Source organism: Cryptomeria japonica, chromosome 9, assembly GCF_030272615.1.
Source record: "Cryptomeria japonica chromosome 9, Sugi_1.0, whole genome shotgun sequence".
In the NCBI taxonomy this organism is placed as follows: domain Eukaryota; kingdom Viridiplantae; phylum Streptophyta; class Pinopsida; order Cupressales; family Cupressaceae; genus Cryptomeria; species Cryptomeria japonica.
The window spans coordinates 86303788-86375876 of record NC_081413.1 but is presented as its reverse complement, the minus strand read 5'-3'; the positions used below and the strand labels follow the sequence as shown (position 1 = coordinate 86375876).

Sequence of the window (72089 nt, the reverse complement as noted above, 5' to 3'; positions counted from 1 at the left end):
GGTAAATACTACTAGATTTGATTTATAGTAGATTTGAAGCTTCTTATATTGCTATCAATGTCTTATTTTCTAGCATGAACTTGGGAGAGATATGGGGATTAGCGGTGAGAGAGGTATCACAACATATTTGTTTGTAGGATTTGCATATAATATTATGTTTTCTTGACACTATGCTTGATAGGGGAGTTAGCCGCATCCTCTATGTGAAGTACTATAGATAGACTATACTTTTCAATCTATTTTTTAGATTTGACATCAATTGTGTAGTGGGATATTTTGGATATATGTCTAGTTATCCTCTTTGATATGTTGGTTTGTTGATTAAGGATGTGATGATTGTTGTCACGGGGATTTTCTCTTGATGAAAGTGTAAAAAACCTGTAATCCCATGAAACATGGGACTACTCTTAGGCTATGGGTATCCTATTGGGAGAGTAGACCTCCAGATTGTAGGTCAGCTTCCTATTTGATCACCTAAAACTAACTAAGAAAAAGGATAGAAGGATATGCATAAACTGACAATTTAACTACTAGGTGATCCACCAAAGACTGAAAATGATCTAAAATGCTTACAAACTCACAAAATGCTCAAGTATTGAAGTTAATTTGACTCACAACTCAAATACACATGTTTGAAAAAATGATTCATGCGAAAGGTTTCAGCTTTCTGGTGTTCATAAAAAAGGAAAACAATAATGTTTTCACAATTTTAATGCAACAAAAAAACAAACTCATTCACATACCTGCACTAAAACATACTATTTATGAATCAAGCATAGAAGGAATGAAGCAAAAATAAAGGATTTCAAGATGAAATCACAATATCTTTAACAAATTACTTACAAGCAATGCTGAAAAACAAAATAATAGAGAAGGAATAACAAGCTTCTTTACTGAAAATAAGGAGTTTTTTGCATTACAAATCTGAAGAACTCATGAGTAATGAATTACAAAAGCCTGAGAATCTGTAGCTACAACAAGTCTTCCAACTCTGAACTCTCACCAAATTGAGTGAAGAAGAGAAACTTATACAAAAGACCTCCAAAATTCAAAAATTGTCAAAACCTCCAACCTCTCCCTCAAAAGTAGGCACTTAACTAAAAAAGAAACTCTCCAGCTATGTAGAAAGAGTTGTCAAATTGAAGACAACCTCTTGGGGTTGAATGCAATAAGAAATCCCCCAAAATTAGGGATGTAACTGCAAGAATCAAGTAGTTAACCTCCTTGAAATGCTCCTTGACTGAACCTTCAACTAGTTGGACTCTCTGACTGAAGGCAGACTACCCATTAGGAGGCCAAATCACCTAATTTTGCTCCAATGTTTACAAATGACCTCAGTTAGCACTAAAGTTATCTCCTAGACTCGAGTTAGAGCACTAAAGATAACTAACCCCTTATATGACTTATGGTTTGTCCCACTTAACACTTAACTCCTATTTTTGCATTTCAAATATTATTTACTTAATGTGATTTATCTCATCACTTTAAATAAAAATTTACAACTTTTTGAATAAATGCAAAAAACAAGGAATTACTTGAAAATCCCTAAAAGGCTTTTGACTAAATCAACAAGTGTTAATCAAACACTTAAAATAAAAGAGAATACCACAGTATATGAATAAAGATTTTTCTTTCAAAAAATAAAAAATAAAAGCAAAGGTCTTTCACTTCTATCAAGCCTCTCTAGGGTTTGAAACCCTAGCCTAAAAGCAAAAAGATGAATTTTTTTTATTTTGTTGTTCTCGAGCTGCTTGAGGAGGGCCGACATAAAAAATACTAGTGTTTGAACATGAGGAACTCCATTGACCCGCTGCTATGATTATGTAGAGAGTTTTCTGGAGAATCTTGCAGGAAAGAAACACGGTAAGTTGATCATTATTATGGATATGTTCTTTTCTCTTTTGATCATTTCCTGGAACTGTATCTTGAAGGATATTCTTGTTGTGTCTTTGCCTTGTGACTGGGAATGAGGACTGCATGACAAATTCATTTTCTACTTCAAGTGATCTAAGACTGAAATTATTGATCATTCATTATTTACCATGACAGGCTCTATGTTATGATACACCATGGCTTCTAATTGTACATTGAATGTATTGGCTTTATATCTAATCCATGTTTTGCGAAATTACCATCTTGAAAGAGATCTAATTGACTGCCAAAAGACTTTGACTGACTTTGGTTGTAGCTTTCATCACTGTTCTCTTTGCCTCATCCATACTCATTGTATTATGAACCCTCAAAGGCTATTCTAAATAGTGACCTTGACAATTAGCACTACATTGGTGCTATTCCATGATCTCTCTACACTTTTCTCATCCATTGTCCATTTTATGGTTGGGACTAATCCATTTATTTGAACTTAGTGATCTATCTTTGAGTACTGTAAAATATGAATACTCCTCTTTATTTGATCACTGACTTAATCAATGAATATTTGAATGAACACCATCCTTTAAGACTTGTGCATTGGAATTGCTACTTTTTCATTTTGTTTTGACAGTGATACTAATATTTACCTTGCTGGGCTACAAAAATCTATATTGGCATTGGTGTTGCAATTGCTCTACGACCATCATGGACTGCTCTTAAGTGAATGGACTGTTAGACAATAAATTTCTCGTTGTGTTTTGCTAGAACTTCATTCTTTCATATATTTGCTTGATTGTTTTTTAAAAAAAACTTACTCTATTGTTGTTGCTTTTTGGCAAAGAGTTGTTTAGTCCAGATTTAGGGTTGATTCATATTCAAAAGGCTATCCTCCTTTTACCACTATCAAAGGACTGAAAGGTTGTCTTTTAATTTTCTCATGGCTACTCTGTTAGGAATCATTTGTTGCTCTCTGTTATGTCCAGGTCACTATTTTATTATTCCTTGAAGGCTTTGAGAGGGATACATATATTATTTGAAAGTTCTTTCATTGGATTAATGATGTTGACCTTGTAACACTATCTTGCTATGACTATGGTCTTAGTCTCCTATTCACTTGCATTGATCATAATGGTGACTCTGATCCTTTGCTCAATATATTGCTCTTTATTGTTCATTGCTTTTGAAAAGGCTTAAGGTTTCAATCTATCACTATTCTTACTATTTGATATTCACTGTTCATTGTCTTGATAGTACCTTCTCTGCCTTTTGTGCTTTTCAATGACTGCATTGTGAGGTTTGGACTGAATCTGTGAGATTTCCTTGTCCAGATGACAATCATGAAGCTACTTCCTTTAACTTGCATGACTTTTGACTGTCAAACCATCCTTCTTAGCTCTCTGTCACTAACATTTAGTTGGAATGGATCATAGGGCTACTCTCACATATGGACTTCATGTTTGCCCTGCTGAATTTCTTTGACTGTGGTTATACACTAACCTGAATGTTCATTTTTAAACAGTGAATCATGATTGCTATGTGTTTGATGACAGCAGATAGACACCTCACTGTCAACCTAGGCAAAACTGCTCTAGTACATTAACAATTCCATTTACACTTTGTCACTGTATCAACTTCTTTAGTCACTCTACTTTCATGGATTATAGCTCTTTTTTAATTTCTCTAAATCATGGTTTTGCAAAAGTGACTATGTGAGTGGGTAACTTTAGCAATTTAATTGCGTTCACTGTAATTTTAGCTCGATGTCCTTGTTCTCCTGAGTGCACTGTCCCTTGATGGAGATTTGTTGACAAAGCCTTCTATATGGATAATGAGATTGTTCCTTTCATCTTGTACCTTGACATGAATGACCTTGCCCACTATTGTCTTCAAACACTGCTCATGATTGTTGTTTTGAGAGATAATAGTATTCTGAGCACCTTTGGAGATTTTGATAGGCCCTTTTGTCAGTGATATGACTACATTTTTTTATTGCGACTTAGAGTCTACAAGCAATCCTTTGTACATCTTTGTGTTGACAATCAATTATTGTCCTTGAAAATTGTGTTATAACTGCTCATGATAATGTTTCTGCATCTTTTGAATGTTGCAACCTTTCTCTGTATGGGGTACTCATTGATTTTCTCATTGTGATTGATTTTCACTATCTTGATACCCTTAATCATTAGCAAAAATACAACTATGGGTTGTAATCAACAACCTACCTTTCATCTCTGTGACATAATACCATGAAATTTTTGCTTTATATTTCTGATAGGTGGCTTGCATTTACTGTCATACTTCTTTGAATGCATGGTAACAGGGCTATATGCTCTTTGACGAGATCTATTGATATGAATAGGTGACAAATGCTCTTGAACTTTGTCAAAACTGTGCTTTTGAGAATAAACCTAACTCCCCTTTGTTAGGAACTGCTCTTTGACAATGAAAGTTGTCGTTGTCATTATGGCTCATTGCTTTTATTCATGTGAAGAGGCTGCAAATATTATAGGCATTATAACAACTGTGTTTGACCTGTGCATATTCTAGAAACAAGTTGTTATTATTGGACTACTTCTTGAGTATGCTCTACTTGAATGCCTTTGATGTGAAGTTTATTGCCATGCTTTCAGTATACTCGTTGTCTTCTTGATCTCATTGTAGCCCTTGGTTTGATATAATGAATGCCATGAATGATTTCTTTATTTTATCATTGCCCTTTTGTCTTTTGACCATGATCTAAAAATCTCTTTTCACCTTATGCTTGAGATCTTCTTATAGCTACACCTTGGTGTTTTAGGATTGATTCTAAAATCTCTGTCATGGGGCTATGATATTGATCTTCTCTGATTGCAAATGGTCACTATGTTGACTTAATATCTTATCACTGTTATGCCAATCTTTGACACCATTTGCAGTCAATTGTGACAACACTTTATAAGTTGTATTTGATAGTGCTAGGGGTTCTAACTGCATTTGTGCCCTTGAATGTTACACTGTAGGCTTTTCAAATGTCAGCATGTTGGGCTCAACTCTTGTGGGAGCCACATTTTAACCCACATGCTATAACCCGATGAACAACAACATTACTTTTCCTGTATCTGCACATGAAGCAAACAAGTTAGACAAAAATAGTGCATATCTGATTTCTTGCTAATGATTTGATATGATATTTGTTTCCTGAGCCTATATGACATACTGGTTGTTGTGATGCACATGATGGATAGATTGTATGTTTGTAGGTGTGTATGCAAATAATGAATAATGATTCTCATTGCTTTAACACATTACTTTATCAAATGCAGATACTTAGGAAAGCAAGGAGGCAAGGGAAATACTATAGATGCTACAGGGCAACTCAAAGAGGGCTCGTCATTCAGGCATTGACGAGTCACCCTTCTTTATCTACATTTACTTCAATGTTTTGCATCTGTAAATATATAGTTTATCATTCATTTGCGCCACCAGATAGTCTCACGGCTTGTGTGAGACATTATACATTCATGTAATAAAGATTACTTTCTTCAAAAAAATTGTGTTTTCTCTCTATTTCATATGCAATTGCATAATGAGAAATGATAGTAATCTATCTGTTTCTTTCTTTTAAATATTCATGAATGTAATGCAACAAAATAAAATGCACCTTTGTTTGTAAACACATAAAAACTCTACCTGATTGAGCTTGTTAGTGAAAATAGGTAACAATGATAAGTTTGCAAGTTTCATTGCATTTGGATCTACGAGTTATTAAAGTTGAGGATTATCTACCCATTTGCTTGCAATGGATGACTTGGATGTGGACTATCTATATCTACAAGGTTGTTTCAATGTTAATATAGATTCTATTAGTTGGCCTTGTTTGTGGTCATTTGTGCATTGGTATGTTGCATCCAGATAGGAGGGTAGACATACAAAGACTTGATTATAGTTTAGAGGTGTTATTTTGATGGCATTAAGTTCTATATGTGATGGTATACCCTAGTTTGAGGCATGATTAGCGTAAATAGATTGCAATTTATGTGGTTGCTATTCTAGGTGGTAGGAGTAAGGTAGTTACTTAGAGCCTTTGTCATCATTTGAATTTGATGTTTATGTTTGTCATGCTTACCTGCAGCTGCAATACAAAACACTTAATAGATCATTACAAGCATGGTTAGTAAATAATAAGAAAATGAAGATGAACCATGACAAAGTGACCTATCGCCTCCTAAGAGATGCGAGTATGGATTTGCTCTCAGATCTGGATAAGCAATCCTAGTGACTTGACTACACCTAGGCGAAGGATTTGAAATGATAATGATATGCAAAGATGAGATTGATTATGCTAGATTGATCTGAGAGACTAATTAAGCTAATGATATGCATGATTAAGCTATGATGATGATGCAATTAAGCTAGAAAAGAGAATGATTAAGCTACATGATTCAACAATTATGCTAGAAAATGATCAAATTAAACTAAATCTAAGATGCAATTGCTTAAAACAACAATGCTCAAATGACATGCCTATAGTAACAATGCATAAGATGAAAATGAGATGGGATCCTTATTGCTCCAAAATGAGGGATATTTATAGGATTTCCAAGGCCAGGGGTGAGGTGGCAGGAATCAACGGTCAAGATTGAGTCTAAAGATATCAAGGGTGAAATTGGAGGAGGTTGGAGAAGAGGTTGAAGGAAGAGACACGTGTCATCTCTGTGGTGACAAGTGTCAAGGAGCTTTGCTCATAAAAGGGAAAGTGTCTAAGAGAGGAGACATGTGGCCAAAGTGCCATGTGTCTCAAGAAGAAAATATCCACACCATAGGAGGTTAGGATAAGGAGGTTAGAATGTGCAAGATAGGATAGGGTTAGTTAAACCCAAAGTTAGGTGGAATGGGTTAGGTTAGAGGGATGGTTAGGGTAGGTTTTTAGAAGCTAGGAGACATGTGGGTAATTTGAATTTAAAAATTCAAATAATAGGAAAAGACTAGTTAACTCTCAACAACTCATAAATTGATTTGTTTTAATTAATTAGGGGATTAGAAGAATTGATTGAAATGGGGGGATGATTAATTAATTTGAATTAATTAATCAAAGGGGACTATGGAAATGAACCTATTAAATAAATCCTTAGATTTATTAATAAGTAGATGAAAGGGATAAATTTAATCGAATTGCCTAATGGATTCAATTAAATTAGGAAGGGGGGTTAATTAAATAATTGCTTATTTAATCAATTGTCTTCAGACCATTTTTAGGTGTATACATTTTGCCCCTCTTTGAAACGAGGTGTGATAACGCATTGATTCAAAGAATAATCTCATTTTAGTTGATGATATTGGTTCGATAGGATGCCCAAGAAATTGATTGATAAATTGTGGTATGATGATGCCCCCTCGGGAGATCAATTGAGATAATTGATCTTTGGAGTTTTTGGATTTTTGCGAAATTGATATCCCGATTAGAAATGATTTGATTTCTGCAACTGTGGTTGATGAAAATGTGAGTTCTACGATCATGGTGATGTAGCTTCTTGATTATTGATAAAGCTTGATTGGTTAGATTGATAAGGTCAAGATTCAGTCTGGTTTCAAGGATGACACCTCCTGTATAAGCCAAAGATGATCGAAGCGTCTAGTTTCAGGAATGATATATCATGTATAAGACATCATCAGAACATTTGGTTTCAGGAAAGATACATCCTGTATAAGACATGATAGAATCGATTTAGATGTGATTGATAAATATAATTGATAAGGTTGATTGGGTAAAGAACTGACAGTTTGTTGATATGAAGTTGCAAGAAGATTCAGATATGCTGATGTTGGTTCTGTTGAGGGGGGGAAATATAAGATTTTTGTTGGGTTGACAATATCTGGAGAGAGATGAGTCATTGTTTTGATTTTGCATACACTTATGATGATGACTTGATGATTCTTGCGATATATTTAACCTTGGATAGAATGAGCATGCAGGATCCCATGCAAGAATGAAATGCAAAGCTATGACCAGACCAGTCACTGGGTTATTGCGTTTTGTCATCATTGACCTTTTTAAAATGTGGGAAGTAAGTGCAAACATCAATAGTATAATTAAACTATGATGACCTGAGCGCGACTTTCCTAGATTTTGATATGGCAAGTTAGCACAAGCATTGAGGTATAATTGAACCAAGATGACCTGAGTGTTGCTTGCATAAAACAGGCAATATTAACCATTTCAATACGCAAATCGGAAATGTCTTCGATGATACTTTGATGATCATGTCCTGAGACAAATTTGCACATATTAATGATTAATTTACAGACATCAGACAAGAAAAATATCACGTTCCTTCCTTGTTCCTCTAGTCAGAGACATCATGGAGTTACTCAGAAATCATTACAGTGAAAATCAAGATTGAAAAGTCGAACAATCATGATAAAATCATCATCCAAAAGATATCATCCATTGAAAAGTGTGTGATGTGCTTAGACTAACTTTGTGATAGTTTGATGGTTGATAATTTGATCTCATGTTCAATGTTGTATGTGTCTCAATTTTCGCTTGATATGGGTTCTCTAACTATTGTTCTATTTGTTTGATTAAACTCAAAATGATCAAAAATTTTGCCCCCAGCTAGGTTTAGGATTTTGCCCCAAGCCTACAAACAAATTCATTGTGATATACCCAATGATCCAAACCATGGCAAGAAGCCACCCGGGATGTATGCGTATGTACAAAGGCTTTATTATGCATATGAACAACACTGAATGAATGCAAGCGAAAGGATGCATGAACTAATAGATGGAAGAGCTAGCGGCCAGATAGCGCCTGTTTGTCAGGTTTTCATCATCTGTTTTTATTGCACTTTTTCTCATATTTGATTTTTTTTGGGGATTTTCTTCTTTTTCACCGTTTTTGTATTTTTCTGCTTTTTCCCTATTTTTTATTTTTCTGCTTTTTTAGACATAAAACTTCTTTAGATGCATGTTATCGATGGGTTCGTCGAGTTGATCTTTGTTTGTGTTGATAGTTGATATGCTTGTGACCCAAATACTATTGTGATCACAAACGGACCTAACCAGTTTGGTTCAAACTTTCCTTTCTTTTCTCGATCTGGCTGGTTTCATAGATTTTCCTTTAGTACTAGTTCCCCAACTTGAAAGACTTGTGGTTTGACTCTATGATTATAACTTTGACACAATCTTTGTTGATATATCTTTAATTGATCAAAGGCATTTTGTCTTCATTCATGGATCAATTCTAACTCCAGCAATCTAGATACTTGTTGTTCTTCATCTGGGATAAGACCTTTTAATGATACTCGTAGAGAAGGTATCTCTACTTCTATTGGCAGTATTGCTTTTGATCCATAGACCAGAGAGAAAGATGTGGCACTTGTTGGTGTGTGGATACTAGTACGGTAGGCCCATAGAGAAGGGTTCAATTGAATATGCCAATCTCTTCCAATATCATTTACTATCTTTTTGAGGATTTTCAGAATTGTTTTGTTTGATACTTCTGCTTGCCCATTCCCTTGTGGATGGTAGGGTGTGGAAAATTTGTGTTGGATCTTAAATTTCTCACATAGTTCTTGTACATCCTGATTCTTGAACGGTTTCCCATTATCAATGATAATGGTCATGGGTATTCCATAGCGATAGATGATGTAGTTCAAGATAAATGCAACAATTTGTTTTCCTATGATATTTGTGAGAGGTACTGCCTCAATCCAATTTGTGAAATATTTTATAGCTACAAGGATAAATTTGTGACCATTATATGAAGGAGGATTTATCTTTCCTACTATATTAAGACCCCATTAATAGAAAGGCCAAGATGTTGCCAAAGCATGAAGTTCTTGTGCTGGTGCACGAATCAAATTCCCATGGATCTGACATTGTTTTCATGTTCTAGCTATCTAAAAAGAATCTCATTCCATAGTTGGCCAATAATAGCCCAAGCGTATGAGTTTTTTCGAAAGGGCAAGACCACTTGAATGAGTGCCACAAATGTCGTTATGGACTTCATGTAAGGCCTTCTTAGATTCTTCTTGTTCAAGACATCTTAAGAGAGTATTGTCTAGACCTCATTTAAATAGGGTATCCGCGACGAGAGTATAATTGGAGGATTGGCGAATAAAGTTTCTGTTTTGATTTTTTGATAAGTTAGGAGGGAGGATATTATATTTCAGGTATGTGTAGGTTTGGCCATAGCGGGAGGAATCATGCCCAACAAGGTGACAGATAGTTTGGGAATTAGGACAATTATGAGCAGGGTAAAACAACTCTTCTACCAGTTATTCATAGCGTTGTTGATTTTCCCGTGCTCGAAGGAGAGAAGCAAGTGTAGCCATGGCATCTGATGCTTTGTTGTCATTCCTTGGAATCTGCTAAAAAGTTATTTCTACAAAGTATTTCTTGATATCATCAACCATCTTTTTATAAGGCATTAAATTTTCATCCTTTGTTTGATAATCGTCATTGATTTGATTGATGACAAGCTGAGAGTCTCCAAAGACTTGAAGTTGTGTAATGTTCCATTCTATAGCCATTTTGATGCTTGTAACCAAAACTTCATATTCTGCTATATTGTTGGTGTATGGAAAGCTTAATTTGCATGCTTTTGGGATTGTATGACCTTGTGGTGTGATGAATAGAATACCTGCTCCTAATCCATGTTGTGTATATGAACCATCAAAGTATAATTGCCATGTTTTTGTAGTGACCATTAGGATATCAGCATCAGGAAATTCAAGCTGCAAAGGACGATTATCTTGAAGCGGTACCTCAGCTAATTGGTCTGCAATGACTTGCCCCTTGATAGATTTTCTGTCTACATATTCAATATCAAACTCACTCGAGATCATGATCCATTTTGCTAGTCGCCCTGTTAATGTTGCCTTGCTGAGTAAATACTTCAGAGGATCGATTTTAGCTATCAACTTGATGGAGTGAGATAATAGATAGTGTTAATTTTTGAGAAGCAAAAACTACCGCTAAACATTCTTTTTCTATTGGAGAATAGTTGAGTTTGTATCCCACTAATGTTTTGTTGATGTAGTAGATGACTCGTTCTTTTTCTTCATTATCCTGTTGTGCAAGCAGAACTCCTAATGATACTTCGATGGCCAATACATAGAGTAACAATGGCTTTCCTGGAATTGGTGACATTAGGACAGGTGGTTGCATGAGATATGCCTTGATCTTGTTGAATGCGTCCTCACATTGATGGTCCCACTTGAAATGAACATTTTTGTGTAATAGATGAGTAAATGGTTGACATTTATCTGCCAGTTGAGCAACAAATCTTCTGATTGACTGAAGTCTTCCTTGGAGTAATCTTAGTTGACTTGTATTATGGGGAGATGCCATCTCCATGATTGCTTTGCCCTTAGCTGGATCTACTTCGACACCTCTAGTTGAAACAATGTATCCTAATAGCTTGCCTAAAGTGACGCCAAATGCACATTTCTTAGGATTGAGTCGTAGCTTGTATTGTTCTAACCTGTCAAAGATCTTTTCTAGTATTCCTATATGGTCTTCTCTGTTGTATGATTTTGCCAAGGTGTCATCCACATAGTCTTCCATGAATGTATGCATCATGTCATGGAATATTATTGTCATAGCTCTTTGATATGTAGCAATTGCATTCTTTAGTCCAAAAGACATGACGTTCCAGTAGAAAGTACCCCATATGCATTTGAAAGATGTCTTTTCTTGATCTTCAGGTGCTATTTTAATATGATTGTATCCGAAGAAACCATCCATTAGAGAAAACATGGAGTGTCCAGAAGTTAAATCCACAATGATGTCAATGTTAGGCAAAGGAAAGTCATCCTTTGGACATGTGTTATTAAAATCTCAGAATTCTATGCATATTCTGATGCTTTTATCTAGTTTTGAAAGAGGAACGATGTTGGATACCCATTGAGGATAAGCTACAGGTATGATGAATCCGACATCCAATAAATTTTTTAGTTCTGCTTTGACCAGGAGAGCGATATGCAGATGCATTTTCCTTAATTTTTGTTTGACTGGTTTGGCTCCTAGATTGACATTTAAGTGATGCATAATAAGCTCTAGATCTAACCCTGGTATGTCTACATATGACCAAGCGAAATTGATTTGCCTTCATTTGAAGAATTCCACACATTGTTGCATTTCTTCTTCTGATAGAGAAGTTGTTGGATGTAGGATCTTTGGTTGCTCTGTTGTCCCAGTGTTAACTGCCTCTATTGGTTCGATCAAAATGGATGACCTTTCTTGATAGTGCGCAGGTAAAGTGTCAAATCTCCCATCTTTCGGCGCCTTGAGGAGGTTTTCACCGTTAGATGTGTCCTTTCTTTTTACTTTTTCCTGATCTAATGTTGCCAAGAAATGGTTTTCAACAGTATACCTAATATTATTTTCTTTATTTTCTCTTTTGCGACTAGGAGATTTGGCACCCACTTGACTAGAAGATGTGTTGCTGAAATTCTTGGTGAGAGTTGTTGCGGGTTTGATTGCATTAAGATATACATATATGGCGTGGTCATTCGGAAAGGTATCAATGGTAGTATGTCCTTCATTTTCCCAATCAATAAGTTCAAGGTGGATTAGAGGTAGGGGGTCCTTGGGTTGAGATGTTTCGAGAGTATCAAGGGTCATGATGGATGTATCAAAGTTTTCAATATGTATGTTGATATCTATAACGACACTCTCATCAAAATGACCTTGCATAAGGAGCTCCTGATGGTCCTTAATTAAGTCCAAGTCAACCAAATGTGATTCTAATTCAAGTGAACTAGTTCCTAACGTTTGCCCTGCATACGTGTGAACTATATCGACTCCTGCATCTTCTTCAAAGCAATTTTCTTCAGCTGATTTTTCAGAGTGATAGGAATCCCATTCCCATTCATTAGAATCTGTATCACTTGCAACCTCCAATCTACAGATTTGTTCATATAGTATTTGATTTATTTCTTCAACTTTTCTTGTTATATCTTTTCTTCTTAAATATTCAACTTCTTCAGGACTGAGATTGAGTTTCGTCAACCTTGCTATGAGCTCTCCTTGATTAGTACTAGGTTCATGCTTGTTTTGATTGAGATTTAAGGTTGCTTGAGAGGTGCTTTTAGTTTGTTTTTCCTGTTGATTTGGAGCTTGCTTCTTTTCCCATTTCATGTTTGCTTGTGTATGTTGCTTAGTTGATGTTTCTTCTCTTTCAATTGCTAGTTGTTATTGTCTGTTTTCATATTCCTCTTGTTGTTGGCTAAAAGATGTGTCTTCTGGTAAAGTAACTTGTCCATACCCCAAGCCTATTTTGTCTGTAGCCTGCTGAGTGTAAGGTTGGATAGGTTCTGATATACCTTCTTTTCTTTTCCCTATAGGACCTGTTCTAGTGTATCCCATTTTTCTGAGAATGTTAAATCCTTTTCCATACTTTTCTGTAGGTATGCAGACATTGTTGATCTTTTTTGAAATTTTTTGTCCTTGTATAGCCACTATAGTACATATTTGTCTTCTGTTTCCTCTGATAAGGTCCCAACACTAACAAATGCTCCATCAAATATCGAAAGATGTTTCACAATTGGTTGTTGTTTAGAGTTTGATGGTTTTGTTGGTTGAAAATTTTGTACACTTGGGGAAATATACAAAATTGTGGTTTCAACCACAGCACACAAGTAAAAACTCTCCTAATTAAGGGAAGGCTCCCCCTATCTAACTAAAATTGAAATGAAAATAGGATGGTATAGCATTCTTCCTTCTTTCTTCAAGAAAGATAATATCCTTTTCTCTTCACAGAAAAGGATAGCGATTGAATATGAATAGCAGTAACTACTTTCAAGTGAAATGAGAGAAAGAAAATGAAGTTTCTTGAAAGTGCAAAGACTTCTGTCACTTCCTTCGGGACAAGACAACAATATCAAGCTCAAAGACTTGACTATTGGAAGTCCTATCTACCCTTTGCTTATACTAAATTTTACAACGAATAAAAGATAACAGCTCAAAGACTAGAATAATCTATTCTTTCAACACAAAGATAAGAACTAATGTAAGTTCAAAGACCTGCTGCTATTTCTTTATCAAACAATAATTTTTCCTCAAGAATAGACGCAAGCTCAAAGACTTGCTTCTCCTTCTAGAGATTTTCCTATTTTAATTAATCTTCTCTACATGCAGCTCAAAGACTTCAAATCAGATTGGACTAAGCTCTTTTAGAAACACTTCGCATAGAAGAAATAAAAAGATTCAAACTCAAACACGTACCTCAAAGACTCAAAACTTGAGTAATCCTTCTTTATTATTCTTCAAAACCTTCAATTCACATACATAAGCTCAAAGACTTCTTGCTATAAATTTGGCAAAGTTTTTGCTTGCTTTCTCAAAAGATAAAAATTATGATGGACCCTCTCTTCTATTTATAGGAGAGGAGCCTTGAGAAAAAGGTGGGAGGATCCCAACTAACTTGAGAGATTCTCTCAACCACCAAGACTCATTCAATAACTAACTAAGACTTCATTAACTAACTAAGACTTATTCCAACTACAGTCCTAATCAGACACAACTTCTAGTTGCCTTACATGTAATTACAAAAGTGCAAGTAATGTGTAACATGCATTTTACAAAAAAATACTTTTATGTGTAACTTGTCAAAACTAAATTACAAATGCATAACTAAAACTATTCCATGTGTCTAAAGACACGACTCTAACTACATCATTCTTTGTCTGTGATGATCTTCATGTCACTTCAGGATGCTAGAACTTGAAGTATTCTGGATTGGTAAGGACATCTTGAACTGAAACAAGAACTTGCATCTGTATCTTCTTGCTTGGGGTAGTACTAGATTTTCAAGAGGGAAAGGGTGACCTTCCTCTTTTTATGTCATGACCATCTTTGTCTTGAAAGCATTCTATGCTCGCAACCATGAATTGTTTTTGTATCTCTTTTTTGTATCGTCCTTCATTTCTTGAAATTTGCTTGCAAAATAAGGCCCATTCCTTAATCCATTGATTTGGTAGATCGTGTGTGCAAACCGGACTGACAAGGGAAGAGAGAAATTGATGCAAAAATGGGCTCACAAGTGAATTTCGGGTTTTGGAAGCTGCGTTACATGTGTGGGGTAAACAAGAGCATTAACTTGCAATTGTGGGGAACAAACATGCAACTTCATAAGTGTAATGGGTAAACACGAGTTTGCACTTGTAATTGGACCTTTAGAACTCATTTTCAAGTGTTTTTTTAGTGCATTTTGGACCAATTTTAGGTTCTGGATGGCTGATCGCAAGTAGACTTTAAATGGGGAAAATGAATGAAGGTGTGAAATGAATGGATGAAATGGTATGTACGGATGATGGAAATAAGGATCTTGATATGAGTGAAAATGAAAAGATTTTGGGAAGATCGTCTTCGAGAAAATGGGAAGAACTTTCAACATGTAATCCGATTCTAAAAACCCCATTTTGAAAGAATGGGTATTTCTTCATCTTTGCAACTTGGAATTTCAACAAAAGATGGTTAAATCTTTTATCCATAAGGGAAGAACAATTATTTTCATCCAACTTGTAAATGGGATTTAAAATCCCGAATACAAGTAAAGAGGGAAAACGAGGAAGAACAATGCAATTCTAAAATTGCTTTACAAAGGGGAAAATCTCTCTCGCAAAACCAATTTTTGGGGAAGAACCAACATATTTACAAAACATAGAGAAATGAAACAAGAAGAAAAGAAAACTTACCTTGCTCCAATCTGAAAATGCCTTCTTCAAAAAGATGATCAATCTTTGAAAGAAGGAAGGAGAACTCTTAAAAAGAAATTAACCGCATTCCAAAACCCTGGCCACGTTTTTGAAAAAATGCCCAAAACTGAAAAATGTGGCAGCAAATGCATGAGAAATGGCATGGAAAATGGCCAAGACTCTTTCTAACCTCAACGCCTTAGCATACCAAGCCAAAACGATTCATAAGATTGCTGATTCGTGGCATTTTTAATGAAGAAAAACGTGGTTTTTTGGCAAAAACGTGTTTGATGTTATAAACCTAAAAACCAACAAACTTAACCTCCATGTGGCGTGAAAGGTGTTTGAAAATGCATAAAAATAGGGAGGAATCCAAAACACCTTCTATCTCCCAAAAAATCTCCACAAAAATTTGCCTAAAATCCTCAAAAAAAACATTTTTCCTTGCACTTCGGGTTTTTGGGAACAAATAGCAAGTTTTAAATGTCAAAAATGCACTTTATAAGCAAAATCGGGTTTTTTAGACCAAAGTGCAAGTTTTACTTACTTGTAAAGGGGAAATAAAACCCCTGCAACAAGTTATAACTTACTTGCACATATGTAATGGGGATTTAAAATCCCTATTACATGTAAAAACCATTAAAGTAGGGGTTTTTGGACCAAACTACAAGTTTACTTGTAATTTAGCCAAAAAATCCCTATTTTAACTAAACAAGACCAAAAAATAATTAAAAATAACAAAAAAAAGGAAGGGAAATTTAAAACAAATTGCAAGTAACATCTTTTAATAAAAGTGCACATGTAATAAGCTAAAAATTCCCCTACAACAACCAAAACAATGAATATCATTAAAACTTGTAGTTTGAAGAAAATTCTCCACCTGCAGTCGGGATTTTAAAACCCGAAATTGAAGGAAAGTCATAGCAAACGAACCCAGAATTTGATGAAATTTGAAATGTAGTTCAAGGATGGACTGAGGATTAAGCCAATCCAAGGATTAGGTAAAATTCTACCTTGGGAAGCGTGCCACAGAGTAAAAACTTCAACTTGTTGTGACTGTTCTGAAACCCAAAATAGCACAGAAAGCTAGGAAAAGGAAGACCAAAACTCACCAAAACTTAGACAATGATGGCAAAGACACCCCCCAATGATTTAATGAGGAACAATGACTTCTTGAGCTTGTTTGAGATTACTACAATACTAAAATGGATTTGAATCTGCTAAGATTGTGATTTCCTTCCCATTGTAGGGAAACTTTAAGCACTGATGATATGTTGATGGAATAGCTTGTATGTCATGTATCCAGGGTCATCCCAAGAGTATGTTGCATGATAAGTCCAAGTCTAGAACTTGGCATGCTGTGTCTTTCTGTAAAGGTCCCACTCTGATGGGTAACATCATAATTTTTTTAGAGGAACGTTCTTCTTCATCATATGCTTTAATGGTAATCTTTTTTCGGGGATCAACTGCATCTTCTGAATAACCTAGAGCACAGACAAGATTCAAAGAGAAAATGTTTAAGCCAGTTCCTCCATCTATTAGGACATGTTTAACTCACATCTTATGAATGATGACTTCGATATGCATGGGAGCATTATGGGGATGTTGCAAGGGCATGTCGTCTTCTTCGGTGAATGATAAGCAGTGAGGGGTCATGAGGTGTCCCACCATGGTTTGGAATTGATCTATATCCAGATCTTTAGACACTGTGTATCTACTAATGCTCGTTCAAAAATTTCTTTGTGTGTAGGTGAAAGCTTTAAAAGTTCTAAGATGGATATTTGTGCGGGCGTTTTCTGCAATTGTTCCACTAGATTATATTGTTTTGTAGTGGATGACGTGTTTGTTGTAGGACCTAACAAAACAACTTTAGCTTTGCTTCTTGTGATAGCATGAGCAGGTTCTTGATTTTGCTTTTCTTTAACTACAATCACATTTACCACATTATCATATGTATGAGCGTAGTTTACCTTCGCTTTACCCTTACCATTATTTGTTGTTGATGGTTCACCCTTCCCATAGTTTGGAAGTGGAGTTTTAAAAGTTGTACGAGATTCGTTTGTTGTATGTCCATCCACCGTTATTACTCCATTATCAATCAAATATTGGATGACATGTTTCAACTACTGACAATTATCTGTGTGATGTCCCTTGTTTCGATGGAAATCGCAAAAATTTGTTATCATTCCACCAAGGGGGTTTTACTTGAGGTTCATAGTTCCTTTCTTCTGGAAAAGTAATCAATTTGTTTGCGAGAAGTATCTTTAGTGCGGATCCAAGGGGTTCACCAATGTTTGTAAATTGTCTTCGAAATAAATTTTTGATAGTTGCTTTTTGGTGATAGTTGTTTTGTTGAGCCGCTGTTGAGTGATGGGATAAATTAAAAGCCGGTTGTTTTGGTTTCACATTGTTGTTATCCACTATTCCATCGTTGACGACACTACGATTTCTATTCCAAAACTTTGGCTTATCATTGTGGTTGTTGTTATTAGCGTTGTTAGGAGAATGAACTTCGTCTTTGTATATCTTCAACTCACCTTTCTTTATCATGGCTTCCTCCATTCTGATTCCATTATCAATCATCTTTCCGAAACTTTGATTTCCTTGCATTTTTATATGATAACTCATTTGATCATTTAGGTTGTCGATGAATATGTCCATTTTTTCATACTCTAGCACTGTACAAGGATATCGTGAAGCTAACTGTCTCCATCATTGTAAAAATGTCATGAAAGGTTCTCCACTCTTTTGTTTGGCATTGCATAGGTCTAGCATTGTTACTTCATGTTGTATGTTGTAAGAGTATTGTGAAACAAACTTATCCACCAATTCTGAGAATGATGTGATTCTAGGTGGAAGTTTGGAGAACCATTCCATAGTTAGTTCGGTTAAGCTTTTTGGAAATAATCTCATCAAGTAGGTATCCTCGCGTGCAAACTCCATACTCATTCTGCAAAATTCTCGTATATGATCTTGAGGGTCAGTGCTTCCATCATATTTTTTGTATCCAGGAGTTTCACATCCTATAGGAAATGGTATCATGTTTAGATTTCTGTCGAATGGATAAGGATAGATTTTTTGAAGTGAGTATCTTCTAACATTTCCTCTCTGCATACCTTGAATTTGTGTTTGCAGTGTTTGTATTCGTTGCGTGAGAGTTGTGATAGGATTATCAACATGATTTGTTCTTACATAACCATGATTTTGCATTCTAGGAGGATCTGGATCTCTTCTTGTATCATCTCTACCCCTTCTTGCATCTTCATTGGATTGAACGTTATTCAAAATTTCTACTTCATCTCTTTTGGGCATGTAAGTCTCCTCATTGGTTCTGGTGTTACTAGGAATTGATGTGTCATTCATTTTGAGACCAAAAATATCCTCATATTGTTCATTATTAGGCCTAGGGTCACTTTTCTTTTGTGTCAATTTGTTCACATCAAAATCTTGGGGGAGTGTAGCACCAGATTTTGCTCACATTAGGAAATATTTTTCTTTTTCTCCCTCCAATAATTTTTGCATAAATTTATCGAATTGAGGATCTTTTTTGATGTCTCTGACATGTTGTTCTGTTATTTCTTCTTCAACTTGTATTTCATCTTCATGTTCCATGGTTCTATGCTCTTCAGTTATTTCCAATGTTTTGATTTCCGTCTATGCAATCTTTCATCTCAGAGCTCTAGTTAAAACGGGCATACACGTGTGTTAGATATTGTGCTAGGATTTGATTGTCCAAAAGTTGTTTTGATAAGTGATCAATTATCAATGTAAATGCGATAAAGTGATATGACACGAAAAGGTGATTCAAGTGTTTAAAAGTTTGTGAGTATTTTGATCTTCGGTTTTTGGAGTGCAATGATGATGATTTTGATAAAAACCAAGTCCAATGAGAACAATATATCCTACCATGTGGGACAAGATTGTCCTAACTAAACATTGTAGTTTCGTGATAATGGATGATAGATCCTGATGATAAACTATGTTTTGAGTGATCAATTTATCAAAGAGGGTGATGATGCACTTTGAGATGTTTAGATCTTGAACTTGTTGAAGGTGAATACTTGAAAATCTTGATGTGTTTATCTTCTAGAGTCCAATTTGACAGATGATAACTTGACCAAGCTAACCAAGAAGACAATCCAAGCAGAAAATGACAGATAAACAAGTGTTTATGATCACTATAAATTGATCGAGCAAATATGACAGTCCTGAAAAACATGTGCAAGAAGAGAACTCTGGACCAATAGAGATAGAAATTCGTACGACAGTTTAAGCAGCTTTAGACGACAATACATACAGGTCCATACAACAAATCAGGAATCTTATATGATAAAGCACAAGCTCGTACGACAATTCCCACTAAGCAAAACAATAAACCAAAGGCCTCGTACGACAAAAATTTCTAAACCATATGACAAACAAGAAGGCTTGTACGACAAAACTTGCTAAATCATATGACAAACAAGAAGACTCGTATGACAAAACACAAGCTCATATGACTCAAGATAGAATAGAGGTAAAAAATATTGCTTGGACAGATTTTTGATCATTGAAGTTTGATGTTTTGCTTCTGTTTTCCAGTTTTAGAGGTTTGATTTTTTGTTTTTATGTATGAAGACACAACAAACACGCGGTATGATAAGTTACCTCAAGCACATTATGCTACCTAAGGAAGTTGGCCGAGAGAGAAACCCTTTGCTTACAAACTTAGGTACACACCCAATAGCTAATCAGAATACGGTCGATGAGTCTCATCTAATGGATTCTCAATGCCATATTATCCGACTCCAAACACTAATGGGGGCATGATATGGCAAGTGTCTTGGGAGAGTTACTATCTCTCTTGCACAAAGATTATCACCCTTTCGGAGGTGAATTAGGTAGCTTCTAATTTAACCAGAACTAGTAAGGGATCCGTTCGGCGCATCGGGGTATAAACTCAATTAAGAGGTCTCCTAGCCTTGAAAACCAAGGTTTGATATACCCGAAGGTACGGAGGAGAGCTATTCCCGAGCACTGTCGTTGACTTGATTTTCATCAAATCAAATTTATTTTATAGTGGGTTGGAGTACTTGGTGTTAGCCATTCCCACTTGGGTCATTCCCTTCTCACCAGCTTTGATGGCTTAAAGTTATTAGCTCCTCGATAGGGCAGACCCGCTAAAGCTATGCACTAATGAAAGTAAAGGATGAGTCTAGCTTTCTAATCACCTAAGAAAGGTGAGAGCATACTTGCCTATCATCAAAACACATAATACATGATTGTTCATTTCCTTTGGCAAAAATAAGTGTGCCTAGAAAATTTAAAGAAGAAATAAAGTTTGGTTGAGTCCTCCTAGGCAACCTGCAAAATAGATGCATTAGTAGTCATGATGTGTTTTGGATGAAATGAAGCTTTGACAAGCGTAATCTTCGACAATCGTCCTACAAAAACCAGTTAGGCTGCCACAAATATCACAAACAGACCAGGGTTAGCATTAGTAATAATCAAATTGAAGCATGAAAACCCTAAAATGCAAATTGATTTGAAAACACAGAAGCAAAATTTTGTACGACACTATCTACCTGACTGTATGAGTATCCTTATGGGACAGTATGAGTGCAAAATGGAGCTTGTACAACAATTCAGTATCCTTAAAAGCTCGTACGAGTAAGAAAGAATTATCGTATTAGTGCACAAAGGAGCTCGTACGAGACTCAAAAGGGACTCGTACGAGATTCTGATTCAAACCTGGCCATAAATGAAGATTTGATGATGCTTGAGAGGCCAAAAATGAGATTTTCGGCCCCACGGTGGGCGCCAAAATGTCATGCTCTGTGAAGTGTGATACCTACAGCTGCAACACAAAACACTCAATAGATCATTACAAGCATGGTTAGCAAATAATAAGCAAATAAAGATGAACCATGACAAAGCGACCTATCGTCTCCTAAGAGATGCGAGTATGGATTTGCTCTCAAATCTGGATAAGCAATCCCAGTGACTTGACTACACCTAGACGGAGGATTTGAAATGATAATGATATGCAAAGATGAGATTGATTATGCTAGATTGATCCAAGAGACTAGTTAAGCTAATGATATGCATGATTAAGCTATGATGATGATGCAATTAAGCTAGAAAAGAGAATGATTAAGCTACATGATTCAACAATTATGCTAGAAAATGATCAAATTAAACTAAATCTAAGATGCAATTGCTTAAAACAATAATGCTCAAATGATATGCCTATAGTAACAATGCATAAGATGAAATTGAGATGGGATCCTTATTGCTCCAAAATGGGGGATATTTATAGGATTTCCAAGGCCAGGGGTGAGGTGGCAAGAATCAACGCCCAAGATTGAGTCTGAAGATATCAAGGGTGAAATTGGAGGAGGTTGGAGAAGAGGTTGGAGGAAGAGACACTTGTCATCTTCGCGGTGACAAGTGTCAAGGAGCTTTGCTCATAAAAGGGCAAATGTCCAAGAGAGGAGACATGTGGCCAAAGTGCCCCATGTCTCAAGAAGAAAATATCCACACCATAGGAGGTTAGGATAAGGAGGTTAGAATGTGCAAGATAGGATAGGGTTAGTTAAACCTAAGGTTAGGTGGAATGGGTTAGGTTAGAGGGATGGTTAGGTTAGGTTGTTAGAAGTTAGGAGGCATGTGGGTAATTTGAATTTAAAAATTTAAATAATAGGAAAAGACTAATTAATTCTCAACAACTCATAAATTGATTTGTTTCAATTAATGGGGGGATTAGAAGAATTGATTGAAATGGGGGGATGATTAATTAATTTGAATTAATTAATCAAAGGGGACTATGGAAATGAACCTATTAAATAAATCCTTAGATTTATTAATAAGTAGATGAAAGGGATAAATTTAATTGAATTGCCTAATGAATTCAATTAAATTAGGAAGGGGGATTAATTAAATAATTGCTTATTTAATTAATTACCTTCAGAGCATTTTTAGGTGCATACAATGTTCATATAAAGATTGGTGCAAGTTTTAGTGATAGTTGATATGGTTCACCTTGGCATGTTCTCTTTTCTTCCATAAGTGGCATGCTGGAGGATTTGAGGAGTTTATTCGCTCAATGGTGGTTATCATGGTTTCTTTTGTAGGTATCTTGTTGGTGCATGAGGTCATGGTGAAGATTCAAATGGTACATGGATGGCCAAGGGATGGTTTTCCCTTGTTTGTGATTTCTATGGGTGTATTTACAATGTATGATTCCAAGTGGTAGAATGTTAGGATTAAGGAACCATCTACATTGTAAATCCTATGACATGATTCCAACATCCTTGTAAAATGTCCTCTAAGGCATTTAGGGTGTATTGGAAAATATTTTGCAATATTTATTCTCACTATTGTCTGCAATACATCCACAAGGGGTGATGGGTTCTATTAGCAGTGATTAAGGTGGGCTGTGAACACAATTAAATATAATATAGTTTTCTCCACACATAGACACCTAGAATGGGATTGTTAGTGACACAGAAAGACGAGAAATGAGTGAACTTTGGGATTCTCCAAGTGGGCACTTAGAAGAGGCAACATGCGTCTCTTGGTATTCTGTTGTTTATTGCATTTAATGTAATGTTTATCTTCCATGTGTGGGCATCCAAGTTGGAGGGGAAGTATTAAAGCCAAAACTAATGTCCTTTCGATTTTTATGGAGGCAATCTAATGGTTGGGGATTTTTGAATGAAGAGCCTTTTTTGGATGCTTTATTTGGTAGTTTTTGAGCTCTTATTTTTCCATATATTTGTCTCTTTGGATGTAGAAATGAAGGAGGAACAATTGAATGTAGAGTTACTTTATAGGAACAAGGATACGTGGAGGCATAAGGGGGTTATTCATAGATACACAAGTGCTATTGTGTTGGAGGAAAAGAGGAGATTGAAAGTGAATATATTTTAATCACATTTATCGTCGATAATGCATAGTTGACCTCTCTTCTTGGTGGATTTTTTCACCATAAGGGTTTCTCCAAGTAATCCTATGTTATGTGATGCTCTTATGTTGCTGATTTGTGCATCATTATTGCTATCTTATGGTGATGTTATGCTTTATTTATTGTTGCTGCAAATTCACATTAGGAAGTGTTATAAGCATGATATGAAGGCTATTTTTTAACATCACAAAGAAGAAGGATCTAAGCATGATATTTTCATATTACGACAACTAAATTTCAAATTTACATATAAATTTCAAATTTTCATGTTGTAGTTGCCCAAGCCTTGTAACTCATCCTTTGATTGATTATTTGGATAGAGATTGGATTTAACAACCTTTGATATTAAACCTCTATATTCCTCAACAATTACAATTTTTAAAGTGGGTTTTAACTACATCCTATGGTGGTTATTACATATTTTGAAATAACTTTAATGTCATTATAAAGTACATTGCTTAATAGAAAATGAAAAAATAAGTTCTTGTGATTGAGACTTATTGTATCTATTAAAATAATTACCAATTGTGTATGGTGAAAATGGATAACAATAACAACAATATTGAAAGGCTAAATGAATCCAACCACAAAACCCTAGCCTAACAATGAACAAAGATCCACCATAACATATGAAGATTACCTAAGACAATGCAAATAACTCAAAATCACAAAGATTATACCAATCACATGTCCAATAGGGTTTTGATCTCCATTCTTCCTATCTCCATTGATCTTGCTTGATGTATATTTGCTCTCAGATTTTTGTATGCACAAGAGCTCAACAAAGAACAGAATGTGGTTGCAAGTAGGATCGTAGTGTAGCCAAGTGATCATTAGCATGAGTGATTAGGGTCATTAGGGTTTGACAATGAAGGAAGTATCTCCTTAAATAGAAGACACAATATGAAATAGAGGGTTAAGATTGAGAGGTGTAAAAAGAGAGGTCGGCTAGGATTAGAGGGTAGGTAAAAGAAATACCAAAATAATGAAAAAGGTAGGTAGTGTAGGAATTAAGAGATGAATGACATGTGTCATTGGTAGAAAAAGATAATGAATTAATTAAATAAATAAAGATTTATTTAATTAATAGAAGAAATAGGACAATTAAATAAATAAAATATTTATTTAATTTAGGAAAGGGATAATTTAAATAAATAAATAAATTTATTTAAATGAGAAATAAGGCTAGAAGAGGATAAATGAATTAATTAAATAAATAAAAATTTATTTAATTAATAGAAGAATTAGTCTTAGATAATTAAATAAATAAAATATTTATTTAATTAAACATGACAATTTTGGGTGTCTACATTTTGCCCCTCTTTGAGACAATGCGACTTGTCGCGTTGTTTCAAAGAAGATAAGATGAACTGATACAGAGTTGCCCCAGAATGGGAATGGTATGCCCCCTCGAGAGATTGGATGAAAATGTCTGAAAAGATTGCAGACAATCTCTCGATAAGAAAGAAAGGCTAGAATGGATTGACCGAATAAAGTGACAAAGTCACAGGATGAAGAATACTGACTCGGGAAAATGAAGGCCAGGGCTAGGATAGGCTATAAGATAGACCACGGGCAAAAGACATCCTCATTGTCATCCACACCATCACGAGATCACAGTGCAGAGCGAGAAAAGAGCAGCAACAGTCAGCAGCAATGGCCTTCATACACAGATTCGACCGCGTTCGCCGATTTCAGCGGCCAGCAGAGGCAAGAGAGCCGGTAAGTACCACCAAACCTCCTCGTACTTTCACGCATTTCAATTTTTGTCATTAATGCTTAGTAGGTAGCAATAAATGCGCTAGGAATAGAACATTAAAAAAATGCAAAAACATAGAACCACGTCTGTGTCGGTGCCAGGCGCGTCTGTGTTGGTTCCAGGCGCGTATGCGTCTGGGACCGCGTTTGTGCTTGATGCGACCGCGTCTGTGCATTTCAGACGCGTTTGTGTCCTGTAGGGGCGTTTAGGTTCCAAAGTCGCGTTTGTGCATAATGTAAGCACGTTTATGTCCAGAAAGCGCATCTGTGTTGCAGAAGCGCGTTTGTGCAGTCAAGAAGCGCGTTTGTGAGTTTAAAGCGCATTTATGTCTAAAAATGCATGGTTTTGGTCTTCTAGGTCAAATCGGCAGTTCTGTGATGAACATACGCTGTCGATTGGATAAGCTGCTGAGAGGATACACTCAAACAGGTCCTCTAGGAAGACTAGGATAGATCAAGACACTTTGTGATGAATAGGGAGCACCAAGATAGAGTACTTTGTGATGAACAGGGAGTACCCAAAGGATGAGCATCACTTTGTGACGAACAGGGAGTGCAAAAAATGTGATGAACACTTTGTGATGAACAGGGAGTGTCACACACGTAGTACTTTGTGATGAACAGGGAGCACTACTAGGATAGATAGCAACACTTTGTGATGAACAGTGAGTGTCACTAGGATAGATAACCATATGCATTTAGATAGCAAGTGGCATTTTGTGATAAACAGTGAATGCCACGATAACTGACATGATTGATTGTGTGACTGTAGGAGTATCTGTCGATGTTAGAGTCATGGGAGAGATTCCCGTCTACACAGAGATTGTGACCAGAGTTGTCGTTTGAGGATAGAGCAGCTATTGAGGAGATGGGCCTCAGACATGTACTATATGTGCCTGAGTTTCGGGCAAACATGGGTTTGCTGACTGCGCTGGCGGAGAGATGGCACTCCGAGACATGTACATTCCACTTGTCGATGGGAGAGATGACAGTGACCCTCGAGGATGTATACAGGATTTTGCACATACCGATCGATGGAGAGCTGATCCCATACGATCGAGATGGAGACAGGGAGGCATTGAGACGGGTATTTCAGGATCCCGAGCTGGAGATGAGAGCAGGGCACGTGGCATGGGATACCATGACCGCGACAGGACTAGCTTTGCCAGCTGTGATCGGAGGAGCCATCAATGGGTTCTTGTGTCTAGACAGAGTGACACGGGGGTTGGTAATGGGCTGGGGAGGAGCATTGGAGACATTGGTGACCGAGCACACCAGATATGCATGGGGTCCATGCGTCCTGGCGCATCTGTATTATGAGTTGCATCAGTTCGTCTATCATGGATCAGTGGGCTTGGGTTGCGGAGTGACACTGCTACAGGTGTGGGCATATGAGCATCTGCCGATCACACGACCTATACACTTCAGGGGCAGAGGGCATGGACTGAGCTTTGTTCACTTGTATGATATGATCACCTCACAGCCTCGGATTGGCAGATTAGAGCACTGGAGGCGTGTGATAGACGACATCGATGTGGTCATCTAGAGGTCGTACCTGGGGTGCGAGGAGTGGGAGGATGACGCAGTGGAGCTGCCATATACATTCAGGAGCAGATATCTGATTGGGCGGACGCCCTACATTTTGGAGAGACAGCTGGTAGACAGGGTTGGCAGGCAGTTTGGCAGGATCTAGAGGATGCCACGAGGCTCGGGTATGTATGCCCGTACAGTCAGGGATCAGGCGCAGTTCGGGCCATTGTTATCGTATGATCAGGCCGTCACACAGCTGACAGAGATGATGCCACTACCCTGGGATATGTGGCCGGAGGTTGAGGATGCAGGCATGGATGCAGAGTACTCCGCATATTGGGCAGAGCATCCGTTTCCACGGTTGACAGATCCGGGAGAGCTGCTGGAGGGAGAGGTTGGAGGGGATGATGATGATGATGGTGGGGGTGATGGAGGTAGGGGCCGACGGAGGCGGAGAGGAGTAGTGGGGGAGAGGAGGGTGGCACCTCGGAGGGAGGGAGGACAAGAGGGACCAGCCCAAGTGGTGGTGAGGGGTCGCGGTGGATTGCCCCTACATGTACCAGCAGCACAGGGTCCTAAAGTACAGGGACCTAGACAGGGACAGGTGCAGGGACAGGTGCCAGTACAGGCACATGTGCAGAGACAGGTGCAGGTTCCCAAGCATGTACAGAGACAGGTACCGGTTCAGGCATCGAGACAGGTACAGGGGGAGGCACAGGTACAGGCACCCGTAGAGGGAGAGCCACAGGCAAAGGCTAAGGGTGGGGATCCCGAGGAGGATGAGCTGCTAGAGCTGAGAGAGATCTGCCAGGGTTAGGCAGACGAGATCCAGGAGTTGGAGAGGAAGAGGGATCGCCTCAGGATCAGGCTTAGGGACACTGAGCGGGAGAGGGACCAGGCTATCCAGCGATATACTGAGGCTGAGACAGCTCTGAGGGTAGGGAGGCAGGCGACAGAGGATGCAGGGGTAGGCTACGCATATGTCTTGTGAGCCGGAGAGGAGATTGGTTACTGGAGGGACCTCTACTATGGTGCAGTGCCAGCGGATCAGCGGGCGAGGAGCTTCCATAGACCATCGCAGACAGCGACGACTACGGGAGGGAGTCGGAGGAGGCAGGCATCTAGTGGTGGGGTCATGGGTCCTCCACCACCACCAGACAGGCAGGGTAATCCTGGAGCGGGTCCTTCTACAGCTCAGCGTCCGTCGAGGCCAGGCGGCTCTGAGGGAGGGAGTTCATCATAGCCATAGAGGGCTCCCCTTTGTATCAGTATATGTACCATTTTTGTATTGTAGACACCTGCGGGTGATTTTGTAGCCATATGATTCTTTTGACATCATTGTATCATGACACATTTGATTATATATGAGATGAGTCACCATTTTTGCGGCAGCTATATGCATGTGTACCTATATGTGATGAGATGTTCTTATGTGATGCATGTTTTATGATATGGATGCTTATATGATGCAATGCAATATATTTTTATTCTTTTATGTTTTTATATGGGATGCATGATGCAAATGTGAATGTATGTAATGCAAATGAATATGATAATGCAAATGATTATTTACATGATGGAAATGTAAAATGTGCTAACATGTGTTGTATGCAGGATGTGATGCAGTTGTGATATGTATATGTATGTATGAAATGCTTATATGTGGTGATGCAGGTGTAACTATATGAAATGCAAGTGTTTTTGGTGTGTCATTATACTCAGTCATGTGATAGCGGGCTACGCAGACTCGAGAAGGACAATGGAAGTCAATCAAGAAAGGGGGATGGAAGACAGAAGATATGAACGTGAAAGAGCTTCTTGTGCGTTATCATCATTGAGCTTTATTATGGCAAAATAGGTTATGACAATCGAGGCATATGTTCGACCCAGAAAGTCATTGTACCTATTTGCATGGAGATAAGACAGTCACAAACAAGGAATGCCCCAATTCATACTAGACTCACAGTGTCATCATATCCTTGGACAAGTCATAGCATTACTAAAAGACAATCCACAGACAGCAAACAAAATAGGTGACGATACCCCATCCTCGCCTTTCTAGTCAAAGACATCCTGGAGATAGAATCTCTAGTCAGAGACATCCCGGAAAAGATAAAAGACATGTCACCAAAAAGATGAAATCAAAAGAAAACCAAGACTCGACACCAACATCCACTGTAGTCCTCAAGTTTAGTGTCTCTTGTCACTTGTATAAGTCATGTTTGATTGTGGTCACAATGTTCACTTTCACAAAAAGGATAGATTAACACTGAACCATATGTTGTCTGAGTCTGTTGAAAGATTTGATTTTGTTGAAGCCCTTTGTTACTGCTGTGTCTCATCTGAAACTGACTGAATCCATGAAACTGATACTTTATTGCGGAGAAGATGGAACTTTATTGCGGATATGCGATGCAAATGTTGCTTTATTGCGGATTGTGCGCGAATAGACTTGAAGAAAGCTGAAAGAAACTGCACTCCTCGAAACATGTGATGTTCTTAGTTCCACACCCATCACTAGACGTAGGAATTGCCTTAGTCACAGATAGGAGCTGATTTATTATGGATGGAAAGAGAGTGAAAAGGGAGGGTTATGGATGGCTAACCAATTCTTAGGTAGATCAATAACAAGCCATGATGGGAATGGGTAAGCTTATTGTGAGTGAATAGGTTGTGAGTGTGTGCAAAGTGAAGGATGAAAGAGAATCCAGAAGGAGGGAGGAACAAAGTCTCTACGCATGGCGCTGGTGACCCAGTTTTCACCATGGTACTTGCCCAGGGCGCCACCGAAGTGGTTTTCACCGTTGGACGAAATTATTTCTCTTTACTTTTTTGATTTTTCAGTTTTTTTTGTGTCACAAGGCGCCTGTTTGCTAGGTTTTCACCAAGTAACGATTTTTTTGTTTTATAATTTTTTTTTGTATTTTTGAAATTTTTTTATTTTTTTGTATTTTTGAATTAGGATATTCCGAAGAACTATGTGTAAAATCTACGAAGATGCATGTTGTTGATAGGATCCTCCAAAGGTTCACCTTCTGTAGTTGAGAGCTGATATGCCCCAGATCCATATACCACTGTGATGATGTAAGGACCAAGCCAATTTGGTTCGAACTTGCCCTTCTTCTCTCTGTCTTGCTGATTCTTGGGGTTTTCTCTAAGAACCAAATCACCTACCTCAAATGTGCGAGGCTTGACTTTGTGATTGTAGTTGCATTGTTCCTTGACTGAATGATGTGTAACTTGATTGAATGTCTTCCTTGATAAAGGAACTGAGATAGAATTACTAGTGTGTGGACTACGTAGGCCCATATGCGTATCAACTAAAGAAGTTTGGGCATCACTGATAGCAAAGTCCTTCGAGGAAGCTCCATTAAAGGTCCATGATGTATCGCCAAAAGGGGAAGGATGTGCGGAACAAGTGGATGAGTTATGAAGGCTTATGACTGTGAAAAGAAGTGAAAGTAGGATAGCATAATGGAGACTTAGGATCAACAAGTATGCTTTTTGACTTAAAATTGTAGAACTTTTTCCCCTAGTTATTTTGATATTAGGGGAGATCAACTCTTTCTCTTTTTGCTTCATAGGATTTTTATCCTTGACTTTGATTTTTGCAGAGTCCAATAGCTTTTGATTTTGATTTGGACTAAAGGACTTTTCTTTATTATTGACTTTTAGATTTTTCTTTTCAAATCTTGATTTTTGATCCCCAATGAGTAAGGGCTTTTGTAATTTTTGTTGATCCAAGTCTGGAAGTGGAGTGGAAATGGAATGAGTGGATGATATGGTAAAGCTATGTGAGTTATCAAGAGGGTTGGCGATACGCTCAATAGATTCTTTGTTGGAACCACTCTTAGGAGTATTGATATCAAAAGTTGCTTGCACCACTAGAGGAGATTTGCATTTAGACTTAGTAGCCACAACACTAGGTGGTTCACACCCAATTCCTTGGTCTTGCAACTTGTTTGTAGACTGTTCCTGTTGACTGAATACCTTAGGAGATAATGGGAGTTGGTCAACATGAAATATATACTCACCACATCCTAGGTCTTTAACCTTGAATTTTTCTTTTAGCTCTGTTTGCTTTGATGTAGAAGCTTTTAAGGATTCTGGATCCACATATGCTGAAGATGGAATAGCTTCTCGATTAGTTGGAATTGTTATTTTTGATCTAGGTCGCAGATTGTTGCAATATATGAATGGATTTGGATCCGCTTTGACGGTCACTTCAACTCCATTGTGTGAAAACTTGATACATTAATGATATGTAGAAGGGACTGCACTCATCTCATGAATCCATGGGCGTCCTAGCAATATATTATATGTGAGATCCAGATCAAGGACTTGACAAACCACATCCTTTGTAACCGGTCCAACTCTGAGAGGTAAGGTGACTGTGCCTTTGGATGAGCGCTCTTCATCATCATATGCCTTGATGGTAATTTTGTTTGTAGAATTCACAGCTTTGTCGGAATATCCCAATTGTTTAATAGTGTTCAATGTACAAATGTTTAGACCTGCTCCTCCATCTATCAGGACTCGTTTGATTCTATGTTTGTGTATGAAGGCCTCAACATATAGTGGTGCATTATGTGGCTGACTTACGGAGGCGTCATCGGCTTTTGTGAATGTAAGGGAGTGTGGAATGGAAAGGTATCCCACCATGGCTTGAAACTGGTCCACGTTCAGATCAGTAGGAACAACAGTGTCTCTCAAGATTTTGTCAAGAATAACTTTATGAGCAGGGGATATGCGTAGAAGCTCAAGGATGGAGATGAGTGCGGGTGTCTTCCCTAATTGTTCTACAAGGTCGTACTCAGGCTTAGTTGATGAAGGATTGGTATTCTTAGTGGAGGCACCTGGCAACATGATTTTACCTCGACGGGTTGTAACATGACATTCGGAGGTAGATTTGGACGAAGATCCAACACCTCTTAGGACAATCTTAGGTCTCTGAGAAGGATTCTCAGGATTTTTGTTCTTGATAGTAATAGTAGAGATATGATTGTCCATTGAGATGTGGTTGATAGTAGAATCATACTTATAAGGTGCTCTAGTGTAATTGGCTTGATCATCTGTGACTTTGCCTTTTCCTTTGTCATGTTTTGGGAATGGTTCCTTAAACATCTCATGTTCTTGATTAGATGAATGTCCCTCAATCTCAATATCGCCTCTATCAATGAGGTCTTGCACGATGTTCTTTAATCGATGGCAATTTCCTGTTTTATGACCCTTGCTCTTATGAAATTCACAATACTCATCATCATTCCACCAATTTGGTTTGACCTTTGGTTCATATGGAGGAAAATCTGGAACTGTGATTACTTTGTTTGCCACAAGCTTTTTGAATACTGATTCAAGTGGTTCTCCCAATGGAGTGTACTTCCTTCGTGGTTTAGAAGTTGTTTGAGCATTCACTTGATTATTTGTAGAACTTGATCCAGAAAAGACGAACTTTGGTCTCACTGTATTGGCATCAACAACACCATCATTAACTGTGGTCTTGTTCTTGTTCCAAAATCTTGGCTTGTCTTTTCCTTTAAAGTCATCTTTGTTTTCTTTGAATATCTTGATGACTCCTTGTTCAATTAAGACCTTTTCGGTTGCTAGGCCCTTTTCAATAACATCCTTGAATGTGGACAAACAAGCTTTCCTGAGATCATATCCAATGTCCTTGTTAACATTTTGAGTGAACATTTCCACCATTTGTTTCTGTGGGATTTCGCAAGAACATCTGCTAGCTAGATTTCTCCATCTTTGTAAAAATGTTGCGAAAGATTCTCCTTCCTTTTGTTTCGTATTGCACAAGGTAGTGACTGAGACATCTGTTTCTATATTGTAAGAGAAATGCTGAATGAATGCCTCTGCTAAGTCGCCCCATGACTTAATACCAGGAGGTAATTGAGAAAACCATTCCATAGCTTGATCGCCTAAGCTCTGCGGGAACAACCTCATCAAGTATGTTTCTTCTGCCGCTACCTCTATGCAGGCTGTGAAGAATTGTCTTATGTGTGCCTTGGGGTCTCCTTTCCCTCTATACCTGTCAAATTTTGGCGTCACAAAATGTGCAGGAAACGGAGGCATTGGAATGCTCTTATCAAAGGGATAAGGACATATATCTCTCATAGTGTATGTTGGTTTTGATGTACTCATGTCCTCCATTTTCTTTTGTAAATCTCTTATTTGTTGCTCCAAATTATTTTTGGGAGGAGATTGATTTCTTGTAGCATACCCCGTATTTGAAACACCCATTTGAGGAGGAGCTTGTTGCATGTATGGATGATACTGATCGTAGACATGTCCATATGGATGTCTATATTGCTGCGGCATATATGGAGCACTTGGCATAACTTCATGTTGAGGGACCCCATATCTATTTTGTGCATATATACCATATTCAATAGGCATTTCATTTTCCATTGTGTTGCCCCCAGTTTTGACATGAGGTCTCCTTGTGTCAAAATTTTGAGGATGCCTTTGAGTATCTACTTGTTTTGATTGATCCATACCTTGAGCATGTGATTGAGCATATCTATCCACATAAGGCTTCCATGATGGTCTTCGAAGGTAAGTATCATATGTTTGAGCTTGTGTATGTGGGATTTCTGGTTTTTGAAGCAAAACTGATGGTGACTCAGGCATCATATTCGGTCCTCTATTTCCTCCACTATTTGGTCTCCTTTGATCCATGTTGGATTGAGTTTGTTGTGAGGGTCGACTTTCCATAAGTTGAGACATGTCAAAGTCATGGGGTATTTTAGCTCCACTCTGTGCCATCATGTGCAAGAAGTATTGTCGATCTCTCCTCATTATCTCTTCAACCAGTCTATTGAAATGAGGATTCATTATGGATTCTTCTATGTCTGCTGATAGTATTGAAAGGCTATCCACATTGTCATTGCGTGTAGCATTGTTGTTTGTAGTGTTTGTGTTTTCCACATTTGGATTGTTTCTATAAACATCCATGTCTGGTAATGTAGTGTGCTCAGGATTATAAAATAAATCATTGTCATACTCACAAGAACTCATGTTTGCGGATTCTTGAGCTTCTTTAGCTATTCTCCTAGATTTTTGAAGGCGGGTTTCAACCATGAACTAGGTGTTTGATCAATATGTGAGAGACTAGATGAAAAATATGAAAAGAGTATGGAAGACCAAGAATTGTATGGAGTGTAAATGAATCTTGAGGTGTACTTGCAATGTCCAAATTGTAAGACCAAGTAGGTAAGTAGTAGAGTAGGTGTGACTTCCAAAGAGATGATTGTTTCTCTTGATGAGGTAAGCTGACCTTGACTCTAAGTAAGACCAAATGAGACCCAAAGGTAAGAAACCTTGATGAGGGACCACTTAGCAAAGTGTAGTTGTATGTAGTGTGTTGAAAAAGTATAGTGAGGACAAGCAAGTGACCTTTTTGACCCAAGTTTAGACAAGTATGAATGTAAAATGAGATATGAAGCAATGATGGACTGTATGAGACCTTAGAACAGGTTGAATGCTAGATGAAACCTGAAGAGACAACCTAGGAAGCTCAAGTATGCCGAAACTGATTTTCTTTGTTTGCTGAACTGTCAAAATTTTCAATTCCTGACACAGACGCCTCTGTATACTTCACAAACGCGATTCCCAGACACAGACGCTTCTCTGTTAGACACAGACACTGCTAAAAACACAGACGCTATTATGCCCTTCACAGACGCGCTTAGATGACCCAGACGCGGTTAAAACAGACACAGACGCGTTTCTGTAGACTTCGTGCAATTTTTCCAATCTGGGAAGTTGTTTTATTGTGACCAAATCCGACTGTTTGACTGTTTTTTCGTGACAAGAGGACACAATGTTGATGACTCAATGTTTGCAAACTGTTTAGACTCCAAAAGTGTGTTGTGTGATGTAAAATGTTTTGCATACACTTGAAGACACAAAAGACACAATGTTTTGTTGTTTGGTCTTGAATGTTTGAGTGTTTAGCATAAGACAAGCACAAATCTTAAGGTTGGCCAAGACAATAGTTGTTGATCCCACATAGGGTTTTACCCCCGAGGCTACGCTATTCAGAGCGGATACTTAGATGCTTGACCTCACTGGCTCCACCCTCGGCACTCACTTCTCGGGTCAGCCAAGCATCAGTCCCCATGAAAACTCCCCATGGCGACCTTTGTATCTCTACTAAGAACCGTATGTGTGTGGGCCGCTACCAGAGGTCCGACCTCCTGCCTCAACAACTAGAAGGATTTGGGCTTCTAAAACAAAAAGGTGCTAGTAAAGGCATCCGCTCGTGTGGCCATACATGCGACACTTTCAGCTCTGTAAATACAGAAGGCTCCCAGCCTGTAGGGGTTACGCCCTACAAATGATCAAATAAATTTGATCAAACGGGTTTATGGGGAGACATAGTGTCGGTATGAACTAATCAGCACACGTTATTCATAGTTTTCACCATGAATACATTTGATTATAGTGACTTGGAAGAAGATGGCTTTTCTTTTGCTACCACTTGGGTCGTTCTCTTCTCACTAGTAGTCCTAATGACCACACGGGAAGACAGACCCTCTAAGGATTAAACAAAAAGAGCCTATTGCTCAAGACACAAAAGACAATGATTCAATTTTAGTGCACAAATGGAAGTGTTTACTAATCTATGAAAACAAGGCACACAACAAAATTACAAAACCCTAGCCAAGGCCTTGCAACAAAATTTGTTAGTAGTTTGGGTTGTTTCAAATGATAACCCCTTCCTGCAAGCACACAAGTTAGGTAAATTTTAGAAAACCCAAAAGACTTTGTGAAAAAGGGGCCTTCAACAAAAACGTTTTTGCTCCCAAAACAAGCTGCAAAAACTTGATTAGCTAGATCTGCAAGGATTAGTGCAAAAATAAACCAAATCTGAAACCCTAAGCGCGAAATCCGAAAAATTGAATCAAAGGAAATTTGAAAAATTTCAAAACAGAAGACATAGACGCAGTTATACCAGACACAGACGCGTCTGTATGACACAGACGCAGTTCTGTGATGCACATACGCGCTCAAAGAACACAGACGCTTTTCCCGAACGCAGACGCGGGTAGAGACTTCTCAGACGCGGTTAGAAAACACAGACGCAGCTTCCGGAAACCTGCAAAATAAATTTTGACAAAAACACAGACGCGATTTATGATCTCGCAGACGCTTCTGAAACCCAGAGACGCGATCCGAACGCTCGCAGATGCGGAAATACCTAAAATGCCATCGAAAAATGTCCGATCTGCAACTTCAAAAATGCAAAATCTGCAACAAAAATGTTAAATGCAAAGGGACAAGAGTCCCATCGGGCGTGCCAAAAATGTGTATGGTGAAAATGGATAACAATAACAACAATATTGAAAGGCTAAATGAATCCAACCACAAAACCCTAGCCTAACAATGAACAAAGATCCACCATAACATATGAAGATTACCTAAGACAATGTAAATAACTCAAAATCACAAAGATTATACCAATCACATGTCCAGTAGGGTTTTGATCTCCATTCTTCCTATCTCCATTGATCTTGCTTGATGTATATTTGCTCTCAGATTTTTGTATGCACAAGAGCTCAACAAAGAACGGAATGTGGTTGCAAGTAGGATCATAGTGTAGCCAAGTGATCATTAGCATGAGTGATTAGGGTCATTAGTGTTTGACAATGAAGGAAGTATCTCCTTAAATAGAAGACACAATATGAAACAGAGGGTTAAGATTGAGAGGTGTAAAAAGAGAGGTCGGCTAGGATTAGAGGGTAGGTAAAAGAAATACCAAAATAATGAAAAAGGTAGGTAGTGTAGGAATTAAGAGATGAATGACATGTGTCATGTGTAGAAAAAGATAATGAATTAATTAAATAAATAAAGATTTATTTAATTAATAGAAGAAATAGGACAATTAAATAAATAAAATATTTATTTAATTTAGGAAAGGGATAATTTAAATAAATAAATAAATTTATTTAAATGAGAAATAAGGCTAGAAGAGGATAAATGAATTAATTAAATAAATAAAAATTTATTTAATTAATAGAAGAATTAGGCTTAGATAATTAAATAAATAAAATATTTATTTAATTAAACATGACAATTTTGGGTGTCTACACCAATATTAATAAATTATGATTCATTAAAATTCATTCTAATGTATTCATCAAAATCTCTTAAGTTATTAGATCCATAAGATCGTTATAAATTTGTAAAAGAACTTAAAGAGTTATTGGATGGTTGAGTGTACTTATACAAATAGCCCTATTGACCAATCATCACATCAAATGAATTTGAAAAAGAAAAGTTTATAGTGCTTATATGTGTTTATTGAGCATCAAATAATACTTCTTTTTCATGGATGATTTTATATCATCTACAAAAACCTTTTTGGCTAAGAGCCCAGGGCACAATCTCGACCTCATTCGTTATGAAGTTAACAACCTCATATATTATGACTCATCAGTTATGATGTTAACGACCTCATACGTTGTAATGTCAAAGCCTTGCACTCGATCCTTGGTGGGCTCATTAAAAACCATTCAACCTCACCAACAAATCAAAGACCCATTGACCCAATAACACTTTAGATGTTTTTACTAGTTTAATTAACATTATGTGTAATTAATAATCTTTTATTAAAATTTTGGACCACTATAACTTAAAGTTTGAAACTTTCACTTTGAATAGGGAGAGGTTTACAACATGATAACATATTTTTTGTCTTCCCTCTCATATTTTTAAATTTTAGATCAAAAATTTAATATTTTAAAAAAATTGCCTACCTAATATTAAAATATTCAATAAAAAATATAAAAATACAAACCATCAAACTCTATTTTTTAAAAATAAACCAGTACATTCTAGAAAATGAAGTAAATAAGTATATAAAACCGTGGTGTTACACCCTTTGACATCAATACAATCTGTGATTTGCCTTTTCCTATGGATCCTCCCCCAAAATAATTGATATTGGTAATAAGTCCGCGGGAAAATTTTAATACATCCTAAAAAGTTAGATAAGCATCATAGAACCGGGATTCTTTGCATTAATACAGCCTGGTTTGCCTTTTTCCCGGGCACATCGCACAAAGTAACGACCAGCCATGTGACCGGGGGCCCAAAGCCGGCGCAACAAGTAATCGGAACAGCGAGAAAAACAAGTGGGAAAAAACAATAATTATCATACACACCTCGCGCTTTTTTTTTGCGCGTATTTCTCTGATCAAACAAACATGCTCCAACCTTTCTTTCCCCACGCACAAATCAAGAACAATTCCATTATGCCCTCCCAAATTCAATAGCAGGGTTTTCTCTATCTCGAGGAGATCACGAGTTCAATCCTCGTGCCCATTAGGTTATGCTTTCTTCCCTTACAGTCCTTTTAACTTGAATCCCCTTTTGGAAATTTCTTAATTTTGTTTCAGAGGTCGCGGGTTCGAATCTCCCAACGCCCTCTTGCTGATTAAGGCTTAAGAAGGTTTCGCATGGCAATACTTTATGCTCTGGTGGCCCGTGGCTCTGTGGTTCTTGCGGAGTTTAGCGCTACTCCGACAAATGCAAGCGCAATTGCGCGTCAAATACTGGAGAAAATTACCGCCGATTGCCACGTCTCGTATTCGCAGGATCGCTATATTTTCCATGTTAAAAGGACCGATGGATTAACTGTCTTGTGTATGGCAGACGATACTGCTGGAAGTAAGTTATCTATCTTGTCCTTATTTGCTATCTTTGTGAACACTTATCACTGCTTTTCATTATGTTTTAGAAATTACAATTTTAATGGGTGAAATTTTGCGGTATGAACTATCAAGAATCTCTTCGGCCAAAATTACAAATCTTTTTATTGAAAGCTTTCTACTGGTTAATTCTCCATGTGGAGTAATATTCTACTTAGATGCCTCCCCTTAGGATGCGCTTCGTCAAAGCTATAAGTTTTGTCAAATTTTAGTCTCAATAGATTTTGATTGGTAAAATTTCATAAGGGGAGTTGCCTTTGGCTTAGATGTCACAATTGAGAGTATTTCCTCCACCAAATTTTCCCGGTGCTTGAACATGGCCTTCTTCTTTTCTCTGTTTTGGATTTCAAGTCTAATGTAACCTCATTCAAAGTTGGATGCAGCTTTTTCCACTGGATGTGTTAATCTGCATTGTATTCATTTTTGGATGGAGTCTTATATACTACATCCATTGTCAGATGTAATTACTAGTCTTGAATGCTTCATCCAGAGTTAGATGCGATAAATGTTGAGCCGGATCCAAAGTTTGATTTACGTTGCACTGTATCCAATGCCATATATGCTGAGCTGGATCCTAAGTTTGATTTATGTTGCACTGTATCCAATGCGATATATGTTGAGCTGGATCCAAAGTTTGACTTAGCTATCTTACTCTACGTGCAGCATATGAATGTGAGTTATTTCGTTGTATTCAGACGTTGGATTTTTTTTTAAAACCCAATTTTAGTGTTATGGATTCAGTATTTTACATGACATGTATAGTTTGGTGCAAAATGTGGTATTTTGCATGGCATTCAGAATTGAATGCAGAATATAGTAATGCGCTTGTCATTCAAACTTGGGTGGAAAATGTAGAGATGGGTTTTCTTCACCATCCAGAGTTGTATGGGTTATTTTCTCCTACATCCACATTTAATGTTTTAATTTGCATTCAGTTTTGAATGCAACATTTAGCCCAATTTATACATTGTTGGATGGGATACAGTATGCATTTTCAATGCCTACCATATCTTAACTTATTTTGAATTTGGGGCTTTGCAATGAAATGCCCAATGATTTACAATTTAAACTCATCTCATTCCACTGTTTCATTGTAAATTGTTAAATCTTCATATTAAATATTAATAAGAACCATGAAGTTTTATTACTTTTAACTCCATAATTTTTTAACAAATCTTCCTCAGGCTTTTTTTGGTCTTTAACAGGACATTGCCAACTTGTTAAGTTTGAACAATGTGTTTACTATCTGACAATGCTCTGTTAACAAGTTCGGTCATTTTTTTCTCCTGAAATATGCCTAGAAATGCATGCCCTGTTTTTGGATCTTCGAGAACCTTAGGCATGCTTGGCACTGCAAAAAAATCTTCGACTATTAGAAAATTGATGTGGAACAGAGCTCATCTTGGATACGTGCTATTGCAGCATATAGGTTCTAAATAGACTAAGAACTTAGAAATTGCTTAGAAATACAACTATTAAAAATTCCTTACTTCGATTAGTGAGGGCAAGGATGGATGCCCGTTGCAACATCTTAAACAATTCATTCTACTAGCAACTTCAACGAGTGGTAAATTAGTAGCTACTATTACGATGCATAATTAAACCAAGTTAAGAGAGACAGAGAAGATTAACAATTTTGTAAGAACCTCAAAAGGCCCTCAACTGAGACAACTAACATTTTGCTGAACCTGTTGCGTTTCAAGTGTGTTCTTTGCAAATAATGACAGCAAATAGAAATTTGACAATCTTAAGCACAAAAAGCAACTAATGGTATTTGCTGGAAATCAATTTATATGCAACAACACTGATCAAACCCTCATTACATCCGTTCATCATTTATTTAATACTCAAATAAAAATAACAAGAAGCTAGAGAAGAACTGATAAATACCAGTATATTCTGTTAAAACCCTTATTTTCTTATTGTTGGTCATGCACAGATTTTATGACAGCAAGCTGCAATTTATTTTAAACTGACCTGAAATACTCGCATGTTAGCCCGATGGAAAGACATTGGCAAGGCATCCCTTCTGGCATTTGTTTCGGAATTTTTGGACTCCTCCTCAGCAAAAATCGTACCCTTTCAAGGAAGAAAGGTACGGCAGATCAGCAAGCTGTACATGCACAAAATCTCCATCTGTCACACACTTATTCCTGCCTCTGTTCTGACTCTGCAGCTGCAATCAATCTTTTGCATAAAAATTAATAAACCCCTTTCCAATCTGTCCAATCTTGGTTTCTAGATAAAACCAACTGAAAGAGCAAGATCAGCTGATATTTCACAACCTTTGATGCTGTTGCACAAGAATCCCATGTTTTCCTGTACCGATACCTCTGATCACTGTAGAAGAATCTTCTGCTGAAACCCTAGGCCAAAACTCCTCTCAGAGCTCCAAACAAAAATATCAAAACTTAGCATAATGAAAAAGAAGACCTAAAATCTTCTTTAATCTTCTCCATTTAGGGTTGGCGCGATTCCCAAGAAAGGTGCGACTTGGCCTTTAATGATGTTTTAACTTTTATTATTTATTTTTGACTATTGAAGTGTCAAAGATAAATCATCTTCCATTTAATATAAAAACTGGTCCCATCTGATGAGAAATAGACCCTCACTTAAGTTATAACTTAAAGTGATTTTTTAAAACATTAAAACATTAAAGTTCACCATTTAATATTTAATTAAAAATAATTAAATATTAATATCTCTCTAAGTATTCATCAGAAATGCCTGCCGTCTGAATTGGAGACTGCCAAACCATAATCTGTCCTTGCCCAATCTATTGGCTATAAATAGCAGGACTACTAAAAATAGAAAGTATTTCAAATGGAGTCCTGGAGACCTCAAACGAAGACCAGACCTGGAGTGCTTGCTCTGAAGGTGGTGAATCAAACTCTGGAGGACCCTCTACCCAACCTCATCAGCCTACGAGGGTCAGTGATAGGCTAATCTACTCAGCTGACAGATGTCAACTAGAAGGGGACATCACAAATTTCCTCTAAAAGTTGCATGCCATTATGCAATATTTTCAGTTACAACTCGTATAATACTAAGACTGTGAGCCTTAACCAAAATCATGGAGTTCTGAGCCAAGTGGGCAACACCAATTTTCTTTGCTTTGACTTTTCCAACTTGCAAATTATTAGCAAAGAGTATTCTTCAGAGTAGCCGGATACGCCTCTGCCCCTCTTTGGGCACACGTATCTCATATTCGATACAGATACAGATACAATACGGTGCAGATACACATCGGATATTATACCCACATGTGCCCAAAAAACCTTGATTTTTCAACCATGCCAAATACTGTGTGATTTCATTTTTTAAAAATTTGACGTAAATCTAACTAAACTTAATTTAAAAGTCTTATCATGCAATTTTTTATATTTTTTTGGCTTAAACAAAACCTACACCAAGTAAGAAAGGCAAATGAAATGTTTTTCTATTTCAGGGACCCATTTTTTTGGGTTATCTTCCAATGTAACTCTACTATTTTTCGCATATTGGAAATTGTTAAATCAACTTATAAGTATAATGTGATGGTGGATTGGCTATAAGCTTAAAGGAATCTTCATAAATTATGCTTACATTCCCATTTCATTATTAATCATATATTAGAAGAAATAGAATTTCTGCATATCATTCCTACTTCCTGTTAAATGGAAGACAGGATAAAAAATCAGTCAGATCATGGTCCCTGCCTTAAGCATCAGACGCAAACTCTTATATAATGCACAGGGACTGTCTGCTGGATATTATTAATTAATTCAAATTTCAGATTCTTACTTCATTGATCTCTCTTGATGTTTTTCAATGCTTATATAAATCTGATCAGATGGTTACACTCAGATATATATTAGTACATATCAAATATACTTCGCATATCTTCCCTTTTTGATCTGCTTATACCGTGTTTATGCATCTGCAGTAATACTCAGAATTCTGCCTTTAGGCCGGATTGATATATCTTTATAAATCTACCTCCTATCTGTTCTTTACCTCTGCTCTAAGTCTGGTGTAGATGGAAGAGATATGCCATGAATTCCCCCTTCTACCAATGAGGCTTCCTTCCCTTTATACCTTCCACAGTAGGAGTCACAACTCTTCATCATGTCCGCCTTTTGGCATGAGTCACAACCTTTCACAATTAGCACCTTTTGAAAGAGTACAACACTTCATAATTTCTGCTTTTTGAAAGAGTCACTTACTTATTTACTTCCCATTCTTTTCTTCTTCCCTTAATCCTTCCTTGATTTACATCTTCCATTCTTTCTTGCCTTCTCCATATCCCCCATTCAAATGAAGTTCTCTCTAGCCTTTGATATCTCATGTTTGAGGGAGTCACAACTTTTCATTTCATGCCTTTTGACCATTTGTTAAACTTAATTAAATTTTAATTTTATTCTTTAATATATTAATTTCAATTTTAATTTTATTATTAGCATTTATTATTAAATCCTATTTCAAAATGGGGATATTACAGGAATGAATGCTGATTTGATAGAGTGATTTGCAGATTGATTGTTTGCTTGATTTGATAATTGATGATTGCTTTTGTGGATTCATGAGTGATGGTTGATAAGTCATCCTTGAATGCTTGGAATGGTTTCTCTTTTATCCTTTATTGGTCAAAGGTTTGGCACCTTTCATACAAATTGAGTCACCACTCGCTATTGCTGCTGTTTGAGAATAATAAATTATTTTCTAAATGGATCTCCCTTGGATGTCCTCCTCAAATGAGAGCTTCTCCCCTTTATATCTTCTATTGTGAGGGAAGAGTCACACCTCTTCATCATGTCTGCCCTTGGCAAGAGTCACATCCTTTCACAATTTCCACCCTTTGAAAGAGTACAACCCTTCATCATTTCTGTCCTTTGACAGAGTCACAACCTTTCACAATTACCACCCTTTAAAAGAGTACAACCCTTCTTCATTTCTAGGCTTTTGAAAAAGCCACAATCTTTCACAATGACCACACTTTGAAAGAGTACAACCCTTCATAATCTTTGCTTTTTGAAGAAGCCACTTCCTTATTTTCTTCCCGTTCCTTTCTTCTTCCATTAATTCTTTCTTGATTCACATGCTCCATTCTTTCTTTCTTCCTCCTTCCATATCCCTTTCAAATGAACTCTTCTCCCTTTTATATCTGATGTTTTAGGGAGTCACAACTCTTCATTTCATGCCCTTTGACCATTCATTAAACTTAATTAAATTGTAATAATAATATATTATATTTTTATTCTTTTATATTTTAATTTTATTATTATTTATTAATAAATCCTATTTCAGAAAGGGGACATTACAATTGCTTTTAAAGTAATGAAAATCTCCTCTAATAACTTAGAAAATTATGTTAAATATGAGTATGCGTTTTCTATAAATGTAGTATCCAGCCATATTTATATTGAGGGTCTTTAAAAATGGCTGTATCCATATCCAATATCATATCTTTATCTATATACGTATCCATGTCCATGCAACTTTGGTATTTTTTTATCTAAAATTTAACCATTGAGAAACTTATTACTTCCATTTTTTATTTAGACATGGGGAAATTGCTTTACCAAAATAAAAAATACCATTCAAAACAATAATAGTTAATGAGTGAATTAATATTGCAAATGATAGTCATAATCTTTTTAATAACCACATCCAATATTTTATTAGGTTGTATATGTTGATAAAAATAGACAAATAGTCTGATGGAGGAGTTAATCTGCTGCTATACATCAGATTAATTATCACCACAAATCTGAGAATGGAGTCATAAAGTTCATATAACACCAATTTTACCTTGGGAAAATTCTTTTGGGAATTAATTCCACCCACTATATTATCAGTTAAATAGGATTGTAATATAATGACAAGTTAATGTTAGTATCTTCTTCTATGTGCCAAATATAACAAATTTTGGTAGCACATCTTTTCTATAAAAACATCATATCTAACCACTATCCCAAGTCTATTATTTATAGAATTGGGTGATTCAAGAATCCACAAATAGTATGTAAAAACAAAGAATCCAAAACCATGGATTCACATCCCCAAGGCTGCCCTTGTATGACCTTTCACGTGCCAGCATGACCTCTCATCTACCTCTAGCGACTTCTCACCTTTTGAGACCAACACCTAACTTGTGATTCTTTATATTCCATTTTGAAGTGGTTTTCTTTTGTCTTGTTTACTTGTCTTCATGTGACCCCTAAATTAAATACATTTACCAATGCCACAACAATTATATAGATGAAAAGTGACCTAACCAAGCATGGTGTCCTAGTGTTATACTAACCATCAACATTAATTGTTTTTATGCAAGGTGTACACCACCTATCCCAACAATCTCCCACTTGTTGCATGCATTGCATAAGGGATTACAACGATGATCCAACACGAGCTAGTTCCAATTGGCAATTATGCTCATATTTTGCTTGCATCAAACAAACTTTTTTGTGCTAAATGTCTTGAACAAAGTGAAATTGAATATCTATGTGGTTAGGCTTAGAATGGGATGTAGGATTCTTGGTTAAATAGATAGCATTCTATCTGAAGAAAAAATATAAAAGGAGAGAAGGAAAAACATGTAATCATGTTAGAGGTAAATGTCAATCAATATAAAAGATTTCAAAAATGCAAATGATGGGAGTGTTGAAGAGAACTAGGTCAAATTTGTTTTGAAGGATTGTTAGAAAGAGGGAGTTGACTTTGATGAGACTCCTACTCTAGTTTTTAGAGTTTTCTCTAAAAAGGGAGGGTTGATTTTGTTGAGTTTTTAGCTTCAGATGATCAGGTTGCAGATATTTTGACAAAGTTGTTGTCAAAAGGGAAGTTTGAACTATTGAGGGTGAAGTTGGAGTAGATAGAAAGCATTTTCCTGCCAAAGGAGTGTTAGATTTTTTAGGGGCTACTCAGATGATTTTCTGCGGCCACAGAAATTTGGATAAGTTGGACTCTGATTTTAGTGATTAATTCTGCCTGCCAGGTTCTAGAAAATAAGATCCTAAAATGAGGCTTTAGCTTAGCCAATTCTGTGCTATTTCATGTTTGCTCGTGGTGTCTAATCGACATAAGGACAAAGCACCAATTCAAATGGACCATGGTGTGCTCAATGCTGCACAAGTTAATCTATTTCTTTGCCTTGATTGCAGTCTTGGCAGAAGTTGTAATCCTTACTTTCTTCAGCGTCAAGTAGTGTATTGGTTTATTGTTTGATTAATAACTTTTCATTCATAACAAGTAACTCTGTATTCTTTAATAGTTTGTTAAGAAAACAGTCCCTCCGCAGGATAAATAGCATAGAGATTCTGAGTTTTGCTTATTTTTTCATTACATTCTGCTTTGAAGATGGCTCTTCTGAAGAAATATTATGGATGTTATGACTCTTATTTGTTTGTTTGTCGTTTTCTGCTTAGAAATTGCCTCATCCAAGAAATAGCATCTTCAAGAAATTTAATGCCATTGGCCTTCATATAAAAAGGGGACAGGTAAAGTTTGAGGAGTATGAAGTGCCATAATAAGTTTAGTTGATTTAATGTCTATTTTTGTCTTTCTTCTACTTCTAATATGGATATATCCACGTTGTGCATCATTCATTACTACGCTGCATTATTTACCACAAGAACTAGGATTACAAAACTATTATCATAAGTAGTCTTAGTCCTTTTGATAGATAGAGACGTAAGTAAACTAGGGTAATGACTATACCATAAGAAAAAGGGAGGTAGTAGTTAGATTAAAATAAATCATTGTTGGTTGAGGTAGCCCAGATCAGAAGATCCATATGTTTACAACAGGGATGTGATTTTTTATCAATCAATATTATTAATGTCCTGATTGGAAAAAATGTTCTTGTGACAATCTGGTGGATGTCAAGCGGTTAGACATGTGAATTACTTTTGACCTTGAGGCTTTCTTGTTGCCTAAACTTATGGAAAGGGGTTGATAACTGTTTGAGTATTTTTTCTTGATTTTGTAAGATCTAACAGTGCATCAAATTCTATGCGAATAAATAAAGTTCTGAATTTCTCCTTGGAGTGTATGTGATTGAAAATATGCTGGGCCTACTATATTTTGTTTACAGCATACAATCAACGGCACCAGGATATCTGGCCTTCAATTTGTGATTCCGTAGTTAAACTAAAGGAACTGTTAGGGCATAGCATATTTGAAGTGGAATTTATATTTCTATTGTTGATTAAGTTGGTCTCGGGGAATATTTTGAGAAACTATACGAATGATAATGTTATCATTAACACTAGCTGTAGATATTAATCAGAGAGATTCCATGACACAGAAAGATTGTATCAAGAAAGCTTTCTTGAGGCTATCTCACAAAGGTATCATAGGTCATATGGTTTAAATATTATTTCTATATTGTCAGGGCCCTGAAAAAGGTAAATTGGTCAATTCATTTACTTATGATGTGGTTTTACAATGAAGATGGATGAGGAAGTCTAATATGCACCCTGTACCTAAACAAAGGGCCCACCAAGGTCACCTAACCTGAAAAATTTATACACACTCTAGCTGATGCTCAATTGCAATCACCAAAAGATGAATAGGAAGTCCCATGTAGAATAGCAGTCATTTAACATTAATTTATTTGAAAAAACTTAAAGTGGTGCACGCACAATGGATTTGCGTGTGGCCTCAATGGCTTCAATTTGTCTTGGTGGTGGGGTTTCCACCTTTTGACTCTCCCTTACATTGTGCTAGGGATTGTGTCCGGAGTACTGCCTTGAACCTGACAAGGGGCAGCACCCCCTGATGGTGCTGGGGGTTGCCACACGACTTCCTCTTTGCTTTTAAAAAGCAAAAAATAATTGAATTCCATTCATACTTTGGTTTGCTGAGTTGATGTCAATTTCAATTAATGTTCCTATGGTTATTAAGAAAGTAAATATAATAATTATGGTGAAGATGCTTGGATTTCTGACTCATGTACATTGGCTCTGCAACTTGTTGTGGACCTCTTGGTCAAATTCTATTCTCTAGTCAATCCATTGCTTGGGAGCATGCTGAAGGTCCCGACTCATCTTATAATTGGCCCGTTCAAAATTTGGCTAGCATTGGTCCATCTTCTTTATGATGAATAATGCTAGAGTCCGGTACTCCTCATTTGGATGAAGAACGAACACAGGTTTTGTCATCTTTGAAAACAACCACCATAAAAATGATGCCTACATTGAGGAATTGGATAGTGCAGAAGATGGTCCTACAAAGTCTAACAGTGGAGTCTTGGACGATAGTTGTGTGATTTCTGCTCAAAATAGGGGTGAAGCCATATTAGGATTCCTTGTCTCTGATGCAAAATGCTGTACAACAGTACAATATTGTATAAATTTCATCTTCTTTTACCCTTATTGTTTATATAAATTATTGAATTATAAATATGAATGTTTATATATCATTTTAATACCCATTCCTTTCTCAGCTCCATAATTTGGAAACAATTGTTGACCCCTGAAACCTGTACACCCTATCTCTGCATCCTGGAAAGTCAGAGGAAGATTGAATAATACTAAGCAACATGTAAATGAATAATCAAATCCAGCTAACTTGTAGCTTTTGTATATGTTGATCTTTATAAATTTTTAGAGTCCAGACTCTAATGGAATTGAGATTCTCAGTGTAATGTGCATCTTGAATTAAATTGACAGAAGCTGTATTGATAAATTCCGTTTAAAGACTTGAGAAGTTAAAAGATGCAGAACATCATAAAGATTCTATTGGGATATGAATGTAGAGTATCTTTGACTGTTATATATTATGACTGGGCATTAGTTATGATCATTAATTATTATGAGGAATTTTCCTTGATTTTTAAACTTTCTGTCCCACACGTTAATGTTTCACACTGTTGGTACCATGGTAAATACTAGATCTCTTTCTTGCTGTAAGATGTGTTTTCTTGCGAATTTGTGTAATGGAAAAGTCGATCTTCAGAAAAATTGCTTATTGTTAGTCATTTCTTGCAGGGAGGATCCCATTTGCGTTTCTAGAAGATATTCATGGGAGATTTGTGAAAACATATGGACGAGCTGTTCATACAGCTCTTGCTTATGCTATGAATGATGAATTTTCTAGAGTGCTAAGTCAACAGATAGACTATTATTCGAATGACCCAAATGCAGACAAAATTAACCGTATCCGGGGAGAGATGTCCCAGGTAAGGGTTCAAGTTTGTGTGCTCTTCTTTTTGTTTATTATATTTTGCCATCATAATCCATTTATTCTGATTTTAAATGGATTTTCATACTTTTTCTTATTAATGTATTTCAACTAGTGGTAAGAAGATTTTGTCTTATAGCTTCTAAAATCCATAGTTAACAGTTACCCAAAATTTTGAAGAAGACACATAGTTGTATTTGGAGCCTTCCACATTGAAAATATTTCCCATATACAAATTTGTCAAAGATTTACATCATGAGGTTCATGCTGGATCCATTTGAATGTTTTTAGCTTTTTGTTGGGGGTTGATTCTTCCTTTTGGGACTGTGCCTGATTCAAATACTAATCAAAGAACAGCCTCAGAACAGATTGCTTGAAAATGGTGACGACTTTATGCACAACATATGACAAACTTTTCAAGATGCTTTTGAAAATCTTAGTGAAGCATATATTGATACTGTTCTCCATTTACAGGATTTCAAATTTTTTGAAGTGTTATGGGACTTATTAAAATTAGCTAGCTAAATATAAAATAAGCAATTCATATCATACAAACCCAGGTTACAAGGTTAGACCCATTTAATAAAATTCCTAGGGTGGGAGATATTGCCAAGTTTAAAATATTGGAGCACACAAGACAGATTCAAGCATGTAGTGAGAGGGCGATCTGCATGTTGCTATGCCAAAATAAGAGGATGCTAAAAGTGCCCAATCGTACATTTTCATTGCATGTAATAATGGACAAGTGTGATGGAGAACGAAGAAATGCAAGATATAAGTACACGAGATGGATTCAAGCATGTAGTAAGAGGGCAATCCCCATCTTGCCATGCCAAAATAAGAGGATGCCAAAAGTGTCCCACCTCCATTGTCAGTACATGTAATAATGGACAAGTGTGATGTAGAATGAAGAAATGGACAAACTTGCATCTTGCTCATTCCCCATTGCACTAGTCCATTGTTCCGTGCCAATGCCAATATAAGAGGATGCCAAAAGTGTCCCACCCTTCATTGTCACTTCATGTAATAATTGAGAAGTGCAATGGAGAATAAAGAAAGGCATGATGCAAGTGTGATGGAGAATGAAGAAATGGTCAAACTTGCATCTTGCATTTCTTCATTCTCCATTGCACTTGCCCATTATTCCATGCAGTGGTGATGAAGGGTGGGACACTTTTTGCATTCTCTTATTTTGGCATAGCAAGGTGCAATTGCCCTCATACTACATGTTTGAATCTGTCTTGTGTGCTCCAATATTTTAAACTTGGTAATATTTCAAGTTTCATAGTGTAAGAGCCTCTTCACGGTTCAAGTAGCTCTATTGTTGTAAAGTAGTTTTCAGGAAATAAATATTCTGTATTTACTTCCAAGTTTGCATTTGCTAGGCTGGTTATGTTTTGGTTAGTTAAGTTCTTGCAGGACTTGTAAAATTTGATTTGAAATGAATCTTTTTAATACATCACATGCGATTTTTTTGCTCAGTCCTGGATTTATGAAGTTTGCCTAATTAAAATTGCTCTTGATACATATAGGCATATATCTCAAATGCTATAAACCCACGCTTGTGATTTTCATGAGTTTTAGTTACCATGTTTGATGCTGCAGGTATTTTTGTGTTGAGAGGCAATGTTTGGACTCCATTCCCAAGTAATCAAGGCACCGATCTGCTATAACTATCCTTCTACCATAACATTAAAAATTATCAAAAATATCTGCCATGTTTAGTGTTAGTTGTAGTTTCCTGTTTTGGCCTACTATCATGATGCAGTTTTAAAAGTTTGTGAAGGTTTTAGAGAGCTCAAATTGAATGTATAGGTGGAAGATGTTTGCAGACTTTCAAATATTATGAGCATATGAATATTTTCTAACCACATTGTACTTTAGTAACTATGCATTCTATAATTATTTTCACAGACCCAATCACTATTAACAAAGCTGGAACAAAAAAGAATTGGTTTTCAACAGTATCTAGACCTGGGACTTAAAATTAGCTTCCTGTAAGTAAAATTTTCTTCAGATGATCCAAACAATAGGAGTCAATTCTGACAAAGGAAAGGGTTACCCAGTGGATAGTGTTGAGAGTCGAGACTCAGATTCAGCAAGTAGTTTTTTGATTTGGACTCGGACTGGGGGGAAAAACTTGGCAATAAAAAAATATTTATGAAAAATGTTTTTAATTATTTTTACTTTGAAAATTTTAAGTTGATTTTCAGTTATCTTCACAGACTTGGGCGAGTCTGACAGCTGAGAGTCTCAGCTGCAGGATCACCAAGCCTGACTCAGGCTCGGATCTGTGAGTCCTCATCAAGGCTCGCCAAGTCTCAACACAGTGACCCAGTGTTAACACACCAATATATTAAGGACTTACTGCACACATATAGATGCTGTATCCCAGTTCTTATGAGTTTTTTTGTTGGAACCTGCCTTGTTAATATAGGTTTGTTATCACTTCTTAAAATGCAAACCTATCTGCATAAGTGGAGCTTGATTAATTCAAGCTATTTTGATTCTCTTAATAGCAGTTCTAATAGTTACAAATTTTATCAGGTTCGCAATGTGATGGTGGAAAATATTGACAAAGTGCTAGAGAGAGGTGACAGGTTGGAATTGCTTGTAGATAAGACAGCAAACATACAAGGGAACACTTTCAAATTCAAGAAGCAAGCTCGTCGTTTTAAGAATAGCATGTGGTGGAGGAATGTCAAGCTTATGTATGTCTGCTATCCCTGATCTCCATTAATAGTTGCTTTCTTCATTTTTATTATTAAATGTCCATGTACTTCAACTGAACATTATGGTTTTTTTTGACAATCATTGGGTGTTCAGCCCATGGGTTTGATGATACCTTGGCATTGCTAAGGTTAGGATGAAAGTTTAAACATATCTGCCTTAAAGTAGTATAAAACAAAATTGTTTGGCTCTATACCTGGTGCTTTTACTTGATTGACAGAGGCTTAGCAGTTTTAGAAATGACATCAAGAAATCTTGAATAAAAGACTTGCCGTGGTTGTATTAGATGCTAAGATTATGGTATTATTGGTCTTATTAAATAAGTATTCATCCAGCTTTCTTTAATAGGTGTAAAGTTCAGGTTCAGATTGTACAATCAGATTAAATCATTCAATATCCGTTTATGGTAATTCAAAAGAAGATATGCAAGCGCTATTATTTATGAGGCGTGATAGAATCCTTGGTTTTAGTTAATTTGTACATATTCATTATTGTAATTTGTAGAAGCTGTAACAATATATAATTTAATAAAATACATTTTGCTTCGCAGAAAGTGGATTTATGAAGAGGGGACATAGCAGGAAATTCCAAAATAAAAGATACAGAGCTTGAAAGAATATTAAGAAGTGCATGTGACATGCAATGGGCTTAAAGAATTTTAGGAATATGTAAAGTATCGATACAGGAACAATATAGATTTGATGAGTTAAAGCCCTTTGTCAAACCTTGATGACCCAATTTTATGCATAAATATGCTTTTGTTAGGTTCTTGCAATGGCATCATCTTCATCTAGAGTTGGATAGGTTAAGATGATTTGAGTAAGTTGCATAGCAGATTGTAATAGATGGAAAATTAGGGTTTCACAAGTTATGCAATGTAGACTAGGAAACTTACCTATTTCTCACACATTACATGAAAAGGAAAGTGAACTGAATTGATTCAACCTCAATTCAATTAGGAAGAGGGTTGAATACTAATTGAATTCGGTTCCCTTTTGTTTGAGTTAAAATGCAATTGAAATTGCATAGTTGAACCTAGGGCAAGTATTTGAGAAACTGAATTAAATTGACGAAAACAAGATGCTAGAGATACCAGATAGAGTTGTAAGCTAAGTTCTGAAAAGTAGAAAAGGATCAGGACCTGCACCTGAAATTTCTTCGGGACCGGAATGGTAGGGCACCTTGGTCCTATAACTGCAAACATAGGCAAGTTGGATCATTCTGAGAGTGGCAAGATACACTGGATCCATTGATAAAATATTCGGAAAAATTCTCGGGACCAGGGCAAAATTCTCTGAGCACCCTAGTCCTTCTCTAACACCTTGGTCCTAAGAGGTCTTTGGAACTTCTGCAAAAGCCAATTCAGTTTGTCTTTGTCTTCTCTATTCGTTTCCTCTTTCACAAATCCTGAATCTGTCACCTACACACCAAAAGAAGGGAAATTGTGTTGTGGATAGGGGTTTGCCTTAGGTCAAACCTCGGGTTTGGAATTAACCCTCATTGAAATGGAATTGAAAATGTGCCTTTTGAGGGAAGAGCCAAGACTTGGAATTGAAATGTTTGAATGTAGAGATTATACTTTCAATAGGTGATGCAATGCTCTTAGGATGAGTCCACCATGTGTTGATGCAATGACATGATAAATCACATGAAATCATAGATAATACATAAATGAAAGATGTCTTGATGTAGTTTGCTGCCCCTTGAATCAGATCTGCTCAAGGAAGAAGAATTGCTCTTGAATTGGATGATAATGGTAGCATGAGATAAGATTATGAAAATGAATTGAGAGGGATACCTTATATAGTGATTTCATAATTAAAATCACCTTTAGGTTGACTTAGATTTGATATATTTTTGCACGGAGCTAGATTTGGATAGGGTAGAACCATTTTATAAATTATTATCCTCCCGAAATTCAGGGAAAAAAGTGCAGGACCAGGGTGGTAGGGTACCTTGGTCCCAACAACCTTTTTCTGACTTTCGAGGAATGTGAGATAACGAGGTTCTAATGCCAAGTCCAACTTGGTGGCTCAAACCATAATGTATAGATATGCAGAATGTGTCGTGGAAGTTGAAATTGGGGTAGGATAAAGGATAAAGGATAAATCAAAATATTGAAGAAATAAAGGGCACACCTAGAGTCAAGGGCCCAAATAATTGCGTAATAAAGTGGAATAAGATCCATAATATTGAATCAAATAATAATTAATTACAGTAAAGGTCTTATAATGCATAGAGGAAAGGGAAATACTAAAATATGTGCTAGGAGAGTGAAATTGGACACACTAATAAAGGTGTGCAATTTATGATGCTACATAGATTAAGAAAGAAATATTCTAAGAGTTCTATCATAGTCCACAATTTATTTGATGGTTTGAACAACAACATTGGCATATAATCTTGCCGATTTCATTTGTTTTAAGGAGGTACAACCTTGTGTTATCGAAGTTTTTGCTCCAAATGGTTTTATCCAAGTTTCTCATTCTCTTCTAGCTTATTTTTATTTCAGCAGGTAATTTCTCATTGTGGAATGTCCTTTGCTTAGATGCCACAAACAAGAGGTATCTCATTCATCGAATGCACACAAAATTTGAATCTGACCTCATTTTTGGAATATGACACAATCAGATGTGGTAGTAACTTTACCCAATTAAACATTCAACATTGTATGTATAATCATGCAACATGTCTCTTTGGGGTTTGAACTTGAGCTTCTTTGAAATCCTGAATGATTTACCACATCTCATCACGGCAACAAATGGGCACATTGAAGTCAACCTTTCTGGATAAGTTGATCTTGAGACATTTTGCTAGGTCCTTCACAACTTGATGGAGATGACAAACATTCTCTCTTAGATAATGAAACTGCCTAAAATGGTAGTTTAAGAATGTTTCGCCCTAATTCTCAATTTTGTTGATGTTGTCATGGAGAGATACATTCTAACAAAGGAGGATAAAAATGGTACATAGCTTAATGTTTGTGCGACATCGTATGTATTTCTCTTGTTTATGGATTGATCAAGGTCCAAACGCATCCTTTCCAATAGTGGCTTGAATTCCAACCCAAGGAAGAGCCAGCCACCTCCTTTGAAATTTCCCAAATTTGCATGACCAACAATCTTAAATTTGGATTCCAATTTTTTTTCTCTAGAAAAGCATAGCTCTCCAACATATCTTTCTAATACTCTTATCTTTTTTCCTATGCTTCACCTTCTCAGATCTATCGATATGATCCGACACTCTAAAAAAGAGACCTCTGACAATTGCCCTTTTCCCTTCTTAGACTTCATTGGAGCAGCCATGTAGAAGGAGAAATAACTAGAGAGATGGCACACACCCAACCAGATGACAACACATCCAGAGCATAGGGGAAAGCACACTCTAGAATCATTGAACCTCCCATATGTCATGAAAATGTAATCTTCATACTAAATGAGGACAAGTTATCTGCCATCTCCAACCATTGTCATCATTACCCCTTACTATAATTCATCATACAAATGCAACTCATGTCCCATCGCAAATATTGCCTTCAGAATGAGAAATAACTCTAACTAGCATGATTTCATTGCCCCATATTAGACCATGCTTACCTTTACTATCTTCAATGAAAAGAACTCAGACCTTAATGGGAAAGTTATGCTACCAATTCATTTTCTCTCTTCCCACATTCTCCACCAAGTTTTCTCCCTGGTTAGCTGCCCAGTTAGCAATCACATTCCTTTTTTACGAGTAAAGGAGATCTTCTCAAAATGGTGTGCCGGTTCCACCCCCTTTGATAATTTGGCATCAAGTTTCCATCCTTTGTAGAAGCCTCTCCTTATACCCTTGACAGTGATTTTGGAATCCCCTTCCACCTCAAGGTTCCTCAAATTTGTACTCACTACAATTTTCGAGCCCCTCATTAGTGCCCCCGCCTTTGCAAAATCTATCTTTTGGTTTGCCAATTTATTCCTACAAATGATTTTTGTTACCATGAAATTTTAATTTAGCCGACACAATTGAAATCAAGCCAAACTAACATGAGAGCTAAAGATAGACCAAACTAACTTCCCTGCTAGTATATGGCATGACAAAAACCATCTGCTGCCTGTGAATCAAGCACTCGTTAAGAAAGAATGAGCTAAAACTAAATGATGTAAATACATAGAGAATATGAAAGAAAACAACTTGGAGAAAAGGTAGGTTAGTAATCATATGCTGAAATCTTTTTGATAAGTTTTATGTCTTCCAAACTTCATTTTAATAGCAAACTCGAGAGTGAAAAAGTCATGTATGTTTCATGCTTTTGTTTCTATATAACGTAGCATTTAGATATCTAATTTACAATGAAATGTAAGGCACTTCTATGGAAGGAAATAGAAGGAACTAGGAATGCTGCATCTTAGTGACTTCAGGCATTCAAATTTTGTTTGACATTGAGATTTTATATTGCTTATAAAGGAAAGAAAGGGTGATGATATCTAGGGAAAGTTTCGTTGTTGTTTGTTGATGTTTGTATTGACATAAATTAAGTTCAGTTAAACATGTTACGAATATATGATGCGTTCTGCATAATTTGGGTGCTTTAATGGCTGCCAGAATATTTGCTTAAACTCTCTTCTCTGGCCTTGTCTGCAGGGTTGCATTGATAATCTTGATCTTGATCATGATATATGTCATCCTTGCAGTGGTTTGCAAGGGTGTCACCTTACCATCCTGTAGGAAATGAGGTTTGATGATTGAATGTTTTGTATTAACTTTTTTTTGTGTTTTATAAGCTGAAACTGTTTTCTAGGTTAGAATCCTAGCAGGTGACGCTCTTGGTTGTATTATTGTATGAAAGTTTTGGTCATTTGCTTTTGCATGTTGGACTTTGTTGGCCTTGAAGGGATCACACATTGTTTGGTTTGTAACAAATTTCAGGCTTTCAATTACAACCCTTAATTGTGTTTTCATTGTTTTAAGTTTTCTTGGAAAAGTGGTATATACTTTAATAATGTTTATATGTTGTTTGCATTATATTATAAGGTCAATCAATTTATGGACTGTATACTAATGTGCACGATTAAAAGGCCAAGCACAACAATAATATGCAATGCAGTCTATATTATTTGTTTTTACAGCTTATGGTAGTAATCTTGCTTGTTTAGATTGGTGTGATTTTGTAAAAAACTCATGAAATTCTTTGCGAGAACTGATAGTTGTTGGATTGTTGTGTTTGGTACAAGGTCTAATTGAATAATACTCGATATACATTCCTAATGATCTCAAATAGTCTCATCATTTGGCAAGACTCAGATTAGAGATGAAGTAGAAAGCATTATATATCTATGTATAGAAGAACACACCAACATGAAATTATCTGTTTCACATAACTTGAAATTGTTTTAATATCAGTTCGTTTTAATATCGGTTCATAAGTCCAGAGCTCACCAGGAGCTTAAACCAATTTTATTTCTAATAATGCAACATGAAATTATTTGTTTCACATAACTTAAAATTTGTTATAATATCAGTTCATAAGTCCAGAGCTCACCAGGAGCTAAAACCAATTTTATTTCTAATTATGCACAATCGGCTGTTGTAGATACAGCCATACAGTGGATCCAAACCTACTTACCGACATACAAAGAAGCAATTGATAACTTTTCAACTAAGTTGATGGACAACGTACATTTCATATCGATGCTGATTCCATTTGTCAATAACTCATTTTGAATTGGAAGATCTAACCAACTCATCTCCCAACTTAAATCCCCACGTCAATAAAATTTGGAGAATGCAGAATTCAAACCGTTTCCCAAGTGTTTGGAAAATTTTTGTAATATTTTGACATGACCAAAACAGTTGCGAGGATGCACGAAAATTTTATAGAAAGAAATTACTTAATCTGAAATCCATGGTATTTAATTAGGTGGTTCATCTATGAATTTAACTAAAGCTATTTCATTAAAAACACAAAAAATACTATACATAACTTATAGTGGCTTTTTTCTTTGTTGTTGATGAATGTTTGCTCTTAATTGTTAGTGGCATTGTTCTGTTGACGATGTCTTTTTTTTCGTTCTTGATTGAGGTAAAATGGGATTTTGAAAGGGCTTAGACCCTTGTACAAGAAGGAAGATAAGGCAGTAAAGCTCAGCAAAACAACAAAGGGCAATCACCAGACACCAGCAGCGAAACAATTGCACAACAACTCTGCTAACAAAGGGTAAACAACACCCAACAGCAGTCCCAAGTAAGGGTGGTTTGAAGCCAAATTGTTCCAAAGAGTTTTGATTAACGATAGCTATCTTATCTTTAATTCTAAGATCCTTCTGCACAAGTCTGCTTTTTTTGGAATATTTAGAAGGATCTAGAGAGCAACAAGCTATTCCAACTCCTGTCCCCAAAGCCTCCCTTTGAATTTTCACTAAAGGGGTCTCCATCACAGCTGTCTTCAGGAGCATTCACCTTGCTTTCCTCCTGCACAACCACAGTAGTGGTGTCACAATCATTATCAACTACTGGTGCATGTTCCTTTTTCCGCTAAACTGGATAGTGTTTCTTGTTGCTCTGGCAAACATCGGCATGACCTATTTTAAAGCAACCATGGCAAACAATTGGAGAGGTTTTTGAAATTGATTTGCTGCACCCAATTACTCAGCTTAGATGATAAGGTAATCTAACCCAAATTGGCAGCGCACTGTCCAAAAGTGTATTGGCAATGCCCATAAATAACTTTTTCTCATTATTCCAATGGCAGCCCTGGCAATCTAATCCAACTTGGAAGCTTGTTGATGCTATCTTTTGTCGGATTAAAACCCAAAGACCAATTTTTAAGGCAAAGACCATTCTGCCCAAGAACCCAAGGAGCTTCCAAAAGGATCCTTGAAAGATCATGAGTTCATAAATGAAAACAAGGAGTTATTCGGTAGAGCAAGGACCTCAATCTGCCCCTTTAGTTTCCATATTCAAAGCATCCGTCTTTTGATGACATCAAGGTTGGGGTGAAGTTTGCAGAATCTTCCAGTCAGCGAGCTCCTGAGTCAAGCAACAAAACTATCAATGAGTTTGAAATGATTAATCAATTTCTTCCCCGAAGCCTGAGAAGGAACAGTTACAGCACCAGGCAAGGCCTTGGGAGGGACATCCAAATGAAGATCCTCAACCAAAGAGGAATTAAGTGAATCCTCCATTGCAACTTGAGCGTATGGATCAAATGCAGTAGCAGCATTCTCCAATGGGTCAACCACTACAAGGCATTGACCTTGAAGGACACCACACACAGCCATCTTGTAGAAAATCTTGTCTTGCAAACGCTAGTCATGCCATGACCACCCTAGCCACTGGAGCAGTCGACAGGCTAGGAGCCCCAGCAAGATCAGCAACGAGATTCAAAGAATTATTCGCCTGACTTGGTACAACAGGGTGTTGAGGGGAGGGAAGTAGGAAATGTCTTGTCAGGGTGTGCCCAAGGTCACCTGACACAGACACAGACAAAGTCGGCCTCCTTGAAGATGACCACACCTGCAACACAGATCTCTATGCCTCCAATCACAGCTCCATAAAGGACTCATACTCATCATCATCATCATCATCATCCACAAATCACCACTCCAAACCAGGCTCGTCTTCACCATCATCATCGTCCCCTTCATTAGCTCCAGACTTGCTTCCACTCATGCTCAATGCCAGGTTCAAAATCTCCTTTCACTCCCACTCCCTTTTCCACTTGTTTGCTCTAAAATTTAAAAGAATATTATTGCAAATTCCATTTGACCTAGTAATTGAAACTGGGGATGATATTTTGAGTCCAAGTAAATCGTAATCCCTTCCCTGAAATAAGGCAGGTTTGACATACACCTTCCATAGGCAACAATTCTATGTAAATATTTATTTTATAGGGGTTCAACATCCCCCATCACTAAAGCAAATATGGACCTAAGCTTCAAATCCTTGCAGGCCGTAACCTTTTACCACGTAGAATTTAACTGCTTATCTACATTTTGATGTTGAATTAATATTATTTTTTCATCTTTGCTATAAAAAGTGATAAGACATGACAGTTTACCAGCCACTAATCCTTATGTTTCTTTGAGACATCTACCACAAACCACAACTAGAGTATCGCCATAGGTTGGACGGCAACCTCTAAAAGCGCAGGCCCAAGATTCAAGCAATGGATGTTTCTTGCAATGTATTATCGAGGGCTTCCCACTCTTATGCAAATGGCGATAGCATAAAATTCATGCTGTCATAGCATCACTGAAACATACTAAGTAGTCACTGCAAATATGGTCAGATGCCTTACGAGGGCTTTTCTATCGTATACTTTAAACAACTTAAATTCTTTTAATACGAACCTGTGAAATTAATTGAAATAAATGAGATAGTTAAATATGATGCGAGTATGATTTTTCTTTTTTAAGCGTAAAAAGCACCCAGCAACCGGGTAAAATTGTGAATATGGTTCGACTTAAAAGATATTAGTTTTCTATAATTCATATAAATAATTATGTTTGCTTATGGTTGAATTTGTTTTGTTCAAAGTTCTAGCAAGACTTCAATTTCAGAAGGGTATGTACAATGCTTAAAATCATCATAATATACAACTAAAATTTACGTATTATAGTTATAATTTTATAATTATTGATTAAATAGTAAATTTGTGATATTGGTTGGATAGATGTGTCAAAATTGATATTCTTCATGTTATATACAATTAATTGTAATGAATTTTTGATATAAATAATTAATTAATATATCGATTTAAAAAAAAAATATATATACAATTAATTGTAATGAATTTTTGATATAAACAATTAATTAATATATCAATTTTTTTAATATATATATACAATTAATTGTAATGAATTTTTGATATAAATGATTAATTAATATCTATCGAAACTTTTTAGTCTATTTATTTTGTTACAACATTTTTTTATCATTGTTATAACATCTAAATTAAGTTTTAACTTTAGACAAAATATAAACAAGATTTAACTTTAAATACATTTATAACATGGATAAAATCTTATGTATGTATTATACAAAGGCTTGCATTCCAAGTATTGCTAACATATAAGGCATATAATCTTTATTAATTTTTTTAAATTAAAAAAATCTTAATTTATGTAAATTATGAAATCAATTATATTAGAATATTTGGTCAAACTTAAAAAGAGTGTAGTGGAAGATATAAAAAAATCTAGGAAATCCTTTTTGATAAAGGGTAAAGGTGGGTTTTGGAAGGGTCCAACCCTTTTGCATAAGAAAATCATAGATATAATAATAAAGTTCACTATATAAGAAAATGACAAATGAGGACTATCAAGCAAGTTCAATTTTACAACTTTTAATTAACAACAAAAGATGTTCACCTCATAGCAAAAAGATAACAAGAGAAAATCAAGAAACTAAAATGAACTCTATAGCAGAAAACTTGGAATCACATAGACCCAAAGTGCATTGATAGTGACTCGTCATATTCTTATATATTACCCTTGATTGGATTTCCTTCTTATTTGCTCTTTTATGTTTTGAAACCACCCCTAAGTTGGCCTTACATTGAGATGAGCTCTTAGTTGACAATGAAATATGAAGAGTGTAAAGTATTGGAAAGGCTAAAGGCTCCCTTGTAGAATTACTAACACCAAAATTAGATGTCAAAACTTTACCTATTAGATTGCCATTAGATGGAAGAGGACTATTAGGATGTAAGACCAGATCTTGAGAGCATTAAACACCTTCATCAAGGTAGGGTTTGTAGAAATATTGCTTGTAGATGACCCTTTACTTACAATGGTCTTTATATCACTTATTTCAACCACCTCTCCCTCTTGGGATTTAGGAGCTTAGCTAAGAAGCTTTCTTTCAATTGTCCTTGTTTAGCACTTGTTCTTGTTGGATCTTTGTAAGCCTTTTTTCTCCACAAGATCATTGATCTCGTCTTTCTACCAGATAAGCACCTTGGCTAGCATTTGGTTCTCATATTCAATTTTTTCCATATTTTGTACTTACAGGACAAGGCTAGTGATAATAACAAGTCTAGCAGTGACTGTGAGGTCTTCCTCGTCTAATTTTTCTTTGAATGTTCCTAATGATAGTGTTGCCTAGACGGTTGTTTGTTGTAGGTGGAAAGGAAAATCTACCTCCATTTCCTAGCCTCCCTTTGTCAAGTTTTGGGTATTTCTCCCCACTCTTGAGTTGGGTTGGGTTGTTGCGGGTTTGATAGGTTTGTTTGACTTTTCCAACTTTGTTCGTTTGGGGTTTGCATCCCTGCTTGGTTTGTTTAAAATTGATAGCCTTTTGGCTATGTAAAGGGTCAACGCCCTAGTTAACGTTGCTTTATCAATAAAAAACAAGTCATTGTCAAGAAAAACAAAAACATAGAATCTTATAAAGACTAAACACCTCTTGGATTTAGTAACAACACCAAGAGCTTTAGGTTGATCAATTTATTTCACTATGCCCAACAAGACCTCATCTTCCTAATATTCTAATAGTAGGCACTTGATTAATGTTCTCTTTATCAGGGTCAAAAAAGGGCCATTAATAAGGGTGTGAACACAATTTGCTTGGGTAGAGAAGGTGGAAAAAAACCTTTATACATAACATAGGCTTCTATCTAGCCTTTGGGTTTCCATTTCTTTAGGGTCCAACTTCTAATAAGGTTAATAGTAGGCCTTGATTTAAGGAACTTTCCAATGAATGTATGAACAAATCTAGAGGAAGACCTCTCAAACTTTGATTTTGGGAACATGAGTAAAGGCTATCACTATTTGAAATGGGATCTAACATAATACATAGAGCTAGAGGTTAAGAGTCCTCACATTTGAGCAAACATGCCTAAGTTTGTTGGTCTATCTCGAGCTTTGGATCTAACATCAACTTCATTGAATTGATGTGAGGGGTGTGTGGCATGAAATTCTTCAATTGAAACTTGACTTGAAGCATCAACCTTGTTAAAGACGCTCTTTTAATCTTTTAGATTTCAAGCCTTTTGCATTGATATACCAATCTCATCCTAAACATAAATAGTAATTCTTGGTCCACTTCCATTAGAGAAAGCTAACACGTTGGAAGAGAGTATAAAACACCTCTTTAGGCCTTGCCTAGAAAACGTAGAAGAGGTCCTAATAACAAAATCCTTTCCCAGATGAGATACAATTTTATTGACATTGTGAAGATCATCTCTATATGAAGTTAGCAAGTGTTTACAAAAGGCATTACAAGAACATAGAAGATCACCCATGTTCTTATAGCTCTTTTGAACCTAACACTTGAATAGTTTACCTAGAGCTTGCTTTGTAGCTGTAAAGTATGCCAAGATATTATATAGTTCATTGTTGGATTTGCAAGCTCATCCCTAGATGAAAATAGGAACTCCTTACAAAATGTATTTTAGGAGTTGAAAAGATTGCCCATGTTCCTACAACCCTTCAATATTTGGTGCTTGAATGGTTGACTTGGAGTTTGCTTCATAATAGTAGATGAGACCAAGATATTAGATGGAAAGGAGTTCATTGTTGAATTTGCAAGATAATTTGTAGATGAAGTTAGAAAATCCTTACAAAAGATCTTGTAGGAATCGAAAGATGTATTGTAATCTTGTAGCCCTCAGGATTTGATGCTTGAATGGTTGAATCAAAACTTGCGTTACAATAGCAAAGGAGGCCAATACATTACATAAGAGTTCATTACTAGATTTATCAATAAGCTTTTCTTCTAAGACACCCCAAAAGATGCCAAACCCGTCATGAACAACCTCATCTACTAAATCCCTATCCTCATCTCCATCTTTGCTATCATTCACTTCCTTTACCTACTCCAATCAACTCCAACCCCTTCCACCCATTATTTCAATCTTCCCATTTGAGCTCATTTCAATTTTATTTTATTTTTTTAAAAAGGGATTATTTAAAAATAAATCACAAAACAATAAAAGTGTAGCCTGTTGCCGCTATGCAACAACAGTCTAGCAATGACTTTGCAAGGTCTTCCCCTCTTGTTTCTTCTTTGAAAGTTCCTAATGATAGTGTTGCCTGGACGGTTGTTTGTTGTAGGCGAAAAGGAAAATCTAACCCCCTTTCCCAAGCCCTCCTTTGTCAAGATTCGGGGTTTTCTCCCCCCTCTTGATTTGGGTTGGGTTGTTGATGGTTTGACAGGTTGGTTTGGCCTGTTCAACTTTTTCCTTTTGGGGTTTGCACCCCTGCTTGGTCTTTTAATTTTGATAGCCTTTGGCTTTGTAAAGGGTTAGCGCCCTTCTTAACGCTGCTTTTTTAATCAAAAACAAAAGAAATAATTACTTTTGCAAAAGAATGTCACGAAGTGTGAAAACATTTTATCATCAAGTCCTAAAAACCACGAGATTCTTACCTCAAAATGCTACAATTTATTATGGCATGTCATTCTTAAATTCTAAACAATAGACAAAAAGTATGTTTTAATCAAACCATCTTCGTAAATTTCTTTACTTTGTTTAAATAAAATAAATAATCACTTTTGAACAATTCTTTTAGCTATATTTTGATTAGGGTAATATTGCATCTATTTCATTGAGATGTAATTCTATGAAGAGTTGAGGATATGATATAAAAATATATTATAATTTGACATATGATGTTGAATATGACGTTGACATCAATCTTGAACAAACTTATCCTATAAAATATTCATTCAATGTCCTATAAAGTAGATTGAGATTTTTTAATGCAAGTATTAAGGAAATTTGGATTTGCTCCAAAGTGGTGTCAATTGAAATAATAAACGATTTTGTAGGAAAATAGTCAAACCCTGCTAGCACAAATCCCTAGGTATTGTAGAACAACATATTTCATGCAACAACAAAAACGCGACTAGAAGCCCTTCATGCGGTATACGCGACTAGAAGCCCTTCATGATGTATATAAAACCCTTCATATACAAAAAGCACCAGCACAACCGTCATAGAGAAAGAGAGCCCACTAGATTAAATAGAAAATCTTTGCATGCTGAAACCGTAGCCATGGGAAACAAAAAACCCACAATTTTTATGTAAAAAAATTATACAAAAAATGAAAACCCACCATGAGTTTTTTTTGAAAATAATCAATAAATCCATAAAAAAAATCTTCAAAAACATTGCAAACCTTAGTAAAAACTCAAAAAACCATTTTTTTTTGGAAAAACGGTCATAAAAATTGCAAAAGCTCCCAAGTTCTCTGAAAATGGTAGCTTGCAAAATAATGACACTCAAAATAATAATAAAAAGCATTTAAATTCCCTGTCGTACCAAAAAGAAAACTCATGTTCGCAACATGCAATCAAGAAGACTAGGTCACACGTAGGGTAACTGCCAAAGAACCTTCAACATAAAAAAAAAACCATAGCTTTTGCGTGATCGAACAATGGAGAAGAAATGCGTCAAAAACCTTTAGAACATGGGCAAAAGAACACTTAGGAAGCCTGCGAATAAGATGACACCAAAAATCCATTGCGACCTTTAAGAAAACCTTCGCAAAAAGCGACCAAAACAAATTTGCATGATCATGAAAAACCTCACGATTCTACAAGAAAAAGACCTACATGAAGAAGAAACAAGTACCCATGTGATCTCTAAAAAAAGAAACAAATTTGAACTAAAGAGAAAACTCCCATGATCAAAAAGCTCAAGGAGCCCACGATTGCATTGCGAAACCCACAAAAAAATCTCTAAAAAACTACAACCACCTTAAAAAAAATTTGGAAATAAATTCCAAGTAAATAACTATGATTTTTTTTATTTTTATTTTTTATAATTTATCAAAAAGACTTAACCCACTTTGATACCATGAAATGATAAATGATTGACTTGATACAAACACAAGAGACGAGAGCTCCTTATATAGATATTACAAACAAAGTTTCTAATATAGAAACGAATGACATAAGAGAAACATTCTAAATAAGAACAAACTACAAAAAGGAAATATTCTTAAATTGACTAAATGACCATTATAGAAACATTACATAATTACTTTAATATAAATGGGTTTATTCATGTTTATTGAGAGCAAAGTTTTCAATCTTAGTTAATGGATCTCCAATAGATTTCTTTTTAACTTCTCCCAAGGAGGAAGGCAATGAGACCCACTCTCTCCATTTTTGTTTATAATTCTAGTTGAAGCACTTAGTAGGTCCATCCACCAAAAACATCTTCAAGGAAAATGACAAGGTGTTTTAGTACCAAGTTCTAATGTAGCTTCAACACATTCTCTATTTGCAGATGACACCTTTCTCTATGTTAAAGCATTTAAATATGAAGCAAAGAATGCTAAAAATTTGATGAGTAAATATACTTTAGCTTCGGGTCAAAGGATAAATTCATCTAAATCCAAGATCTACATTTTCAACATCCTAACTTCATTGAAGGGGTGAATTATCAGAAAAATAGGCTTTCAACTAGTAGACATGTCTTGTCAATATTTGGGAATATTGCTCTTCATGGGATTGAGCAAAACTACTTATTGGAGAAAGGTGATCCCCATCCTTTAGAACAAGATATTAACATGGAAAGATAGATGGTTATTGTTAGCAAGGAGGCTTCAAATAATAAAAATAGCGCTTTTACTAATTTATAACTATTATATGGCATTCCTAAAGGCTCCAAAGTCTATTATAGTAGAGACAAGAAAAGATTATAACGATTTATTTGGAGCAGTAATGTGGATAAAAAGAAGAAAAATTCCCTCATTTCATTGAAAAATATATGTATAGACAAATCAATAGGAGGGACAAGATTGCATAACTTGGAGGCCTGCAACTTGCCTTTAAGAGCAAAAACGGTTTGGCATATGTATTTAGAACTAGAATCAAAACAGTTTCGTCTAAGGCAAGCAAAATACCTAGATTTAGATCCCCCTTCGAGATTTTCCAATCTCTAACCTTCCTTTAGGATCAGTTTTGTGGAACTTCATGCTGGCTTGCAAAGAAGTAATATTGCCATATATTTCTCGGGAAATAAATGATAGTAGTCAAGCTCTTTTTTGGAGTGAATCTTGGAATGACCATCAACCTTTAATTAATATACAGGAAATTTCCTGTGCAAAAGCAACATTATCTTCCATTTGGGGACTCAAAGTCAAGGATTATTTTCAATTAGTGGATTGAACCTCACAGTCAGTATCCTAGAAAGATCTCAGAAACATTTCAATCCCAACAGAGCAAAGGTTGCTTCTTCAAGAAATTCTCAACAAAAGAGAAATAGTCTTCTTTAACAAACCAAATAATCTACTTTTTTGCTCCACCTAATTCGGGCTATTATGAAGTTCAAATAAGATATAAATCTTCATTGAATCAGGGTGATCAATCAGGATATCAAAGAGCATTCTCTTCTTGTTGGAATAAGATGATCCTTTCTAAGGCTGGTTGTTTTTTTTGGCTTGTGCTAAAAAAGAGAATTTTAACAAGCACTTGGCTATCTAAATTGGGGTTATTAAAACCCTTTAGATGTGTCCTTTGTGGAATTTTCCAAGCAAATGTTGACCACCTTCTACTGCAGTGCCCATTTGTTGAAGTTTGTTGGTTCTATTTTCAACATAAATTAAGCTGGTATGTCCGACTACCAAATAATATTTGAGATTCGTTTTCAAGGTGGCCAACCCTGCACACATCCTCTCTATTTGCATGCATCTAGAAACTTGTTCCTTCAATTATTACTTGAAACATATGGTGTGGAAGAAATAGAAGGATTTTTCAGGAAAGAGAAGGTAGAGTTAAACATTATAGTGAAGAAGATAGAGATTTCAATATCAGAGGTGGTAAATGCTTTTATCTTAAACTCAAAATCAATAAGTTCTACATTTTCAGATTGGGACTCCTCCAATTCAAAGGATTGGAATCATATAAGGCTTCCTTTCAAGGGTAACCTCATGCAACATGCAAAAACAAAGATAGACAGAAGCAAGATATATATAACACATATTCCACCACCTCCAAATAAATTTAAATTAAATACCGATGAAATAGCTAGAGGAAACCTAGGTAAATCAAAAGGGAGTTGTGTGATTTGAGATTTCTTAGGAAAAGTAATACTTGCCAAAGCTTTAGATTTACCCATAGACACAAATGATTTTTTTTTTAAATATTTTTAATCGATAATAGACCGAGGCTGTAAACTTTATTAATTCTGAATAGGCACAAATAATTTAGTAGAGGCTATACTGAAAGATAAAATATATTCTACAAGAAGTTTGATATATTTTCAAAAGTTATGACCAAGAAGATGATCCATTTTCAAAAGTTATGACCAAGAAGATGATCCATTTACCTTTTCTCATGCTATATCAAAGGAATAGAGGACTTTGGAAATCCTACAAAAAGAGTCACATTGAAATCTCCTTTGCAAATAATCTTGAGGTGGGCTAAATTATGTTTAAGGCCAAACTATTAGTTGTATATAGGCAAAAGAAAGAAAATGCATTATTTATGGGCAAGCTTCCAACTCAACATTTTCTGGTGCAAATGTTTTCATTTATACAGACTTAGATAAAAGTCTACATTGACATGGTGGTAAATGCTAATTCGAGCATGGATTTTTTATTTTTTTTGCCAACTTTGGTTTATCTTTTTAAATGAATGACATCATGCGATATATTTTTTGGTTGGCATTTACAATATTCACCAGCCGGTTGGCAAATTTATTGCAATTGTGGCCCGCACATGGTTTATTGGGAATAGTTTTGGATTGGTTTTTATATTGCTAGTGATTTGTGGATTGGCTTTTAAAATAAATTTCTTTCTTCTTTCTTTTTGTTGTTTGTGGAGTCCGTTTTGTAAGGCTTGGCTCAAGATTACCACATATTTCTGTCACTAGCCGGTGCATTGTATATTCTTATTGTCTTTGATTGGCGCATGGGTTGGCCGTTGTAAGGCATTATCGTCTGTGTTGGATATCATCCAATTGAAATTGCAATCAGTTGTAGCATCTAATGTGTTCTTTATCTTGGCAATTTATTTGTTCTTTGGAAATTGCAAATAGGGGGTGTATTTTGCATATTGGTCATTTGTAGGTATATTAGGTTAGATTTTAGGGTCTAGTTGCTCATTCACAAATATCTCTTAAGATTCACAACTGTTGCCTTTTAGTAGTTTCTCCATAAAAACAAAATGGATGAGAAGAAAGGACTCATAGGTCTTCATGTGTCAAATAATTTGTTGTTTCATATTGCTAGTGTACAATACCTAAAGAGGTGTGGGATAAGCTTGCAAAGTTGTATGGTAAAGTCAATTAGTTCAGGATCTTGCATCATGAATTCAATCTCACTTTTGTCACTCCAATGCATTTCCCACTATTCAATATTTCCTTGCATAGTTCAAATTGGTTTTGTCATAGTTGAAAAAATGTGGTGATGTAGAGCATCATGAAAAACCAACCAAGAACCCCAAATCAACCATGGAGTCCCAATCTTAGAGTGCTCAATGACCCAAAATAATCATTAATCTGCAACCTTGATATGTTTGAGGCATCTAACAAGATTATTATCAACCAACCAATCCAATATCAAACCTTTCATGTCATTTATAACCCTTTAAACATTATTCAAGACCCAAACAATGCATTTTGCTGTCCCAATTAATGACAGTCTGATATACCCGTACTCAGTTATTAATAACTTTCCAACCCGACTATAGTTTGCAGATCGCTTCGGTGAGGTTGTAGAAAACTAGGTTTCTAAAACCATATTAAAATTTTATAACAATCCAACGGTGGATTTAAGAGTTATGATCTCTGCACCGAGACCATTTTGACTATTACAAAAAAAACAAGAATTCTTCATTCCCAATCCGCCTAGGGCATCAAATATCTCATAAAATACTTAACCAATCACATTGAAACTTAATTCATTTGAAATATAATTCAACCCTCTATAAAACACCAAATTTACAACAATTTCCAATGGTGCAATCAAAATATTTTAGTGAAACTCTCCACAAACCCCAATTTGGAGGGTTTTTTGATAGTTTTCACCAAATCTTGCATAACTTGCTTCAAAATGTTTGAAATTGAATGAAACCAAAGGGAAAACAAATTTAACTCATGCCATTATCATATCCAATACATTTCCAATGGATACAAATTATTTTTCATAAAGAAAAACGTGAATGATCAGACTGCTATACCCAGAAAACAATGTGGAGTGTGTAAAAACTTCAAATGTTATTCATTTCCTTCTTCCAATCTTACACACACCCATTGGATTCGACAAAATGATGGTTTTTATAACCACCACACATCCATATGGTAGTTACAACTACCCAAGACCAATTACATCCTTGGTTTGCAACTTTATAATGCAATTTGTGCTTGACAACATTTTTGACACAATTGACAATTTTGACATTTTGATAAATATGACCCCTAATCTTTGCGTGTGCACTTGAAATACATTTAGATGGACTCAAAACAAACTTTTAAATCCTATTTACCCTTCCATGGGAATATTTGCACAATGTGACCTCCTAGACCACATTAGGACTCAAATACACATCTTGAGCAAATGTCTTACAATGCTTCACAAAATGACTCAAAATACATTAAAATGACCATATAAACTCAAATATGAGTGAAATGATTCATGTCACGATCTTTAACCTCTTGGTGTATGTTTGGGTTAGGTGCTCTTGCACCATGTGGTCATGCCAAAGAAGATAAGGAGTGTATTTTCTTGATCTTGTCTAAGCTTAGAGGTCATTTCCAAGTGTTTGCTTCTACCTTCTATTCTACTATGGATTCTATGGGGGAAAACCATAAGATGCCTTCCTTTGAGTTGTTTTGTGATTGATTGACTAGGGAGAAGGCCAAGTTGATTTGGATGGATGCTCTTCCTAAGAGTCATGCTTTAATGACTAGATCTTCTAAGGGAAATGATAAGAATAAGAACAATCCCAAGACAACATCTAGTCAGTCTCTCCCCATCTCTTCTATAGAGGTTCATCCTTGGGAGAGACCAAAATGTACCTTTTGTAAGAAATTTGGGCATAGTGAAGATAGTTGCAATAAGAAGGATAGAGCCACACATAGTTTTTGTAAGAAAGAGGGACATGATGAATCCAATTGTTACAAGAAGGAAATTCATGAATTGAAGAAATTCATCAAGGAGCATCATATTACACCTTCACCTCTTCTTCTTCTTCTTCTTCTTCTTCTTCTTCTTCCAAACATGAGGATACTTATCCTAGAGATAAGGGAAAGAGTCATGCCTTGATCACCACTCATGCACCTAGAAATGTTGAGTGGATTATTGATTCAAGAGCTTTAGTTCACATTTCTCGTTGAGCTGATTCCATGATTGTAGGTTCTCTTAGAGCACCACTTTAGGATAGACTCTTGACTGCCAATAATCAACTTGTTCATGTTGTTGGTGTTGGTGATAATGTTTTGGATATAGAAACTGTTAGCAACAACAAGAAGGAAAATTGAGAGGGGGGGGGAGGGGGTTGAATCAATTTTCACAAGAGTAGTGCAATTAAGCACAATATCAGATCTGATCAACTGTAGTAGAAAGAAAGATAACAACAAGAACAAAAACACACATAACACCAATATTTTGGATGTGGAAAACCCGATGAAGGGAAAAACCACGGTGGGAACCTACCCACAATAAGATGATACTTTGCAGTAGTATGTGAAAATATTACAATGGGGAATACACATGCATTTAGACACACTGCATAGAGCTCACTGCTCAAATTATAATGACCTAGAAGGCTACAACCCTCAGGGAAGGTTCACTACCTTACAAAAAGATTCAGATTACAATCTGGAAAGAGTGAACTGCAAAAATAGCATCTGCTAATGCCTGATGACAGTTCCAGTTAAGTTCAAATGTCTTCTCTTCACCAATCTCTGCTCAACACACCACATCGAAAGATGAATTCACTTGTTCACACATACACCACTCTCTGATAATGTAGACTCAACACCTATGACCCAAATTACATGAATATTACACCCATTTTATACAGATCATCAACCTTGACTACGAGGTCAGCCAAACCCATAACATCTAACTACAAAATTACATGACACGATACATAAATCAACCATCAGACCAATACAATGCCATAGACATCATAGCATGGACCTAAATCAACTCCTCAAACACATCATCAACAAAAATCTCGCCAAGAACAACCGCAACATGTTACACCACCAAGAATATCACATAACATGAAGAATATCACCGGACCATGAAGATAATCAAGAAATCGCACAATAATTGATGCAGACCACCAAGACAAATAGGACATGATTAGGAAACACCAACAAGCACATTAGAACCATCCGCAATAGATGCACCAACACCCACTTATGCAAATCTTCATCAATTAACACGGTGACGTTCAAGAACACTCAACAACAACAACTCGGATAGGAAAGATAGCTTTTGGAGTACTAAACCATGAACCACTTGAAATGAATATACACACGAACATCAAAAACATTTCCCAAATCCGCAACACAAGATATGATCATACCAGAGCTCACCAGATCAAAAAACAGACTTTGCCAGCCACTGAACATAGAGACCAAAACCTCAAATGCAATCACTAGATCACCAAAAGAATTCTCCGCAATATAAAAACACAGGAATATGTTGACATCAATGACAACAACATATCCTAGCAGCAACAATGTCCAACAGTTACAATAGCTAATGTTCATTGGATTCTTGACATTACTCACAATGTACT

The 72089-nt window shown here is 36.2% G+C and overlaps 1 protein-coding gene across 1 annotated transcript; it reads left to right on the top strand.

Moving 5' to 3' along the window:
* Positions 1 to 37932: 37932 nt before the first annotated feature.
* Positions 37933 to 56344, top strand: LOC131053059 (vesicle-associated membrane protein 711). The gene is made up of 4 exons (XM_057987661.2): positions 37933 to 38469; positions 48482 to 48672; positions 51222 to 51385; positions 56028 to 56344. The coding sequence occupies exons 1-4, from the start codon at positions 38259 to 38261 to the stop codon at positions 56116 to 56118; spliced, it is 657 nt and encodes a 218-aa protein (XP_057843644.2). The 5' UTR covers positions 37933 to 38258; the 3' UTR covers positions 56119 to 56344.
* Positions 56345 to 72089: the final 15745 nt, after the last annotated feature.

What these genes read in the sequence shown, in the direction of transcription:
- LOC131053059 (XM_057987661.2), top strand. Translation starts at nt 38,259, where the DNA reads ATGGCAATACTTTATGCTCTGGTGGCCCGTGGCTCTGTGGTTCTTGCG. An exon ending in GGCAGACGATACTGCTGGAA is followed by an intron (nt 38,470 to 48,481) that starts GTAAGTTATCTA and finishes CATTTCTTGCAG; the next exon opens with GGAGGATCCCATTTGCGTTT. An exon ending in TCCGGGGAGAGATGTCCCAG is followed by an intron (nt 48,673 to 51,221) that starts GTAAGGGTTCAA and finishes AAATTTTATCAG; the next exon opens with GTTCGCAATGTGATGGTGGA.